Source organism: Hyla sarda, chromosome 6, assembly GCF_029499605.1.
Source record: "Hyla sarda isolate aHylSar1 chromosome 6, aHylSar1.hap1, whole genome shotgun sequence".
Classification (NCBI taxonomy): Eukaryota; Metazoa; Chordata; class Amphibia; order Anura; family Hylidae; genus Hyla; species Hyla sarda.
In genome coordinates this window covers 92110526-92182614 of record NC_079194.1, presented here as the reverse complement: position 1 = coordinate 92182614, position 72089 = coordinate 92110526, and the positions used below count along the sequence as shown (strand labels likewise).

Genomic DNA, 72089 nt, shown 5'->3' with positions numbered 1-72089 from the left:
CTGATTGGTTGCTTTGGGCAACTGCACCACTCTTCCTCCATAAATCTCCCCCTTAGTGTTTTACCCTGTGAAATTCTACGACAGAAGTGCCGAGCACTTCAATTCTTTACTCTGGAGAGGATATAGGTTACCAGAAGCAGATTCTGTGCCATCTGCCTTTGTAAACATTATGCTCGAAGCAAAGGTCAAAATCCATATAATGCATGGTACAGCAGTGGTCACCAAGAGGAAAACGCTCTTCACATGTGTAATACATAAGGCTGGGTTTACACACAGTATTTTGGTCACTCCTAGTTTTGGATAAAATACTACTACGTTTAGAGGAAAGAAGGTTTCTACACCAGCACAGACGGGGGTTCTTTACTGTAAGAGCAGTGAGACTGGAATTCTCTCCCGGAGGAGGTGGTCATGGTGAACTCTGTAAAACAGTTCAAAAGGGACTTGAATGCATTTTTGGAGAGTAATAACATTACAGGTTATGGATACTAGATTTATAGGGACAGAAGGTTGATCCAGGGATTTATTCTGATGCCATTTTTGGAGTCGGGAAATAATTTTTACCTCTAGTATGAGGTTTTTTTTCCTTCCTCTGGATCAACTCAGTAGGGACTCATTAGGGTTATAGGTTGAACTTGATGGACTCTGGTCTTTTTTCAACCTTATGAACTATGTAACTATGTGAACTGAGCCTAAGATGACCATTTTGACTGGATGTCCCTTTTAAAGGGGTTATACAAATTTTATTAACCTTTCACCGATGTGCCCATGATCCCAAGTTATGTCTTATGTCTTAAGTGCTTTACTTGCCTTACATGTGTGGAGTGGATTGACTCTTTTTTGTGTTTTCATAGTCCTCCCAGGTTCAGAGTTTCGCCATTCTCTGGATGACTGTTGTCTTAAGCCTTTCCTGGGATCCTGTTTGGCCCAAAACAACAGGTAATCACAGGGGGGGGGGGGGGGGGGGGGGTTGGCTTCTTGCCTTCCCTAAAAAGTCAGCCCCTTCACGACATGTGTGGGGTCGGCAGGTTTTATGCACTTTAACTTCAGCGCAGCAGCATGTACAGCTGGACTGCATAAGTCAATAGGGGGCTGGCTTGTCAAAAAAGACAAGAAGACGCAAAGCCTCCTGTGATCCGCTGTTTCAAGCTCAACCGGATCCCAGGAAAGGCTCGAGACAACAGTTATCCAGACACTGGAAGCTGGGGGAACCATAAAAATCAAAAAAAAGGGGTTGATCCACCCCCCACGTTAGGCAGATAAACCACTTAAACATAACTTGCATCACAGGCATGATAGTGAAAAGTCAAAAACCCGGATAACCCCTTTAAGTTCAGTTGCCATTATTGGTGTCACAGAAGTGGAAGCTTATAGAATGCTGCTATGTTCACACTACAGAAATTCAGTGAGAAAAATGTCCTTGCTGAATTCCTGTGTGGATCCACGATCTTCCTACACTATGGTATCTCCAGCAGAAATGATCCAGAATTGGCACTCATGTCCGTAGCAATTTGCCGCAGATATAAGCGCTGTCCCATTAATAAATGGGATTATTTCCTATTGATAATTGGGACTCCTCTGGTGGATTCTGACGAAAGATTAAGGATGTACAATGTTATCATGGAGTTCAGATCTGCTCCGTGAGGAATTCTTGGAGACTATTCCACCTTACAATTTCGTAGTGTGAACATATCTGTACTGTGAATCTAGGAAAAAAATGTTTAGTACAGATTACCTCTCCATGCAACTCCCTTAAAGCTGAGAGAATCAATGACTTGAACTGAGCTGCAGAGAGCTTCACACCCTTGTCTTGAAATACTCTGCAGAAAAAAAACAATAGCCTGATTAATTCTGTCTAATACTTAGAAAGCTTAAACTTAGAGCGTTACAGTCAGAAAAAAGAAAGAAAATAAGAACAAGATGGGATATTTATAATATATATATATATATATATATATATATATATATATATACATACATACACACACCCTATGGAGCAGGAGATGGTGGGAAGAACAAGCTCTCAGCTTTGCATTCTATCACCCAGACCCAACTGATCTCTACATCATGTCATATTTAAATGACACTAAGACTTTAAAATAGGATGAATCAAATTGATCACAGTGCCAATCAGATCTTACCTAACAGACAAATCTAAAGAGGTGCCAATCAGATCTTACCTAACAGACAAATCTAAAGAGGTGACCCCCAATTCGAGGTTAGCTTAAAAATCTATGTAAAAGTTGTGTTTCAGACTGCGACCGCTCTACCTGTAACCCGCTCCGGCCTCCGCCGTGATCCTCTTCCTGGTTGCGGTGAATCATACCGCACTCAGCCAATCACCGGTCACAGCGAAGTTGTGCCCCGGCCGGCGTTAGGCGAGCAGCAGTGTGACGTTTTCGGTCCCGGCACCAGTGCTGGCTGAGTGCAGTATGAGTCACCGCAACCAGGAAGAGAATTGCAGCAGAGGCCGGAGCGGGTTATCAGAGGCAACAGAGGGGGGCAGCGGCAGGTATGTATCTTTTTTATTTTATTTTTTGTTTTATTTTTTTTAACTGCCAGCAGTTTGAAACAATTTTTTTACATCCCAGAGTACTCCTTTAAAGACAAATTCCCTTTCCCTTTACCCCTAGGGGGTGCAGGGAGTAAGTATATGCCCTGGCAGCTTGGTATCTAGCACACCAGGGTGCAAATATATGTGCTGCAGTATGTCCTGTCCAATCTATAAAGCGAGCAAAGGAGCTCTGCTCACTTCATAGACAGTGGGACCACCCGGGAACATACCACTGATGGTGGACATCAGCGATCATGCTGAGGTCCGCCATTAACCCTTTCAATGTAATTTTCAAAACTAATCAGGGCATCTAAAGCAGTTGCAGGCTTTGGTGACAATCAAGGGAAATCTGGGATGTCTGGTGAAGAGCAAAAATTGAAAATGCAGAAAATTTAAAATCACTTGTGTCATCAAGGCCAAAATCTGCTGTGTTTTCAAGGGGTTAAGCAAGACCCTTGTCACATGAATGGCAGAATGTTTAAAGCAAAATAAAAGTATTTTAAGATGAAAATGTGGGAAGGAGAATCACATTTTTATCCCAAAAACAGAGATTGATAAATCTGCACCAATATTACCAGTGACAATGTTATTTTATTCAGGGGAGCCGGGTGGAGATACTCACAGCTGAACCTTCAGGTAATGATACTCAGAGACGTTCTTCAGCACAATCCTCTCGTATGAGGCAGGTTCTGCAGGCTGGAGTCTGGATTTCATATCTGAACAATCCACTAGAAGGAGAAGAAGACATTCAGAAGTCTTCACTGGTTAAAAACACAGCATCGAATCTCTCACTATTCTCCATATCTGACAACCAGTGACGACGGCCATTACAGCTAATAGCAATTGTCACACTGTCTTCCCAGGTTCCTGAATGACTAACCTGTCTAGCTATGCTCTATGCACTGTGCAGGGGACGCACTAAGGGGACCAAGGCTGCTTTATTCTTGTGATCGGCTGAACTCTCAGGAGGTCATGGAATGTTCTATTGATTTGCCATGACATTATTAAAATGTACCTGTCTAACAAAACTTGATATAATGTAGCTAATAACGTTGTATGTATATTTGTAATACACATTGATAAAAAATTGTGTATATTCATGGGTGAAAAATTCTGTGCCTGCAGCTAGTTCCTGTGTGTGTCTATGAGGAGTCCAAATACAGGAAGTGAGGGCAGGAAAAGCAGGGCTCTGCACAGGCTCCTGGCTTGTCAATCATCCTGCTGTGTGATCCAGGGGCGTGTCATAGAGCCTCAGTGCACAGGGCCCTGCCCGCCCTCAGTGCACAGGGCCCTGCCCGCCCTCAGTGCACAGGGCCCTGCCCGCCCTCAGTGCACAGCGCCCTGCCCGCCCTCAGTGCACAGCGCCCTGCCCGCCCTCAGTGCACAGGGCCCTGCCCGCCCTCAGTGCACAGGGCCCTGCCCGCCCTCAGTGCACAGGGCCCTGCCCGCCCTCAGTGCACAGGGCCCTGCTTGTCCTTTAAAGGGAAACTGACAGCACTAACTGAATATAAAAAGGTAGATAGTGCAGTTGACCTTGTTTCTAACTCTTAGGTTAAAAGCGGAGAAATTCTTTGGATTCTGCTGACAGAATCATCATGTTCATTTTTTCAGTAAAATCTGCCCAGAAAAGCCCCATTAGCCAATGGGATTTTTATTACTGACACATATTTCCGTGGTAGTAAAATTAAGTGTTAATTCCGGGAACGAGCGGATACCTTTAAATCCCCAGTGACTTCAATAGGTCTTTATTTAAGTATGCATCTTGTCTGTGTATTTTCCCCCAAAAAAGTGACGTGCATAGTGACTATTTTCTTTTCTCTTTTCAGTTCCGAATAAATAAATATTTCATGGTGAGGGACATAAGTGAAAGTGTCCACTACATAATCCGTTTTTTTTCCCTTAGGATCCATTCAAAACAGGTGACAGTACAGACGTGAACCTAGCCTTAAATCAGTGTGCCTTAAGCTGTTGCAAAACTACAACTCCCAGCATGCCTGGACAGCCGAAGGCTGTCCAGGCATGCTGGAAGATGTAGTTTTGCAACAGCTGGAGGCACATTAGTTAGGAAACACTTCCTTAAATGGATACCAATAAAATGGATCCAGATGTATGCATACATTACACTATTCTATACAGCAAAAGGAAGACTCTATAGCAAATATTGAAAATTCGCCACAAAATCTGCACCAAGTGGTATTCCCTGTTGTGCCCCAAACCCCCCTCAAGCCCATATATCCTCTTAGGTGATCCTCTTTAAAGCACACAATGAAATCCCTACACAAAGTAATGAGGCTTTTTGGAACTTGTACCTCCACCACACTGTCCAAAACACTCACCAGCATATCCCCAGTGCAGTCTTCCTCAGTGACCTCATGTATCACTGTGCTCTCCAGCACCCGGCCATGAATTATACAGGAAGTGCTATCTATTATTTTAGCTTGACAGCCATATTTGAGAAGACCGAAACTCATAGGAGAGTGATTGTACGGCTCAGCCAAAATGGCGCCGATTGTTGAGACATCATAATAAAGCAACGGTCCTCTATAATCTGTGCGCTCTCTAAACTCTTCCCTCGGAAATGTTAACCTTTTCCCTAAAGTGAAGCTGCCAACCCCTAACGGTACTCTACTGCACTCTAGTGGACATGATTAGCAATTGCATGTATAGTACAGTTAGTAATAAATGTGGTTACATATCGAACATTAAGTTGACAGGTTTAAAAAAAAAAAAAAAGGTTAAAAAAAAAAACAACACAAAAGCTAGTTCCCTTATTAAGGCTTATCCATGAAAACGTTTTAAGATGGGAAAGATTTATCAAACTTTTTGCAGAGTAACCGTGGTGCAGTTGCGCATTGGTTTTGCAGAGTAACAGTGGTGCAGTTTTTTTTTTTTTAAATCAACTGGTGTCAGAAAGTTAAACAGATTTGTAAATTACTTTTATTTAAAATATTGGTAATCCTTCTAGTACTTATCAGCTGCTGTATTATCTACAGAAAGTTCTTTTCTTTTTGAATTTACTTTCTGCCTCACCATAGTGCTCTCTGCTGACTCCTCTGTCCATTTTAGGAACTGTCCAGAGTAGGAGCAAATCCCCTGTACTGTGGCATCACTGTGTATTATCCCTGTACTGTGACATCACTGTGTTTATTATCCCTGTACTGTGACATCACTGTGTGTATTATCCCTGTACTGTGGCATCACTGTGTATTATCCCTGTACTGTGACATCACTGTGTATTATCCCTGTACTGTGACATCACTGTGTATTATCCCTGTACTGTGACATCACTGTGTATTATCCCTGTACTGTGACATCACTGTGTATTATCTCTGTACTGTGACATCACTGTGTGTCCCTGTACTGTGACATCACTGTGTATTATCCCTGTACTGTGACATCACTGTGTTTATTATCCCTGTACTGCGACATCACTGTGTGTATTATCCCTGTGCTGTGACATCACTGTGTGTATTATCCCTGTACTGTGACATCACTGTGTATTATCCCTGTACTGTGACATCACTGTGTATTATCCCTGTACTGTGACATCACTGCGTGTATTATCCCTGTACTGTGACATCACTGTGTATTATCCTTGTACTGTGACATTTAGAAATAATGAATAAACAACATAAATTGCAAAAAAAAGAAGAGAACCAAAGTGCCCCTCCCTTACAAAGTAGTAACAGCAGGTCTCCTCTTCCCAGAACCTACCCCACATTACAGGTCCCTCCTCATTACAGGTCCCCCCCCCCCCCGTCTCCAACCCCCCACATAAAAGGTCCCCCTGTCTCCAGCCCCCTACATCAAAGGCATCCCCTCTTCTGCCCCCCACATCACAGGTATCCCCTTTCCAGCCCCTCAAATCACAGGTCCCCCCCCCCCCCTCTTCAGCCTCCACATAACTGGTCTCCCCTCTCCACCAGCACCCACCAACATTACAGCCCCCCCCCCCACATCACAGGTCCCCCCCCTTTGCAGCCCCCCAACATCACAGTTCCCCCCTTTACAGACTTCATCATCACAGGTCCCTCCCCCCCACATCACAGGTCCCCCTCTGCAGCGCCTAACATCACAGGATCACAGGTCTCCCCCTCTGCAGCCCCTGACATCACAGGTCTTCCCCTCTGCAGCCCCTAACATCACAGATCCCCCTCTGCAGACCCTAACATCACAGGTCCCCCCCCTCTGCAGCCCCTAACATCACAGGTCTCCCCCTCTGCAGCCCCTAACATCACAGGATCACAGGTCTCCCCCTCTGCAGCCCCTGACATCACAGGTCTCCCCCTCTGCAGCCCCTAACATCACAGGTCTCCCCCTCTGCAGCCCCTAACATCACAGGATCACAGGTCTCCCCCTCTGCAGCCCCTGACATCACAGGTCTCCCCCTCTGCAGCCCCTGACATCACAGGTCTCCCCCTCTTCAGCGCCTAACATCACAGGATCACAGGTCTCCCCCTCTGCAGCCCCTGACATCACAGGATCACAGGTCTCCCCCTCTACAGCCCCCCCCCCCATCACAGGTCTCCCCCTCTGCAGCGCCTAATATCACAGGATCACAGGTCTCCCCCTCTGCAGCCCCTAACATCACATATCCCCCTCTGCAGCTCCTAACATCACAGGTCTCCCCCTCTGCAGCCCCTAACATCACAGGTCTCCCCCTCTGCAGACCCTAACATCACAGGTCCCCCCCCCCCCTCTGCAGCGCCTAACATCAAGGGTCTCCCCCTCTGCAGCCCCTAACATCACGGGTCTCCCCCTCTGCAGCCCCTAACATCACAGGTCTACAGGTCTCCTCCTCTGCAGCCTCTAACATCACAGGTCTCCCCCCTCTGCAGCCCCTAACATCACAGGTCTCCCCCTCTGCAGCCCCTAACATCACAGGTCTCCCCCTCTGCAGTGCCTAACATCACAGGTCCCCCCCTCTGCAGCGCCTAACATCAAAGGTCTCCCCCTCTGCAGCCCCTAACATCACAGGTCTCCCCCTCTGCAGTGCCTAACATCACAGGTCCCCCCCTCTGCAGCGCCTAACATCAAAGGTCTCCCCCTCTGCAGACCCTAACATCACAGGTCCCCCCCCCTCTGCAGCGCCTAACATCACGGGTCTCCCCCTCTGCAGCCCCTAACATCACGGGTCTCCCCCTCTGCAGCCCCTAACATCACAGGTCTACAGGTCTCCTCCTCTGCAGCCTCTAACATCACAGGTCTCCCCCCTCTGCAGCCCCTAACATCACAGGTCTCCCCCTCTGCAGCCCCTAACATCACAGGTCTCCCCCTCTGCAGTGCCTAACATCACAGGTCCCCCCCCTCTGCAGCGCCTAACATCAAAGGTCTCCCCCTCTGCAGCCCCTAACATCACAGGTCTCCCCCTCTGCAGCCCCTAACATCACAGGTCTCCCCCTCTGCAGCCCCTAACATCACAGGATCACAGGTCTCCCCCTCTGCAGCCCCTAACATCACAGGTCTCCCCCTCTGCAGCCCCTAACATCACAGGATCACAGGTCTCCCCCTCTGCAGCCCCTAACATCACAGGTCTCCCCCTCTGCAGCCCCTAACATCACAGGATCACAGGTCTCCCCCTCTGCAGCCCCTAACATCACAGGTCTCCCCCTCTGCAGCCCCTAACATCACAGGTCTCCCCCTCTGCAGCCCCTAACATCACAGGTCTCCCCCTCTGCAGCCCCTAACATCACAGGTCTACAGGTCTCCTCCTCTGCAGCCTCTAACATCACAGGTCTCCCCCCTCTGCCCCCTACATCTGTGATGTTAGGGGCTGCAGAGGGGGAGACCTGTGATTCTGTGATGTTAGGCGCTGCAGAGGGGGAGACCTGTGATGTGGGGGCTGCAGAGGGGAGACCTGTGATCCTGTGATGTTAGGGGCTGCAGAGGGGGATCTGTGATGTTAGGGGCTGCAGAGGGGGAGACCTGTGATGTTAGGGGCTGCAGAGGGGGAGACCTGTGATGTCAGGGGCTGCAGAGGGGGAGTCCTGTGATGGGGGGGGGAGGGGCTGCAGAGGGGGAGACCTGTGATGTCAGGGGCTGCAGAGGGGGAGACCTGTGATGTTAGGGTCTGCAGAGGGGGAGACCTGTGATGGGGGGGGGGGCTGCAGAGGGGGAGACCTGTGATGTTAGGGGCTGCAGAGGGGGAGACCTGTGATGTCAGGGGCTGCAGAGCGGGAGTCCTGTGATGGGGGGGGGGGCTGCAGAGGGGGAGAACTGTGATCCTGTGATGTCAGGGGCTGCAGAGGGGGAGACCTGTGATGTTAGGGGCTGCAGAGGGGGAGACCTGTGATGTTAGGGGCTGCAGAGGGGGAGACCTGTGATCCTGTGATGTTAGGCGCTGCAGAGGGGGAGACCTGTGATGTCAGGGGCTGCAGAGGGGGAGACCTGTGATGTTAGGGGCTGCAGAGGGGGAGACCTGTGATCCTGTGATGTTAGGCGCTGCAGAGGGGGAGACCTATGATGTTAGGGGCTGCAGAGGGGGAGACCTGTGATGTTAGGCGCTGCAGAGGGGGACCTGTGATGTTAGGCGCTGCAGAGGGGGAGACCGGTGATGTTAGGCGCTGCAGAGGGGGAGACCTGTGATGTTAGGCGCTGCAGAGGGGGAGACCTGTGATCCTGTGATGTCAGGGGCTGCAGAGGGGGAGACCTGTGATCCTGTGATGTCAGGGGCTGCAGAGGGGGAGACCTGTGATCCTGTGATGTTAGGGGCTGCAGAGGGGGAGACCTGTGATGTCAGGGGCTGCAGAGGGGGAGACCTGTGATGTTAGGGTATGCAGAGGGGGAGACCCGTGATGTTAGGGGCTGCAGAGGGGGAGACCTGTGATGTTAGGCGCTGCAGAGGGGGGGGGGGGACCTGTGATGTTAGGGTCTGCAGAGGGGGAGACCTGTGATGTTAGGGGCTGCAGAGGGGGAGACCTGTGATGTTAGGAGCTGCAGAGGGGGATCTGTGATGTTAGGGGCTGCAGAGGGGGAGACCTGTGATCCTGTGATGTTAGGCGCTGCAGAGGGGGAGACCTGTGATGGGGGGGGGGGCTGTAGAGGGGGAGACCTGTGATCCTGTGATGTCAGGGGCTGCAGAGGGGGAGACCTGTGATCCTGTGATGTTAGGCGCTGAAGAGGGGGAGACCTGTGATGTCAGGGGCTGCAGAGGGGGAGACCTGTGATGTCAGGGGCTGCAGAGGGGGAGACCTGTGATGTCAGGGGCTGCAGAGGGGGAGACCTGTGATCCTGTGATGTTAGGGGCTGCAGAGGGGGAGACCTGTGATGTTAGGGGCTGCAGAGGGGGGGGGGACCTGTGATGTTAGGGTCTGCAGAGGGGGATCTGTGATGTTAGGGGCTGCAGAGGGGAAGACCTGTGATGTTAGGGGCTGCAGAGGGGGAGACCTGTGATGTCAGGGGCTGCAGAGGGGGAGACCTGTGATCCTGTGATGTTAGGCGCTGCAGAGGGGGACCTGTGATGTGGGGGGGAGGGACCTGTGATGATGAAGTCTGTAAAGGGGGGAACTGTGATGTTGGGGGGCTGCAAAGGGGGGGGGACCTGTGATGTGGGGGGGGGCTGTAATGTTGGTGGGTGCTGGTGGAGAGGGGAGACCAGTTATGTGGAGGCTGAAGAGGGGGGGGGGACCTGTGATTTGAGGGGCTGGAAAGGGAATACCTGTGATGTGGGGGGCAGAAGAGGGGATGCCTTTGATGTAGGGGGCTGGAGACGGGGGGACCTTTTATGTGGGGGGTTGGAGACGGGGGGGGACCTGTAATGAGGAGGGACCTGTAATGTGGGGTAGGTTCTGGGAAGAAGAGACCTGCTGTTACTACTTTGTAAGGGAGGGGCACTTTGGTTCTCTTCTTTTTTTTGCAATTTATGTTGTTTATTCATTATTTCTAAATAACTATATTTTTTATATTTAACTACAGTTAAGGGGAACCGGTTATCAGTTTTATTTTGCCCAAACAGCGGGCAGCATAAAACTGGTGCAGGCATCACGATCCCAGGACACTCAAAGGAATCTTAGTTTGTAAATGCCATCGGAACCGGTGATTAGTCCTCAGGGCGGGTCTCAGCAGGGCAGGTGACGCATCTCTCCCTGTATCAGTGGTCTCCAAACTGTGGATCTCCAGCTGTTGCTAAACTAAAACTCCCAGCAAAATGACAACTTCCAGCATGCACAGACCCCTGTTGGAATACCTAACAGTCCACAGTTTCAAGACCCAGGGAAGATTTATCAAAGCCTGTGCAAAGGAAATGTTGCCCAGGTGATTGGTGAGTGCTTCCAATAATGTTCTACTGTGAGACTATTATGCTTACTGCTATAAACTATTGGGATTGAGCACCCAGTCTGTATGCAGGAACCTGCAAAGTCAGGAAAAGGTGTAGTGTTGGACTTTGTAGTGCTGACTACTGTCTTCCAGGGTCTCCGTATACACTGCTAGAGACAAGAGAGACGTGTCAATCAAGCCGGCTGGGCAGGACCCGCCCCTGTGACTATTTACCTGTATTCTGGTAGCATTTTCAAACTACCGTATTTTTCGCCATATAGGACAATCCGACATATAAGACGCACCCATTTTTAAAGGAGGAAAATCTAGAATACAATGTAAAGTATTGGACACTGATCTTCAACCAGCGGACCTCCAGATGTTGCAAAAGTACAACTCCCAGCATGCCCGGAATTATAGTTTTGCAACATTTGGAGGTCCGCAGGTTGAAGACCACTGGTATAGGAGGTAATACTCACGTGTCCCCGTCACTCCGGACCCGTCACTGCTGCCCTGGATGTCGCCCTCCATTGCTGTCGCCGGGTCCCCAGGGTGTCCCCGTCACTCCGGAACGTCTCTGCTGCCCGGTAGCCTCGCCCTCCGTCGCCGCCATCACGTTGCTACGCACGCCGCTCCTATTGGATGACGGGATGGCGTGCACGATGACGTGATGACGACGAAGGAGAGCGCCGGCCATGCAGGGGATCCCGGCACAGAGCAGACACCGAGGAGGCAGGTAAGGTCCCTCCAGGTGCAGCCGGGTTAGTGTCACTTCCGCTTCAGACGCGGCGGTCAGCTTTGATCGCCGCATCTGAAGGGTTAATACAGGACATCACCGCGATCGGTGATGTCCTGTATTAGCCGTGGGTCCCAGCCGTTGATGGCCGCAGGGACCGCCGCGATATGACAGGGTTTTAACATGCATTCGCCGTATAAGACGCACCAACTTTTCCCACCCAGTTTTGGGGAAGAAAAAGTGCATCTTATACAGCAAAAAAAACGGTATGGCTCAATGTCGCAATGCCTGCACCAGTGCTATGTTTCCCACGGTATTTTAACCCTATGTAATATCTACTATGGAAGGGGGGACAGTAAAAAAAACAAAAACCCTCTCTAAAATTCCTCGCTTTTACACTGCCACTGAAATGATGGAATTCTGTTCCTGGTATCTGGCACTTTTGGTTAGGTGACGTGACGTCACATGGCCAGCCATCCAATCAGCGCCTGAGGCTGGACATTGCTTTGGCCTGTAAATGAATGAGCAGCTGTGTGAGATCAGGTAACCTAACCCAGAAGAGCTGGACACTGGGAACTGAGTTCCGTGATTCTGGCGATAGCGCAAGTGCAAAAAAGAAAGGGTTGCTTTTATTTATTTATTTTTTCCTGTTTTCCCCTAGTGGATTTTACATAACATTAATACCACATAACTGTCTTGTATGTTGAGGCTGCACCCCTTTGACTTCAGGGCACAGCCACAGCATAGTTCTCTTATAGAGGCATGGCAAATCAAGTGCCAGGCTTCCCTGTCCCTTCCCTGCAGCCAGTGACTGCTACAATAACGCAATGCTGTGGGGCTGGTATGACTATTTTTCCAGGGCTGGTTTTTAGCTCCAGTCCGGCCCTGTCTGTGAGTACTACTTGTCTACTGGGGGGGGGGGGGGGTCTAATTTGGGGTACTACCTGTCTACTGGGGGGGTCTAATCCGAGGGTACTACCTGTCTACTGGGGGAGGGGTCTAATTTGGGGGTACTACCTGTCTACTGGGGGGTCTAATTTGGGGGTACTACCTGCCTAATAATACATTTTGATAATTTTTCCTAATTAATATTTTTATGACCATATTTCATAATTCTTAACCCCTTAAGGACCAGAGCATTTTTTTTGCACATCTGACCACTGTCACTTTAAGCATTAATAATTCTGAGATGCTTTTATTTATGAACTTGATTCCGAGATTGTTTTTTCGTGACAAATTCTATTTTATCCTAGTGGTACATTTTTGTTGATACTTGCATCATTTCTTGGTGAAAAATTCCAAAATTTTATGAAAAATTTGAAAAGTTTGCATTTTTCTAACTTTGAAGCTCTCTGCTTGTAAGGAAAATAGACATCGCAAATAAATTATATATTGATTCACCTATACAATATGTCTACTTTATGTTGGCATCATATCTTTATATTATTATATTATATACAATATATTATGTTGGCATCATACAGGAGATATCTTTATATTATTATATAATATACAATATATTATGTTGGCATCATACAGGAGATCTTTATATTATTATATACAATATATTATGTTTGCATCATAAAGTTGACATGTTTTTACTTTTGGAAGACATAAGAGGGCTTCAGAGTTCAGCATCAATTTTCCAATTTTTCACAAAATTTTCAAAATAGGAATTTTACAGAGACCATGTCAGTTTTGAAGTGGATTTGAAGGTCCTTCATATTAGAAATATCCCACAAAGGATCCCATTATTAAAACTGCACCCCTCCAAGTATTCAAAATGACATTCAGAATGTTTGTTTACCCTTTAGGTGTTTCACAGGAATAGCAGCAAAGCGAATGAAAAAATAAAAAATCTCATTTTTTTACACTAACATGTTCTTGTAGACGCAGTTTTTGAATTTTAACAAGGGGTAAAAGGAGAGAAATCCCCCCAAATGTGTAACCCAATTTCTCTCAAGTAAGGAAATACCTCATATGTCTATGTAAAGTGTTCGGAGGGCGCAGTAGAGGGCTCAGAAGGGAAGGAGCGACAATGGGATTTTGGAGAGTGAATTTTGCTGAAATGGTTTTTGGGGGGCATGTCACATTTAGGAAGCCCCTATGGTGCCAGAAAAGCCCCCACATGGCATACTATATTGAAATCTACACCCCTCAAAACACATAACAAGGGCGGGGGTTTACAGCAAGGAAACTTGCTGTAAACCCCCGCCCATGTGAATGTACACTGTACCCTGTACATTCACATGGGGGGCGGGCAAAACTACAACTCCCACCATGCCCTTTGGCTGTCCGTGCATGCTGAGGGTTGTAGTTATGCAACAGCTGGAGGCACACTGGTTGCAAACTTTGTTACTCAACTCAGTGTTTTGCAACACCTGTGCCTCCAGCTGTTGCTAAACTACAACTCCCAGCATGAATGGTCTGTCAGTGCATGCTGGGAGTTATAGTTTTGCAACAGCTAGAGGCACACGGGTTGGGAAGTACTGAGTTAAGAAACAGGCAATGCTTCCCAACCAGTGTGCCTCCAGTTGTTGCAAAACTACAACTCCAAGCATGCCCAGACAGTCCAGGCATGCTGGAAGTTGTAGCTCTGTAACATTTGGCCCTTCAGATGTTGCCGAACTACAACTCCCAGCATGCCTGGGCAGTCTGGGAGTTGTAGTTATGCAACATCTGGAAGAGCACAGATTGGAGACCACTGCTCAGTGGTCTCCAAACTGTGGCCTTCCAGATGTTGCAAAACTACAACTCCCAGCAGCAGTGAAGATCACATTACAGCGATCTTCACTGCTGCATCTGATGCCACAGCTGCCTCCTCCACTTGTGACTGCCGCCGGTCCCGGTCCCAGGTATGTGCCACGGTCCCCCCAAGCAGCACTCATCTTCCCCTGCTCTGCCCGACTTCTAGGGACGGGCAGACCGAGGGAAATGAGCTTTAACCCCCCCAGTCAGCTGAGACACTGTGATTGGTCCACAGGGACCAATCACATTGCTGACTAGGACCATCCACAGATGGTCCTGGGGGGGGGGGGGCTTGCAGAAGTTGTCTCCTGCTGGTAACAGCGGGACTTCTGCCAGTTCACCCATGCGATGCCGAGCATCGTCGGTATAACTGAATGCCTTTTATAAACGGCGGAATGCGTGAAGGACCTGCCCAATCCGCCGTTAATATAAGGCATTCTGCGGGAAGGGGTTAGTTGAGTTATTACCGTACGACAAAATGCTCCACCAATCAGAGGCTGAGCAGTGCTATTGGCTGTCTGGGCATGCTGGGAGTTGTAGTTATGTGAAACCATATTCAACTGCGGCTCTTCATACATTTGGGGCACCTTACTCCGAGATATTTTTGTTTCTCATTGACATATAAAACACTGATTTATAATAAATTCCCTACTTTGTCTATTATAACAATAATTACAACTATTGGAATATTTGTCAAATAAAAATGTTTATTCATCTTTTCCAGTGTTCATACATACAGGTTGGTGGTAAATACCCATAGTATTCTGGTGATGATGGTAATGACACCTTTCACCTCGGGGATATTGACAATTAGGATGGCAACGGTGACCCGTCCCAGGAACTGTCTGACCGAGTTAATATAGTCCATCGGTCCGGTGATGCTGGTCACTATCCCCCTTGGCATAACCCACGTCAGAAGCTGGAGTGTGATGGCGATCCAGGTGAGCCTGTCACTGATGAAGCCGATCCAGCTGATGGCGGTGGGGTTACAGATCAAGTAAAGAAGCTCTATAGTGCTGCTGGTGTTAATCCAGGCCACCAACTCATTGACTGGGTTCATCCAGGCAAGCAGGGAGCTGGTGGTGATGGTGGGGATCCAGAATACCAATTCAGTGGTGGTGTCTATCCAGGACAGCAGGTCACTGATGGTAGTAGCAAACGAGATCAGATCGTCAACAGCATCTATGAACCGGTCCAGCAGGTTGTTATTGATTGGGATAAAGCATAGCAGGCAGATGATCATGTCACCATAAGTGCTGATCCAGCCAAGATAGTTTTTGATGATGGCCGCTCCCGCTCTGCAGGTTGTTGGTAATGGAATCCCAGCTGATCGTGTCGCTGCTGGCAGTGGTATCATTACTCCCCAGGACAGGGGTGATCTTTCTGATCCTGGTCCTGGTCCAGATGGGACACTTCATGTCGCGGCTGGCAGAGGTTTTATTACTCACCAGGACAGGGGTGATCTTTCTGATCCTGGTCCTCGTCCAGATGGAACACTTCATGTCGCTGCTGGTAGTATTCAAGCTGGGCAGATCTCTGATGGTATCGTTCTGCCCTTGCAGGTGGCTGGAGGTGATATTCCGGCTCGGTTGGTTGCTGGTGATTTCAAACCAGAAACTCGGGCCGGTGGTGAAGAGGGAACCCAGGAGGATGGTAACTGTCCAGCACATGCTACAGGCCAAATTGACCTCATCCCTGCTGATGTGGTCCCCTCGAATCATGATAAAATAAAATAAAAAGCGCAAGGAAACAATCTAGAAACACTAGTGCTCGCTAGAGTGCAGTCCTCAGAGTAAGGGCTCTGGGGCTCTGCACCTCTTTTTCCAGCTATCACCATTTGTGAAGTCACATGTGTGATGTCATACGGAATGCCACCGCTCTGAGGACAGGTGTAGACATGGACATTTACATCCATTTGTTTTATAGGGTGAAATAAGCTATTTATTATTAAATAAAGGTATAGAAAACTCTGGGTGTAGGGTGTTTTTTGGGGGGGTCGGTGACTTTATACGGAGGAACGAACGTCACTTTATAATATAGAAGACAAACAAATATAATATACAAATATGCCCTGATAAAGCCTATGGTTGTGTGGGTGTTGCAGCATGTTGCACTGTATAGTTGTACTTAAGGTTATTGTGTAACATGCTGGGAGTTGTAGTTTTGTTCCGTGTCAGCTGCAGAGCCATAGGCTGTGTCAAGGAATACTGGGAATTGCAGTTAGTAACTACAACACCCAGCATGCCCTGATGCAGCCTATGGCTCTGCATCTGACCCGAACCAAAACTACAACTCCCAGCATGTTACACTTTATAGTTCTACAGTTTAGGTTATGCTGCAACATGCTGGAAGTTGTAGTTTTGGTTCGGGCGTGTTTGCGTGCATCCGTGGGGCTCTTGGTCGGCGGGCGAGTATGAAGGGGGGGGGGGGGATTCTGGGGGTGCAATTTAGTGCGGGTGGCCAGAAACCACTAAAAATACATTTTAAAAAATGTGCACAACTGGCAGCAGCACTTGTCAGTCCGCCCCTTTACAAAACATACATACATACACATATCATACATACACATATACATACACCGGCCACTGCCCCCTATATCATACATTACATACATACATCATACATACAGACACATCATACATACACACATACATACACACATACATACACATATACATACACCGGCCACTGCCCCCTATATCATACATTACATACATACATCATACATACAGACACATCATACATACACACATACATACACATATCATACATACACATATACACACACCGGCCACTGCCCCCTATATCATACATTACATACATACATACATACAGACACATCATACATACATACACCTGCCGCTGCCCCATTATACATTACATACACACACACACATCATACACACATTATATATACACAGACATCATACACACATCATATATACACAGACATCATACACACGTCATATATACAGACATCATACACACATCATATATACACAGACATCATACACACATCACATATACACAGACATCATACACACATCATATATACACAGACATCATACACACATCATATATACACACATGATATATACACAGACATCATATACACACATGATATATACACAGATATAATACACACATGATATATACACAGACATCATACACACATCACATATACACAGGCATCATACACACATGATATATACACAGACATCATACACACATCATATATACACAGACATCATACACACATCATATATACACAGACATCATACACACATCATATATACACAGACATCATACACATGATATATATACAGACATCATACACACATCATATATACACAGACATCATACACACATCACATATACACAGACATCATACACACATCATATATACACAGACATCATACACACATCATATATACACAGACATCATATACACACATGATATATACACAGATATAATACACACATGATATATACACAGACATCATACACACATCATGTATACACAGACATCACATACATCATATATACACAGACATCATACACACATATATACACAGATATCATACACACATCATATATACACAGACATCATATACACATCACATATACACAGACATCATACACACATCATATATACAGACATCATACACACATCATATATACAAAGACATCACACACACATCATATATACACAGACATCACACACATCATATATACACAGACATCATACACACATGATATATACACAGACATCATACACATCATATATACACAGACATCATACACACATCATATATACACAGACATCATACACACATGATATATACACAGACATCATACACACATCATATATACAAAGACATCATACACACATCATATATACACTCACACCATACACACATCATATATACACTCACACCATACACACATCACACATACACTCACACCATACACACATCACACATACACTCACACCATACATATACACCATACATACACTCGCCGCTGATACACCCCCCTAATCATACATTACACACATATACAACCCCCCTTCCTGCCGCCTGCATGCTCGGCCTCCTCACCTGAGCTTCACACCCCCCACTCTACATTACACAAGAAGCAGGGGGAGAGCGAGGACGAACACAGCTCGGTACACAGCTCCATCCCACGCACACAGCTCCATCCCCGTCACACAGCTCGGTACACAGCTCCATCCCCGGCACACAGCTCAGTACACAGCTCCATCCCCGGCACACAACTCGGTACACAGCTCCATCCCCGGCACACAGCTCGGTACACAGCTCCATCCCCGACACACAGCTCGGTACACAGCTCCATCCCCGACACAGAGCTCGTCACACAGCTCGGTACACAGCTCCATCCCCGGCACACAGCTCGGTACACAGCTCCATCCCCGGCACACAGCTCGGTACACAGCTCCATCCCCGGCACACAGCTCGGTACACAGCTCCATCCCCCGCACACAGCTCGGTACACAGCTCCATCCCCGGCACACAGCTCGGTACACAGCTCCATCCCCGGCACACAGCTCGGTACAAAGCTCCATCCCCTGCATATAGCTCGGTACACAGCTCCATCCCCTCCCCCACACACAGCTCCATCCCCTCCCCCTGCTCTGTCTCCACAGGACCTACTCTACCACAGAGAGGCTGCAAGTTTGCACGGGGAAAACACAGAGCAGGGGGGGAGAGAGGAGAGGATGCACTGCACGGGGCTGGGGAGGATTTCTGATTGTGAGGACAGACTGCACTAAAGAAAAATAAGGGGGAAGTCGGTCTGTCCCTGCTAGCCCGATACAGGGCTAAATCTATGAACAATTCACCTGCCCGGCACCCAAAACTACTTGTCCCGGGCGTCGGGCGATAGGATTTCCACATCCCTGATATACAAAACATGCATAATATAAAAGGATCCTGCATGTCAGAGGCCATGTGCCCAGCAGAGGTGAGTGGATTCGGCATGTTAGGGTCTCATCCGACAAGAGGCCACCTCCGTGTGGTGGATGGGGACACGTTTTGATCAAAAAGTGCGCTAAGAGCCTCTATTTTTTGACCAAGAGATCTGCTGCTGCAACCTTCTTTTTTGTATACTTTATATACATACAACTGAAATTATATTGTTCATAAAATGGTGTAAATCTCTTTTATTGAGTAACGAAAACTGAGATTGGGAACCTTTTCAAAAATGTATTTTATTTCTTTCCTATTATATTTAAAAAAAAAAAAAACTCTACACATAAAATGTATATAAACTATATACTCCTTATTGACCGCCAGTTTATAGAATCATTGGGGGAGATTTCTCATTAGGGTCTATTGTAGACACAGATCTGCCCCTTTACACCTCTTGTCTAACGCTCTTGCTCAAAAATTTACAAACGTTGTGCACGTCCTTTTGATAAATTTTCCACAAATATAGAAACACCCCCCTGGCTCTACCGTGCACTCCTTCTCTACCTCCACGGCACTGCTCACATAGCTAGAAGTGCTGGAGCAGCAGTGTGCGCCGAACAAAACTCTGCATAATAGTAAAATCATAAATATTTATAAAGTACACAGAGGGGAGATTCTCAAAGAATTTTGCGGCACAAAAAAATCTATTTTGCGCCAAAATTTGGGCCAAAAAGTATCAAACACATTTTCAAAGAGCTTTGTGCCGCAGTTTACACCGTTCACGTCAGTTTTGTAAAAGTGGGCGTGTCCACGTATATTTTCTGCTTTACCTGATATTTTCAAAGGGGTGAGAGTCTAGTTTACACAGAAATTGTGTTGTAGTTTTACTGTTTTTGTGTTTTTTTTTTCTTGTTTTTTAGGGGGAAAAGGTGTTATTTAAGTAATTATAAAAAAAAAAGAAACCATTATTATTGAAAAATGGTACTAATATATATATATATATATATATATATATATATATATATATATTATATTTCTTGTATTTTATTTTTTTCTTGGTCACTGCACCTGCACTCACATTTAAGCTCAGAAATGTTTTATTTATACAGTTATCACTGGGCACTAGTAACCATGGAATATTTTGTGAGATGTTTCTGACAGAATTTTCTGAGATGTAAAATTTGGCGCAAAACAAATCCAATATGGCTGCAAAAAATAATTTGGGGTGCGAAAATGAATTTTCACATATTTTTAAAGCAGCACAAGAGACCTTTGAAAATGTGAGGAGAATAAAAAAGGTGTGAATAATATCGCTGGAACAGAAATTACATTAGTTTTTGAGAATTTCCCCCAGAATGTCTGGGTTTAAAAAATATGTAATTTTGCTGAACAATCTGTCCCCTTACCTCTATATCAGTGTTTACCAACCAGAATGTCTCCAAGTGTGGCAAAACTTGGCATGCTGGGAGTTGCAGTTTTGCAAAAGCTGGAGGGATCCTGGTTGGTAAACACTTTGTACATGTACGAGAGCTGAGTGTGTGATCATGTACATGTAGCAGAAATTAGTGTGCGCCATGTGTATGGAGCAGAGCTGAATGTGTGATTATGTATAAACTTGACCATTCACACACTCAACTCTGCTACATATACCTGATCACTCACTCAGCTCTGCTGCATTTACAAAATCATACACTCAGCTCTGCTACATATACAAAATCACAAACTCAGCTCTGCTGCATTTACACAATTACACACTCAGCTCTACTGCATTTACACAATCACACACTCAAGACTGCTGCATTTACACAATAACACACTCAGCTCTGCTGCATATAAACAATCACACACACAGCACTGCTACATAAACACGATCACACACTCAGCTCTGCTGCATATACACAATCACACACTCAGCTCTACTGCATAAACACACACTCACACTCAGCTCTACTACATATACACAATCACACATATACATTGGGGGAAATGTATCATTGTTGTAGGTACATGTTTTTTGTAGATTGTTTTGGTTGGTCTAAATTTGGTGCAATTGCAAGGCACATGATAAATTTTGTGCAAAGTTCTAAATTTCCACACAGTTCTATTTGTACACCTGAGCTGCACCTCACAGGAAAAGTGGACATAGGGATTTTGTTCTATTGCTTTGAGGCTCGGATTACATTGAGGTTCACCAGCCAAAACGCCAGAAAAACTGTCACAGCTTTTTCCTGTGTTTTTTCAGTTTTTCTTGTGAAACAAAAGAACAAAAAGAAAAAAAAAAAAGGAACAAAACAAAAGCCTCCAAAATTACAAAATATTTTTTTTTCCATTTCACCCCCAAATATCTTTTTGTTTCACTGTGGATTTGTTGGTGAAATGATTGGTGTCATTACAAAGTACAATTGGTGGCGCAATAAACCATCCTCAGATGGGTCTGTAGGTGAAAAATTGAAAGCGTTACGGCTTTTAGAAGGGGAGGAGGAAAAAAAGGAAAGTGCAAAAAACAAGAAAACCTGTGTCCTTAAGGGGTTAAGGGGGTATGTAGGCTATGCGCACGCATGTGAGGGGAAATATATGTGTATGGGGGCACAAAGTGGGCAATATTGATGGGGAGTTTGTATAGAGGTGGGGATGGTGGTGGAGAAAGGAGCCTAAAATGTGTGTCCGTCAGATTCTGCAGGTACAAGTCACAGCTGGGAGAACTCTTCATGGAGGTCCAAGCCAGATGGAGTAGAAAAGGAAAAGTGAACGACTAGGGAGCGTGATTCTGGGGTCTGTTTCTGTATTATGCGGAGGGGGGGTTCTTACTGGGGTTTGTATTATACACGGGGGGGGGGGGGGGGTAATACTAGAGTCTGTATTATGCAAATCTGGACTAAAATGCCTATCTTTACTAATAAAAAAAACTTTAATGGCAGTTGTGTTTTATCTGCTGCCTCTGTATTGTCCTCACTGTAAGGTCCTTACAGTAAGGACAATACATAGGGAAAATTCTGAAAGCAAAACCCTACCCAGTGACAAGCCACACCCCTACAAACCCTACTGTACTACTTCAGACCCCTCTGTCAACCCTTTACCCCTCTGTACTCGACCAGACCCCTCTATCCATCCCTGACTTCCCAGTAATTCGCCAGACCTCTGTCCATCCGTGACCACTCTGTCCTCTACCAGACCCTTTTGTCCAACTCTGACCTCTCTGGACACCTCCAGACCCCTATGTTCTCTACCAGACCCCACTGTCCATCCTTGACCTCTCTGTTTTATTTTAGACCCCTCTGTCCCTCCCTGACCCCTCTGTTCTCCTCCAGACCCCTCTGTTTTTCATACATTACATTACTTATCCTGTTCTGATCCTGAGTTATATCCTGCATTATACTCCAGAGCTGTACTCACTATTCTGCTGGTGAGGTCACTGTGTACATATATTACATTACTTATCCTGTACTGATCCTGAATTATATCCTGTATTATACTCCAGTGCTGTACTCACTATTCTGCTGGTGAGGACACTGTGTAAATACATTACATTTAGAGATGAGCAAACTTACAGTAAATTCGATTCGTCACGAACTTCTCGGCTCGGCAGTTAATGACTTTTCCTGCGTAAATTAGTTCAGCCTTCAGGTGCTCCGGTGGGCTGGAAAAGGTGGATACATTCCTAGGAAAGAGTCTCCTAGGACTGTATCCACCTTTTCCAGCCCACCGGAGCACCGGAAAGCTGAACTAATTTATGCAGGAAAAGTCCTCAACTGCCGAGCCGAGAAGTTCGTGACAAATCGAATTTACTGTAAGTTCGCTCATCTCTTACATTACTTATCCTGTACTTATCCTGTGTTATATCCTGTAAATCTTTTATTAAAAATTTAAACATAACAATAAATAAGTACAAAACATAAACATACCATATCTAACAGAACATATTGTCACGATTCGGCTCACAGGTAGTGTTGCTCGCGAATATTCGCAATGCGAATATTATTCGCGAATATCGCATATTCGCGAATTCGCGAATTTCGCGAATATAGCGCTATATATTCGTAATTACGAATATTCGTTTTTTTTTTTTTTTTTTTCTTCACAGTACACATCACAGTGATCATCCCTCTCTGCTTCCAGCTTGTGTGGTGTAAAGAAGGCTGTAATACCACTGTATGAGACCGGCGTGCGAAAATTCGCATATGCGAAAATTAGTATATGTTACCTTTCGCATATGCGAATTTTCGCGCATGCTAATTTTCGCATACGCGTATTTTCGCATATGCGAAAATAAAACGAGAATATAACGAATATGCGAATATTCGCGAATATGTGACGAATATTCGTCCATATATTCGCGAATATTCGCGAATTCGAATATGGCCTATGCCGCTCAACACTACTCACAGGTAGTGGATCCTCTGTGTCAGCGAGGGATTGGCGTGGACCGTGCTGGTGGACCGGTTCTAAGAGGCTACTGGTGTTCACCAGAGCCCGCCGCAAAGCGGGATGGTCTAGCTGCGGCAGTAGCAACCAGGTCGTATCCACTAGCAACGGCTCAACCTCGCTGACTGCTGAGAAGGCGTGGGACAGAAGGACTAGGCAGAGGCAAGGTCAGACGTAGCAGAAGGTCGGGGCAGGCGGCAAGGTCCGTAGTCAAGATGGATAGCAGAAGTTCAGGTAACACAGGCTTTGGACAACACTAAACGCTTTCACTGGCACAAGGCAACAAGATCCGGCCAGGGAGTGCAGGGGCAGTGATCAGATATAGTCAGGGAGCAGGTGGAAGCCAATTAAGCTAATTGGGCCAGGCACCAATCATTGGTGCACTGGCCCTTTAAGTCTCAGAGAGCTGGCGCGCGCGCGCCCTAGAGAGCGGAGCCGCGCGCGCCAGCACATGACAGCAGGGGACCGGGACGGGTAAGTGACATGGGATGCGATTCGCGAGCGGGCGCGTCCCGCTGTGCGAATCGCATCCCCGACGGCCATGTCAGAGCAGCGCTCCCGGTCAGCGGGACTGACCGAGGCGCTGCAGGGAGAGAGACGCCGTGAGCGCTCCGGGGAGGAGCGGGGACCCGGAGCGCTCGGCGTAACACATATTGATATAATGAATCATAAAACCAACACCATAGCATAAAATACAACACCGGTCCACCCCACACTCATTCCTCCACACAAACAAATATATACAATATTTACAAGACATTTTCCTATAGCACCCATAACATACTAATAAACTATATACACTACAATTAAATGTGTATTCCCTGGCCCAGTTGCAATACCAAAAACCAAATAATTAAGCAAAACCCAATACCAAAAATGAATAATAATGTGGTGTCCCGGTACCGCATTCTATACGGTACCTGTATATAGGTCCCCATAGCCAGAGTCCCTAGGGCGTCAGGGTCCTTCTTATTTAGTCCACCCCTTGTCACCTCTCATCTAGATATTAGTTATCTTACAGTTTACTCAGGATTTCTATAAATATAATTGTACAAATGTATATAAGTGGTTAATTACCTGTACGGAGCGTAGCAGGACCTGCGGGTCACGTGATCATGTAAACTATGTTTTTTGCTTTAGGACCTTTGGAGGTCCCTGTGACATATTGCGCCCACAATTCCTTGTAACAGTGAGTGACAGATATTCGGACCAATTAAAACGGCCCTGCCCATGTAAGGGAGTGGCGGCCATAGCTCACTCTCTTGTTCCCGGGCTTTGATGAGAGAAGGATCTGCGCTGCTGTCATCAGTGAGTTTAGGCCTGAGCCTTGCGGTAACGGCTGATCATTACCAAACCGTGAGTGTATCAATCCCTAAGCACTCTGCAAGATCACCGGACCTTATTTATCCCCTAAATCCGGACGGATCTTTGCAATTAACCCTAAATTCAGAGACTTATAAAACAAGTCAAGGTCCGCAACAACTGCCAGTCACTGAAGTTTATAGAGACTGTATTGATGAGACTGTTACTGTTCATTGGATGTACCGCAAGCCTTTAAGTAAAGTTTATCCAAATTCAAGTTCAGCTACCTTGTGGACCTTCAGTCATTATTTACATGCACCTATCGTTACTGGGAAGGGTGGCGATAGGCTGGAGAATTACCTCAGCATACTAGCCCTCAGCCTGGCGTCACGAACTATAGGGTTAACCTTAACCCCTGATATACTAAAGCAAAACCCTGACTACACTACCACTACCCCAGAGGTCTACCACAATAACAACAATAATAACAATAATATACACATACAAAAATAATACAAACCAACACAAACGAAAAAACACCATTTTTTTTTGGGCCCTGAACTGGTCCCGCATCCCATGCCTCCAGTACATGTTACCAGACGTCCATGAACCAGTCCAGGATTTTCTGTATATATAAAAAAAGTCCCATAGAAACCCCTCCCCCCTTTTAACCCACCACCCAACCTAAACTAAACCCAAACCCCAGGTGGCATCACACAATATATACAATATATACAGTACATAAAATATTCACAGACTAACCATATATACAGTACATAAGTATACATTACAACAATAAATACCATAACAAATACATATAACACTAAAAACCAAACAACAGAGAGGCTTTTCAGCCACACTAACCCCTAAAGCTCAAGTTCAGTGCCTGCAAGCCCTATATTACATACATCTACAGCACAAAACAAAAAAGACTAATGTGTCAGCATCAGCCCACCACCAGGGGGAGACAACAGGCTAAGGCAATTTAAAGGCAGAGCCCCTCCACAGACGAGAAGCCTGCCAGCACCCAGCCTCTCGTACTCCAGAGAACGCACAGTCACCAGATCACCGAGAATGTTCCTAACCACCTCATCCACAGGGAGGATTTTACGCTGCGTCGACACTAAACACTGTGCGTTCCACGTGTAGTACCTGACCATTGAGCTAACTAGGAATAAAGTGCACTGGTCCCAGCCTCCAAGGTTTCTGAATGCCCCATAGGCCCATTCCGCATAGGAGAGACTGGCCAGCCTAGGCCAACCAATGGAAGCGCCCACCCTGTTGTAAACCTCTGTGTTAAAGGGACAATGAAGCAGAAAATGCTCCATGCTTTCCAGCATGCCTACACACTCTTTGCGGGGACATCCGGGGTCCTCAGAGCTCCTGCACTTCAGATTGTCCCTCACACACAGTTTCCCATGGAAGCAGCGCCAAGTCAAGTCCCAAAACTTCAAGGGGATCCTGATAGAATTCAAAAGCCCTAAACCAACCTCCAGATCCCGACTTGGGCAATCCTTGAGCGCCAATGGCCTCTGGAAATGAGAAGACAGAACCCTCTTGTCAAGGAATTTCCTCGACAGAGTCCTAATCTCCCACATCCCCAGACCCCACTGACGAATAACCTTCAGAACTGGGGTAGCATAAGCCGGGAGATGCCCATGTGGTGTGCGAAGATACTTCACTTGCCCTCCTGTCTCCCATTCCTGGAAGAAAGGCCAAAACATCCCCTACAGGAGGATACCCACGGAGGAGCCATCTCTTTCCAGAGGTTTGCAATATTGGTCTTAAGAAAGATATTCACTAGAAATACCCTGGGGTTGACCATACACAACCCCCCTAGTCTCCTCGTACGGTAAGTAACCTCCCTCTTCACTAGGTTCAGTCTATTCCCCCATAACATTTGTAAGAACACACTGTAGACCAAGGTCCAGAGAGGTTCCGGCAACATGCATACACTGCCCAGGTAAATCAATAAAGGAAGCAGGAATGTTTTGATCAGGTTAACCCTTTCCCTGAGGGTCAAAGACCAACCCTTCCACTGATCCACCTTCTGAGCGGCGATCTTAAGCCTGCTGTCCCAATTTTGTTTGGGTTAATCCCCTTGGCCAAATTCGATGTCGAGGACTTTTGCAGATTCCTGGGGCTCTGGAAGGGCGTCCGGGAGATAAAAACCAGGATCTCCCCCTCCCAGCCAGAGACTCTCACACTTATCCCGGTTGATCTTGGACCCGGATGCCTTCGAGTAGCAGTCCACCTCTGATATCACCCATTGGCCCTCCTCTTGTGAGGAGACAAACACAGTGACATCATCAGCATACGCTACCGCCCTCAGAGCTGAATCCGGCACTGCCAGGTCCATTCTCACCCCCGCCAATGGTCCACAATCAATCCTCCTAAGGAAAGGATCAATTGCAAACACGTACAGCAAAGGGCTCAAAGGACAACCCTGGTGGACGCCAGACCCAACCTCAAAAGAGCAGCCAATCCAACCATTCACAAGTGGGAAACTCTCTGCCCCTACATACAAGGTCTTAAGCCAATCAACAAACCCCCCCCGGCAGGCCATATCTCAGAAGAACAGACCAGAGGTACTCATGGTTAACCCGATCAAACGCTTTTGCCTGATCCAAGGACAGTAAGTACCCCTTCCAGTGGCCAGCCTTACCCTGCTCCACAGCCTCTCGGACACTGAGCACATCACTAAATGTACTGCGGCCCTGAACAGAGCAATGCTGAGCCCCTGAAAGGAGCCGGGGTACAAACTCCACCAGCCGGTTAAACAGCACTTTTGCCAGAATCTTTCTGTCCGCATTGAGAAGTGCTATGGAATGCCAATTCTCAATGAGGGACGAGTCTTTACCCTTTGACAGGATGATCAGCGCTGACCTCCTCATTGACTTTGGCAGAGTGCCCGAGGATAGACACTCATTAAATACCGCGGTCAAGAGGGGAACCAAAGTGTCCTTAAAGGTCTTATAGAACTCAGATGTTAAGCCATCTGGACCGGGTGACTTCTTGAGGGCAAGCCCATCAATAGCCATCCTGACTTCCTCTTCCCGGATCATCTCTGTCAAAACGTTAAGAGAGGGGTCTACTCCTTGTTCAGGGATGGTTTCAGCCAAGAAAGCTGATACCTTACCTCAATCTAGATCCTTCCTTCCCAAGAGGTGCGAGTAAAAGGATCTGACGACCTCCAGGATCCCTGATCTGGACCTTTTCAAGGAACCCGTACTATCAATCAGTCCTGAGACTACTTTACTCTTCACTGACATCTTGCAGTTTCTGTAAGGGTCGGGCGAGCGGTACTTCCCCTAATCCCTCTCAAAAACCAAAGATGCGTGTCTGTCATTCTGGCACTTCATCAGCAAGGACTTCACTCTGGAGATATCCTCTCGGCTACCTCCAGTCGAAACAAGGTGCTTAAGTTTCTTCCTCAGGCCCGGGTACAAACAGTACCTGTTTAGGCTTCTGAGGCCTGAGAGCTGGCAGAAGAATCTCGCAACCCTTTTTTTGAAGATCTCCCACCACTCTGACTTACTGCTACAAAGGCCCAGCAATAGTACCTGGCTCTGAAGGAAATCCTCAAAGGACTGTCTTATCTCCGCTTCTCCCAAGAGAGACGAATTAAGCTTCCAATAGCCTCTGCCCATCCGGGGGGGTCTCTGTAACATTCAGAGAAAACAAAATTAAACAGTGGTCGGAGAACTCCACCTCAACAACAGACACTGCTGAAGAGACAGCTTCCTCCTTTAAATAAAACCTGTCTATTCTGGACCTACAACTACCCCTATGATAGCTGAATTCTGCTTGGCCTGGGGTGTGCCGGATGTAGACATCCACCAGGCGAGCCTCACTCGCTATGCTATTAAGGGCGACGCCATCATAAGTCAGCTTGTCTCTGGAACATTCCCTGTCTTGTGGCCTCGTGACAGCATTAAAGTCCCCTCCAAAGACCACCTGCCGACTTGTAAAAAGATAGGGCTTGATCCTCATAAAGAGACACTTCCGGTCCCAACTTAGACTGTGGGCCGTAGATGTTAATAAGGTGAAGGTCTTGTCCCTTCATGAGGACATCTAAGATCAGGCACCTCCCCATTTCTAACTCGATAACCCGTCGGCATTCTTCCGCTGCGGTAAAAAGGACCGCCACTCCGCTATAAGGCTCTGCCGCAAGAAACCAGTAGGAGGGCCCATTCCTCCACTCTCTTTTAGCCTTATATGTAGATGACATGTCTGTAAGCCTGGTCTCCTGCAAAAATAAAATATCAACATTAATATGTGCAAAAAAAATCATAGGTCGCAAATCGAGCCATATCTGACTTAATGCTGGCAACGTTAATGGATGCCAGAGTCAACAGAGAGGGTGCCGCCATCAAGGGTGATTGAGTTAGACAGCTTTCTTTTTCCCACCATCCTTCCCATCTACCCCATCACCCTCCTCAACAGATGATGGTTTTCCCCTTTTTAGTGAGATGGATGTGTCCATTTTCCCTTTATTTACATTTTCCTCATCCCCTGACTCTGGGCCAGTCCCCCCCCCCCCCTGAAGACATAGGTTCCCCAGGGAGAGAGGTCTCCTGGGGGCCCCACCGCAACATCCAGGACTTCACCCCCAGCCTCCTCCTCCGAAGAGGAAATGTCACGGAGGGCTCAGAACCTGTTGGAGAGACCAATCAGAGGGGGGTCAGTTGTACCTTCCTTTGGCATCTAGCGGGTGGGAGAAGATCTTAAATCTCCCTTTTTCTTATTCCTCCGAGTACCCCACTTTGTTTCTGCCCATCTCCCACTGTCCTCATCCGTGCTCTCACCATGGGAGGACAGCGAGGAGACAGCATCCTCCTCTTTGTGGATCCTTCCAGTCTCCTCATCCAGTTCACTATCCCCCAGGGCCTCAGCAGTAAGACTGGTCGCAGGGACAGGATCAGAAGTCACCTCAGCTGGCCGATGCTCCTGTGACTCCCGAACCTCCCTATCCCTTTGACGCTTCTTAAGATGCCTCAGTTGGGCAGGTGTCTTCTGCTTACTTTTCTTCCCTGGCCCCTGCACCCCTTCATCCCCCCAGCAGAGTCCACCTCATTGCTTACCCCCACCGGGACAACAACCGCGTTGACAAAAGAATGAGGGCAGCGACTGAATGGGTGTCTTAAGTCACCACACAGGTGACACCTAATCTCCGCACAAGATGCAGCGAGATGGCCTATTTCCCCACACAGAGTGCACTTCTGCACAGTACAACTGTCACTAAAATGTGTGGGGTCACCACATCTGTGACAGAGCTTCGGCTGACCCTGGTAGAAGATCTGGATACGATCTCTTCCGAGGAAGGTCGCAGATGGCATATGGGTAACTGTGTTTCCTGAACGCCTAAGCTTGACCATAAACATCCAAGCCCCTGATCAGATACCTTATTCATCCCTGTTCTTTTTTGGGACTTCCACCGCCTCTCCATACCGACCTAGCCACGTCATGATGTCAATACAAGAGAGTGATTTGTTACGGGTTAAAACGGTCACTTTCTTGACATTGTTTTGGTCAGACACCGCCTGAATTGCAAAGTCTCGGTAGCCGGGTTCGTTCTTTACCAGCTCATAATTCGACTAGAAGAGCTCAAGCCCCTCCGACCAAACAAAGCTGATATCGCACTCAGGGGTACTATTAGGATGTATCAAGGCATAGATGTCAGCTGCCTTAAAGCCCAACTTCAGCAGAAATTCAACAATTTTAGATCTTGGAGGACATGTATCACTGCCTTTCCACCTCAGCCGGACCACATTCCTTCGAAGATCACCTGGCCCGGCTGTCGGGAGGGACTACACAGTATTCCCCCCTCTTTCCTCTCGGTCCACAGCAGAACTCAAGCTGGGCTGAGAAATGGGGTTTACACAGTGAGCTGACCCTGCGGCCAGTCCGGGGGGCTCAGGGAGGGGGGTATATACAAATGTTACCTGCTCCTGGAGCTTGGTCTTCTTTAGCTTCTTCTTTTTCCTTCCTCCAGGTGCCTCCTCTGGTAACTCATTTCCAAACGTGAAATCCTGGAGGCGACCTGGGGACTCCAGGAGCTGGATCTGGGCCATCAGCGCCCCTCCCTGGTGACTGGTGCTGCTCTCATCCCCCGAACAGCCAGAGCCGTGGACAGATGACATCGCCACTTGCCCTGCAGGGAGCCCACTGTATGGGGTGAGATGTTGCAGACCCTCGGGTGGATTTGCTTTCTTTGCTTCTCCGTCTCCTTTTCTGCAAAGCGATCTTCATTCTGAAGCTTTTCTTTAAATGGCCCACTGTTCTCCAAAATAAACGTTTTTCTTTTCTTTAGATTGCTGATGCTGGTTTTTAACTGTTTAATCCGGGCTGACAGCTAAGCGTTCTGGCATTTTGACGCAGTGTCCATTAAGGCTTTTGCCTCCTGTACCTCCTCCTGGAACCTATACAAGGTGTTCCTGGCTTCTTCATATCCCTGAAGTATGTCTGCCACCCGGGACCCATAGGTGGTTCCAGGCTCCCGGGCCCTTGGCATTGCCCAATCCTCCTCCACACCTCCATGGGCATTTGGCTTTGCTCCAGGAGGAGTATCACAGTCCATAGTACCTGCAATACCTTTTATAGCTTTGCTGCTTGTTGGAGCAGCCTTGCGGCTACTCTTCGTCTCCATGGGCTCAGGAGGTGCTGGAGATGCATCGCTGCATCTCCTGGCAGAGCGCCTTAACCCGGAGACCTCTGGTGCAGTTCCTGACGCTGGTCCCTCTGCAACTGGTCGCTGGCTCCCCCTTCCCCCGCGGACCTACTTCAGGGGGGCAGGTGTTGGGGTTCTCCGCTCCTCGCTCATATCAGGAAACAAACCCTCCTTCTGGGGAAAGGAAGGTCGCTCCTGGGAGACAGATGTATCTCTCTCAAGGTCGAGCACACCAAACGCAGACCCAAACAGGAAGATGCTCCCTCTAGTGGCCAGACTCCAGAGCTGTACTCACTATTCTGCTGGTGAGGACACTGTGTACATTACATTACATTACTTATCCTGTACTGATCCTGTGTTATATCCTGTATTATACTCAAGAGCTGTACTCACTATTTTGCTGGAGGAGTCACAAGGAGGGTGAGAGAGCCTGCAGCGAGTACAGATTTGGAGGTACCACTATTAGATAGAAGTGTAACTTTGTTGTAGAATAGTGTGATGCCCAGGACATTACTGCTATACACTGACTGCACTGTTTACAACCCTACTGACTAGAACAGTATGATGGTAAGGTGTGTGGATATAATATTGTATACTGGTATTATTGGTGATATTGGTCTCAGTATACAGGATTTGGTCAGTAACAGTATGATGGTAATATGTATGATAATAAAGAAGGAAATTCATAATTTGTTATCTAGTATGTGTACTATTTTATAGCAGAAAAGTCACGTTAGATGTTAGCTTCCTGCGACAAATTCATCAAAAGTCGCACGACACGTGATTAATTTACCGTCTCCTATGCCCATGGTACCCATTTAGACTGCTTTACAGTGCTAAGGTAAATGTGTAGGCTGCTGCAACTTTTTTGCAGCTTTCAGAGAAATGTCGCACATAATGAATCAGTGCCCACTGCATAAAACTAGTCTAAAACACTACAAATGGTGGTTAACTTTTTCAAAATATGATCAAAAGCAAAAGTCACATAAAAGTCGCATGGGAAGTGACCTGAGACTTTTTGTGTTGAAAAAGGTTCTAAATAGCTTGATGAATTCCCCTCAATACTCCTCCTTGTATACTGGTATTATTGGTAATATTGGTCTCAGTATACAGATAGAGAGAGAAAAAAAAAAAAACTCCAAGAAGAGCAGCACAACTAGATAAGTCCATATATGTAAAGGGTGCAGAAAGTTAAAACTGATGTCTCTATTCAATCAAAATCACAACAAAAATACCTCACTATACAAACTAAAGGTTCCTTTCCATGCCTTAACTGCGTGAACTGTCAGTATATGGCAAAAGGTTCGGAATTTGTACATCCTCAAACCAATCACATATATGACATCAGATTCTATCTTACCTGTAACTCAGACTACGTGATATACATTTTGTGGTGTCCTTGCATGAAACTATATGTGGGTGAAACGAGTCTGGATTTAAAAACTCGTTTAAATCAGCACTGTTACACCATCAGAAAAAAAAAGATTGGACCTACCGGTGTCCAAACATTTCTCGGAGGCCAATCACAAAGAAAAAGACCTAAAATTTATGATACTAGACCACATCCCGCCACTCAAACGAGGGGGGTTCGTATTACACTACTCAAAAAAGAGAATTTATGTGGATCTTCAGGCTGAATACTATGAGACCCTCCGGTCTTAATGCAGAATTTAAGACTACACCTAGAATGACTAGAAGGTAGACTCTGTTATGCAGCCCCTAACCTGTATTATGTTGTTTTTTAGTGTATTTTTGTATTGACTGAACTGACACTGTTCTTTTTCTGTTTATTGCAGATACTATTGAAAACCACGTTGTATCAGCCACCAACAGAACCGCTGTGTAACCCTGTACATATGGAAGTGTGGTAGCCCTTGGGGGGTGTATGGTAGTGATAGTATGGTATCGGTATATAAGGGGCTAATGTTAACCCTAGAGTTTGTGACGCCAGGCTGAGGGCTGGTATGCTGAATCAGTGTTCCGGCCTATCGCCGCCCTTCCCAGTAACGATAGGTGCATAAAATAACTGAAGGTCCACAAGGAGATTTGAACTTGAATAACTTTTACTGAAGTGCTTGCAATATCCACGGCACAGTAACAGTCTCATACAAACAGTCCTTAGGTTTCTTAGTGACTGGCAGTAGTTGCGGACCTTGAGCTAGACAATAAGTCTCTTAATTTACGAAGAGATTTGCAGATCCGTCCGGATTTAGGGGAGGTATTAGGTCCGGTGATGCTGCAGAGTGTTTGGGAGGTGATACACTCTATAATTATAATTGTTCAGCCGTTGCCGCAAGGCTCAGGCCTAACTCACTGCGATTACTGCTGAACAGGTCTTGCTTGCTTGCTTTCCCAGGAACAAGAGAGCGTAACATGGCCGCCACTCCCTTATATGGGCAGGGGGCGTGGCGAATCTGATTGGTCCGAACGTCTGCCATTCACCATTACATGGTGAGATGGGATTGCTTATGTCACAGGGCCTCCAAAGGTCCTTAAGCTAAATACCATAGAGTTCACCTTGTCACATGACCCGCAGGTCCTGCAACGCTAATGGAAACAAGTAATTAACCATTTATTTACATATACTATGCTATTTACATTAACCTATGCATGAATTAGAGATTATACACTAGAATAGAGGCGACTAGGGGTAGACTGACTAACAGGGATCCCTAAGTCCTAGGGATTCTGGCTATGGGGACCCATAAATAAATAAGTACCGTATAGAATGCGGTACTGGGATACCACAGAACCTATTTTTATTGTTTTATCATAAGAGATGAGCCAATATTTATACCATTTGGTGTGTCCAAATTGTTCAATGGGTGCAGAGAATATGGATCGTTACCACAGTAGGTGGTTGGCATATATGGAGCAGTGCCTGCCTTTGGTAGCTGCGGCTCCATGAGTCCCTGCTTGTAGTGACTGGTTTATTCACCAGACACATGCAAGCAAGCACCTGAAACTGTGTAACAACATCCACTTGAGCCAAGCCAGCTCTATCTGCGCATACCCTTGTGTGATTGAACACGGGACCGCCTGAGAATCTGTATTAAAATATGGGCAATTTTACCAACAACAAATATGGCGATCTCTTCTACTTCTCTTCTGATGCGCCTGCGCATCGTGTCACACCCGGCGCACGCATTGATTGGTCAGTGTTGGCCGAGAGACTCACACAGGATTGGTGGAGTCTCTCACAGCTGCGCACTGAGAAATCACACACGCTCCGTACAGTGGGACATGTGAAAACAGCGGGTTCTGTTGGGTAAGTGCTTTTAATGTATACAATCTGTGTATTTATGAATATCAAGCGCATCTATAGGAATATGATGAATCATTGATCACTAGGAAATGCACAGGGATGAACGGCACTTGAAAAGTGAAATCTGCACTATTTATGCTTTATGCAATTTGCACTGTCAAATAATTATGTAATTATTCAATTTGTATGTACACATTTAAGACTGCACTTCTCAGTCATTCACTTGAGCTTGATAATGGCGGCGAGAGGCCGCGGAATCGTTGCTTCTGTTTAAACTGGTGATGTAATTAATATCCACTTTATTCACCCAGTCTGTGTGCTGCTTAAGTCTGGATTTATAATACAGATAGAGAGAGAGAGAGAGAGAGATATATACACACATACATACATTTTTCTTTTCGTTAGGTGCTCTATTATACCCAACTATGATTTACATTTTGTCTCTCCATTTTGTGACTCCGCCTTCACATAGCCACACCCACGACTAAAATGGGCTGCTTAGTCTAAAATGCCTGGGCCTATTTTTGGTCCAAGTCCAGCCCTGTCCAATACCTATTTGCTGCTAGACAGTGAAACAGCAGACAGGATGTTATTGATAAATTAATAGACATGAATACAACTTAACTAAAGCCGGTGTCGTGACCCTGTACAACTGTTCCAGCTACCATTTGCCAGAAAGTTGCCGGGTAGACAACAGTCTAAAATTTTGCTTAATGCATAAAATGTGTTTCAGGAGAGTTTGCAAAATGTATTTTCTTAATCCACTGCGTACACTGAAGTAACCAAAGTGTCAAGGGTTAATATTTCCTGCATTTATTTTACACAATTGAATAGTGGTTCTTGTTATATGAATCTCTCAACCTATCATTGCAGGAGATAGTCCTTAGTCCAACTTTTCTCTGCTGGGCAATGGAGGGATATTATCCAGGGCCGGACTGGCCTACCGAGAAAATTCCTGATAGGCCGCTGCCTTGTGGGCCGGCAGTGGCTGGAGCACAGGCTGCCTGAGTCCTGACAAGTGACTGTGTCTGAGGCTGGGTTCACATCACGTTTTCTCCCATACGGGAGCGCATACGGCAGCGGGGAGCTAAAACCTCAAGCTCCCGTATGCTTTCGTATGCGCTCCCGTATGTAATTCATTTCAATGAGCCGGCCGGAGTGAAACGTTTGGTCCGGTCGGCTCATTTTTGCGCCGTAATGCGCTTTTACAACCGGACTTAAAACCGTGGTTGACCATAGTTTTAGGTCCGGGGAAAAAGCGCATACAGCGCAAAAATGAGCCTACCGATTGAAATGAATTACATATGGGAGCGCATACGGGAGCGCAAGGTTTTTGCTCCCCCCTGCCGTATGCACTCCCGTATGGAAGAAAATGTGATGTGAACCCAGCCTTTAGTCTGTCAGCAGTGTCTGGACCGGTGTGCACCGCAGCTGCAGCATCACACACAGGTCTGAGGCTCCTGACAGCTGACACAGTGAGCGGAGGTCCGGAGGTCTGGGGTACAGAGTCTGTAATGGGAGCTGTACAGACAGTACACTCCCCTCTACTATCTGCCTCCTCACTGCTCCTGGCCCCTCCTCCTGTCCACACACAGTCACTGCAGCTGCTCGGGGGAGGATCTACTATACTGGGTGAGAGGAAAAGGGAACCTAATGTTATTACTATGTAAGGGAAAGGGTGGGAGTCCTGTTATGTGGTGTGTGTGTGGGGGTCTGGTAAGGGGGAAACCTGTGATTTTAGGGGCTGCAGAGGGGGGGACCTGTGATGATGGGGTCTGTAAAGGGGGAGACCTGTGATGTTAGGGGCTGCAGAGGGGCACCTTTGATGTGGGGGGGGGGGGGGCTGCAGAGGGGCGCCTTTGATGTGGGGGAGCTGCAAAGGGGGGGGGGCTGTGATGATGGGGTCTGTAAAGGGGGACCTGTGATGTGAGGGCTGCAAAGGGGGGACCTGTGATGTGAGGGGCTGCAAAGGGGAGACTTGTGATGTGAGGGGCTGCAAAGGGGGGACCTGTGATGTGAGGGGCTGCAAATGGGGGGGAGACCTGTGATGATGGGGTCTGTAAAGGGGGAACTGTGATGTTGGGGGGCTGCAGAGGGGGACCTGTGATGTGGGGGGCTGCAAAGGGGGGGGGGCCTGTGATGATGGGGTCTGTAGAGGAGGGACCTGTGATGTGATTGGCTTCAAAGGGGGGACCTGTGAAGTGAGGGGCTGCAAAGGGGGGACCTGTGATGTGGGGGGCTGCAAAGGGGGGACCTGTGATGTGGGGGGCTGCAAGGAGGGGGGCTGTAATGTTGGTGGGTGCTGGGGGAGAGGGGAGACCAGTTATGTGGAGGCTGAAGAGGGGGGTCCTGTGATATTGGGGGCTGGAAAGGGGATACCTGTGATGTGGGGAGGCTGGAGATGGGGGTACCTGTGATATGAGAGGCTGGAAAGGGGATACCTGTGATGTGGGGGGCTGAAGAGGGGATACCTTTGATGTAGGGGGCTGGAGACGGGGGGACCTGTGATGTGGGGGGCTGGAGAGGGGGGACCTGTGATGAGGGGGGACCTGTAATGTCGGGTAGGGGGTAGGTTCTGGGAAGAGGAGGCCTGCTGTTACTACTTTGTAAGGGAGGGGCACTTTGGTTCTCTTCTCTTTTTGCAATTTAGGTTGTTTTTTCATTATTTCTAAATAACTATATTTTTTAAATGTAACTACAATTAAGGGGAACCTATCAGTTTTATTTTGGCCAAACAGCGGTGAGCATAAAACTGGTGCAGGCATCACGATCCCATGACAAAGGAATCTTAGTTTGTAAATGCCACCGGAACCGGTGATTAGTCCTCAGGGCGGGTCTCAGCAGGGCAGGTGACACATCTCTCCCTGTATCAGTGGTCTCCAAACTGTGAATCTCCAGCTGTTGCTAAACTAAAACTCCCAGCAAAATGACAACTCCCAGCATGCACAGACCCTTGTTGGAATACCTAACAGTCCACAGTTTCAAGACCCAGGGGAGATTTATCAAAGCCTGTGCAAAGGAAATGTTGCCCAGTTGATTGGTGAGTGCTTCCAATAATGTTCTACTGTGAGACTGTTATGCTTACTGCTATAAACTATTGGGATTGAGCACCCCATCTGTATGCAGGAACCTGCAAAGTCAGGAAAAGGTGTAGTGTTGGGCTTTGTAGTGCTGACCACTGTCTTCCAGGGTCTCCCTATACACTGCTAGAGACTAGAGACGTGTCAATCAAGCCGGCTGGGCAGGACCCGCCCCTGTGACTATTTACCTGTATTCTGGTAGCATTTTCAAACTATGTCTCAATGCCTGCTCCAGTGTTATGCTTCCCATGGTATTTTAACCCTTTGTAATATCTATTACAGGAGGGGGGACCGTAAAACAAAACAAAAACCCTCTCTAAAATTCCTCGCTTTTACACTGCCACTGAAATGATGGAATTCTGTTCCTGGTATCTGGCACTTTTGGTTAGGTGACGTGACGTCACATGGCCAGCCATCCAATCAGCGCCTGAGGCTGGACATTGCTTCGGCCTGTAATTGAATGAGCAGCTGTGTGAGATCAGGTAACCTAAATTTTCCAATCCCCTTCTGGGAGGAGATCCTCCCTTCCGGGGAGCAATACCCTGTCTGTAACCCAATTAAAATATAACTTTTATTCTTGTTACTTAAAAGGTCTAACTGTGATTGTGAAACTTATATATATATTAAAATTGTCTTGAGAGACAGTGTGTCTTCTTGTATATGCCCACTTGGTGGTGCTATAGTACTGGTGTAGGAGTTATCTTGTTTCTCGCTGTGTGTAGTGAGTGTATCACTCTGCTGACACACAGTAACTCCGCACCCTTAATACGCACTGTCTTCCTGTCTAAAATCTTAATGCATTGCTCTAACGTTTCGTTAGAAAACTAACTTCTTCAGAGAGCTGCCTCTGAAGAAGTTAGTTTTCTAACGAAACGTTAGAGCAATGCATTAAGATTTTAGACAGGAAGACAGTGCGTATTAAGGGTGCGGAGTTACTGTGTGTCAGCAGGGTGATACACTCACTACACACAGCGAGAAACAAGATAACTCCTACACCAGTACTATAGCACCACCAAGTGGGCATATACAAGAAGACACACTGTCTCTCCTGACAATTTTAAAATATATATAAGTTTCACAATCACAGTTAGACCTTTTAAGTAACAAGAATAAAAGTTATATTTTAATTGGGTTACAGACAGGGTATTGCTCCCCGGAAGGGAGGATCTCCTCCCAGAAGGGGATTGGAAAATTTACTATTGAACCCATAACCCAATGGGACCATTGGTGTTGGATTTAGATCAGGTAACCTAACCCAGAAGCGCTGGACACTGGGAACTGAGTTCCGTGATTCTGGCGGTAGCGCAAGTGCAAAAAAGAAAGGGTTGCTTTTATTTTTTTACTTATTTTTTTTTTACTGCTTTCCCCAAGTGGATTTTACATAGCATTAATACCACATAACTGTCTTGTATGTTGAGGCTGCACCCCTTTGACTTCAGGGCACAGCCACAGCATAGTTCTCTTATAGAGGCATGGCAAATCAAGTGCCAGGCTTCCCTGTCCCTTCCCTGCAGCCAGTGACTGCTACAATAACGCAATGCTGTGGGGCTGGTATGACTATTTTTCCAGGGCTGGTTTTTAGCCCCAGTCCATCACTGTGTATTATCCCTTTACTGTGACATCACTGTGTATTATCCCCTGTACTGTGGCATCACTGTGCTGTACTGTGACATCATTGTGTTTATTATCCCTGTACTGTGACATCACTGTGTGTATTATCCCTGTACTGTGGCATCACTGTGTGTATTATCCCTGTACTGTGACATCACTGTGTATTATCCCTGTACTGTGACATCACTGTGTATTATCCCTGTACTGTGACATCACTGTGTATTATCCCTGTACTGTGACATCACTGTGTGTATTATCCCTGTACTGTGACATCACTGTGTGTATTATCCCTGTACTGTGACATCACTGTGTGTATTATCCCTGTACTGGGACATCACTGTGTGTATTATACCTGTACTGTGACATCACTGTGTATTATCCCTGTACTGTGACATCACTGTGTATTATCCCTGTACTGTGACATCACTATGTTTATTACCCAGTACTGTGACATCACTGTGTGTATTATCCCTGTACTGTGACATCACTGTGTATTATCCCTGTACTGTGACATCACTGTGTGTATTATCCCCGTACTGTGACATCACTGTGTATTATCCCTGTACTGTGACATCACTGTGTGTATTATCCCTGTACTGTGACATCACTGTGTGTATTATCCCTGTACTGTGACATCACTGTGTATTATCCCTGTACTGTGACATCACTATGTTTATTACCCAGTACTGTGACATCACTATGTTTATTACCCAGTACTGTGACATCACTGTTCATGTAAACGTATCATTTGTTCCTCTGCAGTGACCTCATTGAATTCATTGAGGCGTGGCGGTCAGAGTTGCACTTGGGAATTGTGGTCCCTGTTCCAGATTTTGCCTCATGAATCAGGTTACAGCACTGTAATGATGCATTACAATTTTGATAATTAAAACATGAATATCACCTTTCTATGGTCATCCAAAATGAGTATAACACAGATCAGAGTTTAATAAGAATCCTTTTTTTTTTATTGTGGTTATTCTTCAAGCATAAAAAATGTATCTGTAAATCTCAAAGGAACACGACAAACCACAGGAAACAAATGAAACTCCAGTCCATGAAACTCCAGTCCATTTGGCTTCATCTTTTTCCACTCTTCAGATATTTTACCATTTAAATCAAGTTTCATTTTGATCTGAAAAAAAACAACATTTAAAATATTGTAATAAAACATCTTTTGGCATATGCATCAAACATAAAGCCCTGACGTATCCATCTGTATACCATATCACTGTATATGTCGCTCATAAGATGTCACAAAAAGCATAGTCAGGTATGCTCTACAGTACAGCTGAAAAATAGTATGTCAGCACATACCCCCTGAATATATGCTACTTGATGTGTTTTCTTTTGTCTAACGTTAATATATCACTGTAACCAGGGATACAAAGTCAGTAAGCAATCTGTTACAATAACAATTATGGCTACCCAAGCTATACTGGATCCAATTAGATCTAACAGATCCCTTCTGATACTTGGAGATCACTTGATCAGTGACTGTGGTGCTTTTGTTCCTGGAACAAAGCTCAATATGCACTATGGGGAGTATTCATCAGTAGTGGTGTAGGGGAACGTCTTTTTATCCCATTAATTCATGTATTGGAAACTTCTTTCTAAAGTTATGTACAGGTTTGCAACCTTTGAATGTAAACAGAATGTTAACATAGTACAACAACTAAAAAGGGAGTATGTGCAGCACACAGTTAAAAAGTGTATGTTTGAGATCAACAGAAAAAGCTAAGATTTTTCCAGTCCTCATAAAATCACCAGATTACTATTTAATCTGGTGCATAATGAAATCTTTGAGAAAAATATTACATAGGAGACTATCTTTAACCTCTTGGGGACGCAGGGCGTACCTGTACGGCCTGAGTATTTCCGGTCCCTGCTGCTTGCCGGGCGGGGACTGGACCGGGATGACTGCTAAAATCATTCAGCAGGCATCCAGTTACAATGCCTGGGGGGGGGTCCTGAGATCCCCCAGGTCAGCAATCAATTCAGATCGGCAATTTGCGGCAATTCTGGGTCAATCGAATCCCCGGTGACCCGGAAAAAAGGGATGATAGGTGCTGTCCGAGACGGCACCTATCATCCTTTAGCAGCCACCTCACGATAGTCCTGATTCGTTGGCCGTTATCGGCCGACGAATCAGGACTCCTGCTGTGGGGGTGCCCCTAATGGCACCAGCTCCGCCCCTGTTACGGAGGGCGAGAGCGGGTGACGGGTGTGTGCACCTGAGGCTGGGGCCCCCGATCCCCGGCATCGGCGGCTGGATTGGGGCCCCAGGAATGGAGTCGGCGGCGGTGACGGCAGGCGGATTATCAGTGCACAGCAGGAGGAGGTAAGGCTGGCCTCCTGCAGTTGCTTAGCAACAGCTCCCAGCATGCACACAAGGGCATGCTGAGAGTTGTTGTTATGCAACAGCAGAAGGCACAACAACTCCCAGCATGCCCTTTAATAGTTTGTGTATTTTGGGGGTTGTAGTTCTGCAACAGCTGGAGGCACATTGTTGTGCCTCCAGCTGTTGCATGACTACAACCCCTAGCATACACGGACAAAGGGCATGCTGGTAGTTGCAGTAGTGTGCCTCCACCTGTTGCATAACTACAAGTCCAAGCATGCCCTTCGGCTGTAAGTGCATGCTGAGAGTTGTAGTTTTGCAACAGCTGAAGGCACACTGGTTGCGAAACACACAGTTTGTTACCTAACTCAGTGTTTCGCAACCAGTGTGCCTCCAGCTGTTGAAAACTACAACTCCCAGCATGCACTGACAGACCGTACATGCTGGGAGTTGTAGTTTTGCAACAGCTGGAGGCACAATTGTTGTGAAACACTGAGTTAAGTAACAAACTCTCATGCCAAAGAGCATGCTGGGAGTTGTAGCTTTGCGACAGCTGGAGGTTTGCCCCCCCCTCCATGTGAATGTACAGGGTACATTCACAAGGGCTGGGGGCTTACTGTTAGTTTCTCGCTGCAAGTTTGAGATGCAGCAAATTTCCTGTTGCTGCTCAAACTCCCAGCGGGAAGCTCACTGTGTGAATGTACCCCCGCCTGTGTGAATGTACCCTAAAAACACTACACTACACCAACACAAAATAAAAAGTAAAACACTACATATACCTCTCCAAAGTTTAGCTCCCCCCTCCAAAAAAAAAAAAAAAAAAAAAAGAAAAATGTCTGGAATGGCACTGTTTCCAAAACAGAGCCTCCAGCTGTTGCAAAACAACAACTCTCAGTATTGCGGGACAGCCATTGACTGTCCAGGCATGCTGGGAGTTTTGCAACAGCTGGAGGGACCCTGTTTGGGAAACTCTGCCGTAGGGGAATTTTGGTATTGGAGGGAAGTGTAATTCTTGCATCTGGGTCCGTCCCTATGCAAATCGCGAATTTAGGTCTCAAATGCGCATGGTGATCTCTCATTTTGGAGCCCTGTCGTATTTCAAGGCAACAGTTCAGGGCCACATATGGGGTATTTTTGTACTTGGGAGAAATTGCATAACAAATTTTGGGGGGCTTTTTCTCCTTTTACCCCTTATTAAAAGGTAAAGTTGGGGTCTACACTTAAATGTTACTGCAAAAAATAAAAAAATTTTTACACTAACATGCTGGTTTCATTTTCACAAGAGGTAAAAGGAAAAAAAGACCCCCAAAATTTGTAACGCAATTTCTCCTGATTACGGAAATACCTCATATGTGGGCGTAAAATGCTCTGTGGACGCACAACAAGGCTCAGGAGTGAGAGCGCACTATGTACATTTGAAGCCTAAATTAGTGATTTACACAAGGGCGGCTGATTTTACAGCGGTTGTGACATAAACGCAAAAAAATTTATACCCACATGGAAACTACACCCCTCACGGAATGTAACAATTTTCGTTAAAGTTGGATGGGAAAATGAAAAAAAATTTTTTCACTAAAATGCTGGTGTTACCCTAAATTTTTCATTTTCACAAGGGAAAATAGGTAAAAAAGCCCCCCAAAATGTGTAACCTCATTTCTTCTGATTAAGAACATACCCCATATGTGGATGTAAAGTGCTCTGCGGGCGAACTACAATGCTCAGAAGAGAAGGAGCACCATTGGGATTTTGGAGATAAAATTTGTCCGGAATTGAGGGCCACATGTGTTCACAAAGCCCCCATGGTGCAAGGACAATGGACCCCCCCACATGTGACCCCCATTTTAGAAACTACACCCCTCACGTTATGTAATAAGGGGTGCAGTGAGCATTTACACCCCACAGGTGTATGACAGATTTTTAGAACAGTGGGCTGTGAAGATAAAAAAATGTATTTTTCATTTGTACAGCTCACTGTTCCAAAGATCTGTCAAATGCCAGTGGGGTGTAAATGCTCACTGCACCCCTTATTAAATTCTGTGAGGGGTGTAGTTTCCAAAATGGGGTCACATGTTGGGGGGGGGGTCCACTCTTGTGGCACCATGGGGGCTTTGTAAACGTACATGGCCCCTGACTTCCATTCTAAACAAATTATCTCTCCAAAAGCTCCATGGCGTTCCGTCTCTTCTGAGCATTGTAGTTCGCCTGCAGAGCACTTTACATCCACATATGGGGTATTTCCATACTGGGGTTAAAAATATTGGGTGGCATTTTCTCCTATTACCCTTTGTAAAAATGTAAAATTTGAGGAAAAACCAGCATTTTTGTGAAAAAAAAAATCCATCTACACATCCGACTTTAACGAAAAGTCATCAAACACCTGTGGGGTGTTAAGGCTCGCTGTACTCCTTGTTACATCCTTGACGGGTGTAGTTTCCAAATTAGTATGCCATATATTTTTTTTTGCTGTTCTGGCACCATAGGGGCTTCCTACATATGAGATTCCCCACAAAAACCATTTCAGCAAAATCTGCTTTCCAAAAGCCAAATGTGACTCCTTCTCTTCTGAGCATTGTAGTGCACCAGCAGAGCACTTGATGTCCACACATGGGGTATTTCCATACTCAGAAGAAATGGGGTTGCAAATTATGGGGGGCAATGTCTCCTATTACTCCTTGTAAAAATGTAAAATTTGTGGAAAAAAATGCATTTTTGTGGAAAAAAATGTTTTCATTTACACATCTGACTTTAACGAAAAGTCATCAAACACCTGTGGGGTGTTGAGGCTCACTGTACCCCTTGTTATGTTCCTTGAGGGGTGTAGTTTCCAAAATAGTATGCCATGAGTTTTTTTTTTTTGCTGTTCTGGCACCATAGGGGCTTCCTAAATGTGACGTGCTCCCCAAAAACAATTTCAGCAAAATTTGCTTTCCAAAAGCCAAATGTGACTCCTTCTCTTCTGAGCATTGTAGTTCGCCAGCAGTGCATTTGACGTCCACACATGGGGTATTTCCATACTCAGAAGAGATGGGGTTACACATTTTGGGGGCATTTTCTCCTATTACCCCTTGTAAAAATGTAAAATTTGGGGGGAAACCAGCATATTACTGAATTTTTTTTTTCATTTACACATCCAACTTTAACGAAAAGTCGGCAAACACCTGTGGGGTGTTAAGGCTCACTGGACCCCTTGTTACGTTCCTTGTGGGGTGTAGTTTCCAAAATAGTATGCCATGTTTTTTTTGTTGTTTTTTTTTTTGCTGTTCTGGCACCATAGGGGCTTCCTAAATGCGACATGCCCCCCAAAAACCATTTCAGTAAAATTCACTCTCCAAAATCCCATTGTTGCGCCTTCCCTTCTGAGTCCTCTAGTGCACCCACAGAGCACTTCACATCTACATATTAGGTATTTAATTACACAAGAGAAATTGGGTTACAAATTTTGGGGGGATTGCTCTTATTTTGCAGATGACACTGATGATAACCATACTTACCTGGTCTTGTTCTCCCCCTATCTTCCTCTGTATCTACCATTCTGGGGCTGACTTTGGAGCATGGGCAGAGCTTCCTGATGTCACTGCTGTTGTTCTCTGCTGGGTCCCGCTGCTAGCAAACAGCAACGGTGTCGTCAGGAGGCTCGGCCCATGCTCCAAGTTGGCCCCGGAATGGAAGATACAGAGGAAGAAAATGGGAGAACCAGAGCACAGAACGGGATCAGGTAAGTATGGTAGTCATCAGTGTCACCAGCACTACCTGTCTGTACCAGCAGGTTAGTGCAGATGACACTAATGACAGATTTCCTTTAATGGGTATTGACTGAGAAAATCTATCTTTGAAAGTAAAACATGTGGGATAGCTAATGTAAACATGGAATGAGGGGAAGCGACATGGAATTAGGGGAAGAGAATGGAATGAGGGGAAGGGACATGGAATGAGAGGAAGGGGCATGGAATTAGGGGAAGGGGCATTAAATGATGGGAAAGGACATGGAATTAGGGGAAGGGACATTAAATGATGGGAAGGGACATGGAATGAGGGGAAGGGACATGAAATGAAGGGAAGGGACATGGAATGAGGAAAAAGGAACATGGAATGAGGAAAAGAGACTTGAAATAATGGGAAGGGACACGGAATGAGGGGAAGGGAGATGGAATGAGGAGAAGAGATATGGAATGAAGGGAAAGGACATGGAATGAGGGGAAGGGACATGGGATGAAGGGAAGGGACATGGGATGAGGGAAAGGGAATGGGATTGAGGAGTAAGAGGAAGGGACATGGAATGAGCAGGAGAGACATGAATGAGAGAAAGGGATATGGAATGAGGGAGAGGGGCATGGATTGAGAAGAAGGGACATTGAATGAGGGGAAGGATTATGGAATCATGGGAAGGGACATGGAATGAGGGGAAAGATTATGGAATCATGGGAAGGGACATGGAATGAGGGGAAGGGATTATGGAATAATGGAAAGGGACACAGAATGACCCATTCGCATTAATTGATGCCTTTTGTTTTTTTTCCTTTCAAGAGGCCTGAATGTTTGAGGTGTCGTCTAATAATTGGGGTCATTTTATAATCAGGCAAGTACGAGAACACAGTAAATACAGTTTGCAGACATTTCTCTTACCATTGTTCCTATTGTATGCGTGTATAATAAACATGAGAAGAATATATTATTAAACATAAATGTGGGTAAAATATGTGTGGCTGTTTTCTTGTGATTTATAATTTAGCAGAAGTCATTGATCAAAAGAAAACAAAGTATCTAGTCTGTTATATGCAGCAAAATTCCTTTAGTCAGACATCTAATAGTCCAGGCAAAGGCAAGCTCTTTACTGCTCAACACTCTGCAGGACAAGGAACACATGGCTGAGCAAAGAGAACTAAACCTGGGACAGCGAAATGATAACCGCACATTTTATTGAAGCTTTTTATTTTTGTCTTATTTCAAGAGGTTCTCTTCATTACATATTTTCAACTTAATAATAAGCCGACACTAGTCAGGTTTTGCTAATATAGTTTTAAAGTGTCCTTTAAAGTTTTTATTGGTGCTTATACCTCCACCGATCATTAAAACGACCAGGGAGAGGTGCACAGCTTTTCGCTTCACTCCCCGACTCACTGCAATTGCCATCAAATTGCATTAGGCCATGTTCACACTACGGAATTCCACGAGCAGAACTCCGAAAGCGGAATTCCGCGGTGTGAACTTAACATTAGTGTGAATGGGTTTCCGCGAGACCCATTCACACTGCAGAATTTCCGCAGGCGGACAATTCTGCCACTGAAATTGTTCTGCGCAAAAAAAGAACATGTTCATTCTTTGTGCAGATTCCGCGAGCACTGCATAGCCGTCAATGGTGACGGCTCAGTGCCCCGCGGCCCTAGTGCCGAAGTATGCCCGGCGGCGGCCGCCAGGCGGAATCTCCGCTCGCGGAATTCAGCGAGCGGAGATTCCGTAGTGTGAACGGGGCCAGACAGACTCTATTATAAGTCTATGGGGCCATCTCCTGCAACTGGATGGATATCGAAGGGAGTGAAGCTCACAGTTGTGCACTTCTCCCTTCTTTTAATGATCGTTTGGTGTCTGATCATTCAAAATGTCTGACATGTCCCTGTAAGCTTCTGTGACTGCAATGGATTTGGAGCATCATTCACAGAGCAGTGAGAGCATATTATCAATGGACGTAAACAGAGTGTCTGAGCTGTACTGGAGCACCGTTGCTGGGCCGGGTGAGGGGAGTATGATACAATTTGTTTTTTTTAAGCCCTAGCTGTAAGTATAATATATATATATATATATATATATATATATATATATATATAAATATATATATATATATATTTTTTTTTATAATTAATTTTGGCATACCCCTCTAAGTCTAGTAAACTAGAAACGGCCACACAGAGAACCTACCTAGATACTTCTTCCTGCATGTCATCCCCTCCTGGTTCATTACATACATGAGTGGTCTGCGTTGGAGGCCTGTGTCATTTTTGGAAAGTTAAAAAGACAGTGGTGTCACAAATGACAAGATGTTTATTGTTAAGTACAAGAAATATTCTGACCCACAAGCTGCCCATCTGTTGTGTGAAATAAAGCACACTGGTCATGTTACAATATTTTCAACATACCACATGCAGCATGCAATGCCACAGACACTGCCAATCTGTGTTACCTGTGAATGACTAGAAGATCCAGACAATCTCCATGGGCATTTCATTGGTAAGCCCCCTGTATTACCGCAGCACATGCACTGACTAGTTCTCTACACTCTGTTCCAAATTATTATGCAAATTATATCTTATTTACCTAAATAATTAATGTAAATAGCAGTCGGCATAATTCTCATGTTATCAGCTTTTAAGAGTACAATTCAAATTTTATTGAACAAACTTCCTAATAACAGTATTTTTTTTAAACATAAAAACTTACAATGCACTGTCCCAAATTATTACACACAGTAAGTTTCAAAAGACTTTATAGGTTGTAAAGAACTGAAAATTGTAATTTGTTGTGTTTTGCAGAATATTTACTGAAATCAAAAGCTATTTCATTCAAACTTTTAACAACATTTTAACTTTTTAAACATTTTAACAGGTCTTGTTACATTTTAACATAGGACCCTTATTTGACAGCAGCTTCACAAGTCTTGCATCCATTGAACTTGTGAGTTTTTGGACAGTTTCTGCCTGAATTTGTTTGCAAGATGTCAGAATAGTCTCCCAGAGCTGCTGTTTGGATGTAAACTGCCTCCCACCCTCATAGATGTTTTTCTTGAGGATGCTCCAAAGGTTCTCAATAGGATGGATGTCAGGGGAGGATGGAGGCCACACCATGACTTTCTCTCCTTTTATCCCCATAGCAGCCATTGATGCAGAGGTATTCTTTGCAGCATGATGATTTTATTATGGAAAGCATAGTTCTTCCTTTGGTACCAGGGAAGAAAGTGGTCAGTCAGAAATTTCACATACTTTGCAGAGGTCATTTTTACACCTTCGGGGACCCTAAAGGGTCCTACCAGCTCTCTTCCCATGATTCTGGCCCAAAACATGACTTCACCACCGCCTTGCTGACATTGCAGCCTTGTTGGAACAGGGTGGCTGTCGACCAACCATCCACTACTCCATCCATCTGGACCATCCAGGGTTGCATGGCACTTATCAGTGAACAGGACTGTTTGAAAATTAGTCTTCATGTATTTTTCTTCCCAATGCAGCAGTTATTCTGCTTATGGGCATTGGTTAGTGGTGGCCTGAATAGAAGGTTTATGCACAGTTGCAAGACTCTGGAGGACTCTACACCTCAATGTCCATGGGACTCCAGAGGCACCAGCAGCTTCGAATATCTGTTTGCTGCTATGTAATGGTATTTTAGCAGCTGCTCTCTTGATCTGATGCATAGATCAGGCAGAAATCTTCCTCAATGTTCCTTTATCTGCATGAACCAGTCTGTGCTCTGAATCAGCCACACATTTCTTAATAGTGCAATGAACACGCTTAAGTTTTCGTGAAATATCTAATGTTTGTATACCTCGTCCAAGGCATTGAACTATTTCACTCTTTTCATCAGCAGAGAGATCCTTTTTCTTTCCTATATAGCTTGAAAATGGTGCTCTGCTTAATAATGTGGAACACCCACCTTTAGTTGTTTTTCCTTAAATTGGGCTCACCTGGCAATCTAATTATCACAGGTGTCCGAGATTGTCTTCAGTGATCAAAAAAGCCCTGAGACACAATGCATGAGTTAAACTGGAAAAGAAAATATTTCATCTTTGTGACACTTAAATATAATTTGCATAATAATTTGGAACAGGGTGTAGTAGCGCCAACTACTATTTTATTATACAGTCTGGATTTTTATTTTATTTTATTTACAGTAGTGAATTTACAATAAAGTTATTCTGCATGATAAGGGATCACTATTGCAATACATTGTAAATATAACTGTGCATGTATGTAACTTTGCCCCTAGATGGTGCTGGGATGCTGTGATGGTGCTATAGTCCGGACTGTCAAACTGGATTTTGGACCAAGTGGCGATGATAATGACAAATGACAGTGATGTGGCTCTTATGCTCATGTCATCCCAGCTGATATCTGTACACAGTAGTATCTGCACCTGGTTACAGAGAGTCTAGCTGAAGCAAATGGTCCCTGGTATAGATGTTCACTTACAATGATGTTGTACCCTTTTTTACCCTTATGTGGTAGAAGGGCAGTTTTCCCTCCTTAGACACAGGGCTTGGGTACAGCTTCAACTTCTGCACCCCCAATTGTTACAACATGTTTAAGTGGTACCCCAGTACTTTTAAATGCATCCCCTATCCTTAGGATAGGGGATAAGATTCTGATCGCAGGGGGCCGAACAGGACCCCTTCCCTCCCTGTACATGCATTCTGTATGGGAGCCCTGAATATACATTGTTTGTGTATCTTTGGTGCTCCTATAGACAGTGCATGAAGCGTGTGCCAACATGCCGCCCCATGCACAGGTACAGACTGGCACCCGCTCTGGAGATCCAGCGTATAGGGGATGAGTTTTACAGTACAGTACTAGAGTAGCCTTTTAAGAATAACAGTACAGAATGCACTTATTGGGAAGCTATGGGTTAACATTAAGCTGCTTGCACACTCTCTTGCATAACACATCCTGTGCACAAATCGGATCTCTAGTTGTAACCTACAGAATATATATTTCATTAACCAAGGTTCATAAAGGGAAGCCATCAATAATGACCCAACCTCAAAGGGGTTATCCAGGATTTGAAAAACAGACTTGATTTTGTCAAAAATAGCACCACATCTGTCCTCAGGTTACGTTGGGTATTGCAGCTCAGTTCTATTGAAGTGAATAGAGCAGAGATGTAATACCACACTTAACATGAAGACAGGCTTGGTGCTGTTTTTTTTTTTTTTTAGAAGAAATTAGCTCTGTTTTCTATTCCCGGATAACCCCTTTAAAGAAGACCTGTCATCTCTAAAGACATGGTTTTTATAGTTATGGTCTGCATAAAATATGAATACTGGAATGCCTTTCCTAAGAACTCTGCATTGTCATTGTTCCTAAAAAATAGTGAAGAAGTTGTCAATTAGTTTTTCTTATTCTCCTTGACAATATGGCATGTCTCTACATAGTCCATAGACTGGCATTGCCCAGTCTGTACTACAGCGCGTTCCACAGGGCCAAGACTATAACAAGCCAGTTTAATTGGGTATTCTCATTATCAATAGTTATCTGCCCTATCGACAAAATAGGCGATAACTAGTGAATGTCTAGGAAGCTCGCCCACTGCAATCCTTACCGATCCCAAGAATGGAGGATAAATGTCCTCCAAATAAATGGAGCAGCAGCGTGCATGTGCGGTCAGCATTCCATTTATTCCATACGGGGCTTCTAAACATTGCAGAGTTCAGCAACGTTTGGAAAACCCTAATGAAAATGAGTAGAGCGCTGGTCATGCATGCTTCCGAGCTCGGCATAATACAAAAAAAGTATACAAATGTATATTGTGTGTATTGTAATATTCCTGTAGGTGTCCGTGCACTAGACTTGTGCACTAGAAACATTTTCGTTTTGTTTTGGAAAACAATTTCGGTTCAGTAATATTTTCAGTTTTGATTTTTCGGATACATTCGGTATTCGGGTGTTCGGTTTGATTTTTCGGATACATTCGGTATTCGGGTACATCCGGTAAATCTTTTCATTCTTTTTTGGACTTTAGCGATCCTAAAAAATTATGGAGGTACCTTTTCTATTAAAATTTCGTAGGGTACCATAAAAAAATAATAATAAAAAAAGATACAGTGGTGATGGAAAAAATTGTATCTAACGAAATGTATATTTTTTATTATGAAATGTTTATTCATTTTTAAACAGGGATCAATTTATGTGAGCGGGTAAAGCACTAAAAATGTAGCCGACAATAATAAAAATGTATTGCGATCCTCCTGTATAATGTATAGATGCGACGGCTGCTCTTCTATGGTCCCCTGCACTCACGTATATATACACATATTCATATTTCCAGCAGAGCTGTGATTGGCCAGATGGTTCCAGCCAATCACGGCTCTCTGTGAGAAATAGGAATATGTGTATATATACGCCGTGCAGGGGACCATAGGAGAGCGGCCATCACATCTATACATTATACAGGAGCATCACAGCGGGTGCCAGGAGTGATATCCGCAGTGATCTTTCCTTTACTACAAGTACTACTACTCCCAACATGGAATACACTTTGCTCCATGCTGGGAGCTGTAGTACCTGCATTAATAGACAGATCGCATCGGGTGTCAGAAGTTACACTCGCTGCAATATGTCTATTAATGCATGTACTACAGCTCCCAGCATGGAGCAGAGTGTGCTCCATGTTGGGAGTATTAGTACCTGCAGTAAGGGACAGATCCCAGGGATGTCACTCCTCCTGATACCCGCTGCGATCCTCCTGATGTGAATGTCGGGATCAGCTGTTCTCAGGGCTACAGAGCCGGGAGAACAGCTGACGCTGAGCCTTAGGTATACATCGTATATCTACTGCCCAGAAAGAACTTACAGTGAGCCTGCAATGTGTATACAGTATACACATTGCTGGCTCACTTAACCCCTTGCTGAGCTGTGCGCTATGCGCAAGCCCAGCAAGGAAATAGTTAACTTACACTGCTGGACAGTGTAGGTTAACCCTTTGGGCAGTATACACTATATACAGCTATCTATAGATAGCTGTATATAGTGTATACAGAAGACGAAGTCCGCTTACTTCCCTCGAGTATCGGGCAGGTCCGTGTAGCTCCGCCCCTAGTGATGACGTCATTAGAGGGCGGAGCTACAGAAGGAAACAAGGCTAGTTTATCTGAAGCTCTGTTCACATTGTACGTTTTGTATAATGTGAACAGACCCTTCTGGCAGTGTCTACCCAGACAGGGAGACTCCAGCTGTTGCTAAACTACAACTCCCAACATGCCCAGACAGCCAAAGGCTGTCTGGGCATGCTGGAAGTTGTAGTTTTGCACCAATTGGTGGCCCCCTGTTTGGGTAGACATTGCATCATGGGTGCTCTCCCCAGCGGACAGCGCCAAAAATGTCATAACCAATTTTTTGTGTTTTTTTTCTTCTGGTTTCAGATCCGTGTATGCAGAGGATTACGGCGGATTCGATGGATTATGGCAGATTATTTTTTTTTCTTTTAATAAAATGGTTAACGAGGGCTGTGGGGGAGTGTTTATTTTAAATAAAATAATTTTTCCAATGTGTTGTGTTTTTTTTAATTGAATTTTCAGGCTTTGTAGTGGAAGCTGGTCTTATTGACTGAATCCATTACAAAGCCAGGGCTTAGCGCTAGCCCCAAAAACAGCTAGCGCTAACCCCCAATTATTACCCCGGTACCCACCACCACAGGGGTGCCGGGAAAAGCCGGTACCAGCAGGCCCGGAGCGTCAAAAATGGCGCTTCTGGGCCTAGGCGGTAACAGGCTGGCGTTATTTAGGCTGGGGAGGGCCAGTAATTTTTGGCGCTGTCCACTGGGGAGAGCACCCATGATGCAATGTCTACCCAAACAGGGAGCCACCAATTGGTGTAAAACTACAACTCCCAGCATGCCCAGACAGCCTTTGGCTGTCTGGGCATGCTGGGAGTTGTAGTTTAGCAACAGCTGGAGTCTCCCTGTCTGGGTAGACACTGCCAGAAGGGTCCAGTTCTTGCTGGGCAGTAGATATACGATCAGGACGATCGCAGCGGGTGTCAGGAGGAGTGACATCCGCTGGGATCTGTCCCTTACTGCAGGTACTAATACTCCCAATATGGAGCACACTCTGCTCCATGCTGGGAGCTGTAGTACCTGCATTAATAGACATATTGCAGCGAGTGTAACTTCTGACACCCGCTGCGATCTGTCTATTAATGCAGGTACTACAGCTCCCAGCATGGAGCAGAGTGTACTCTATGTTGGGAGTAGTAGTACTTGTAGTAAAGGAAAGATCACTGAGGGTATCACTCCTGACGCCCGCTGTGATGCTTCTTTATAATGTATGGATGCGGAGGCCGCTCTCCTATGGTCCCCTGCACGGCCGTATATATACACATATTCCTATTTCTCACAGAGAGAAATATGATTATGTGTATATATACGTGACCCTAGAAGAGCGGCCGCCGCATCTATACATTATTCAAGAGGATCGCATACATTCGTTATTTACCGCATGCATTCGTTATTTTGCTATTCGCATTATCATGGCTATTCGGGAATGTTCAAAATATGTTTTCGTGCATTCGGATCGGTCCGAATGCCCGATAACTGTAAAATTCGGTAAATTAGACAATCGTGCCGAACCGAATTGCACATGTCTACCGTGCACTCTTACATTTTTATGCCTGGATAGTTATTGTAGCACTTTATACTGTTGTCTGTTGTTCTATACTGGAAAATATTAGAAGTTAAAGGGGTACTCCGGTGAAAACCTTTTTTCTTTTAAATCAACTGGTGGCAGAAAGTTAAACTTATTAGTAAATTACTTCTATTAAAAAATCTTAATCCTTCCTGTACTTATTAGCTGCTGAATACTACAGAGGGAATTCTTTTCTTTTTGGAATGCTCTCTGATGACATCATGACCACAGTTCTCTCTGCTGACATTATTATAATAATAATAACGCTTTATTTATTGTTGCCCTTAGTGGGATTTGAACCCAAGTCCCCAGCACTGCAAGGCAGCAGTGCTAACCACTGAGCCACCATGCTGCCCTTAGCATACATCTGCTATGCATGGTTACTAAAATGGACAGAGATGTCAGTAGAGAGCACTGTGCTCATGATGTCATCAGTGTTCCAAAAAGAAAGGAATTTCTTCTGTAGCATTCAGCAGCTAATAAGTACTGGAAGGATTAAGATTTTTTAATAGAAGTAATTTACCAATAGGTTTAACTTTCTGCCCCCAGTACTCCACCGGAGTACCCCTTTAATGGGACGATGGAGCTCAATATATGGCAACATCTGCAGGCTATACATTTGGATTCATATCTGTACAATGAGAACGCTTCACTTTTTTTTCAGAACACTACTCAAGCACTTTTATTTGTATGAGCAAAATAGGGAAAAGCGATAGATAGATATATAGTAGCAGTTACGTGATACACCACATAACCACCATCCACACAACTTGTGCAACCCAGTCCTCAACTCTGTGGGTAAAGAGAAGGTAAAAAAACGGCTATGACCCCCCCGACCTACGATTGCCCCGACATACGATCATTTCAACATACGATGGCCTCTCAGAGGCCATCGCATGTTGAAGGCAGCATCAACATACGATGCTTTTGTATGTCGGGGCCATCGCATAAACGGCTATCCGGCAGCGCAGATTGCTTCAGCTGCCACCATATAGCCGTTTACGGTGCCCCGTGTGGTCCGCTGACGATCACTTACCTGTCCTCGGGGCTCCGGCGCGTTCTCTTCGGGATCCCCTGCATCGTCGGCGCTCTCCATCATCGTCATCACTTCGCTGCGCATGCCGTCCCGTCATCCAATAGGAGCGGCGTGCATAGCGACATGATGGCGACGACAGAGAGTGAGGATGCCGGGGAAGCAGAGGCCTTGCCGGAGCATCGGGGACACCCCGGGGACGCGGTGACAGCGATGGAAGGCGACATCCAGGGCAGCGGTGACGAGCGGTGATGGTCCGGAGTGGCGGGGACATGTGAGTATAACCTTCAATACCAGTGGTCTTCAACCTGCAGACCTCCAGATGTTGCTACACTACAATTCCCAGCATGCCCGGACAGCCGTTGGCGGTCCGGGCATGCTGGGTGTTGTAGTTTTGCAACATCTGGAGGTCCGCAGGTTGTAGACCACTGTCCTATACTTTACATTGCACGGATCCCTCAACATACGATGGTTTCAACAAACGATGGTCCATTTGGAACGGATTACCATCGTATGTTGAGGGACCACTGTATATATGTGGAGGTTAGCTGAAACAGTTAACCTAATTTGTGGGAGGAATCTGGTCTTTATATACCCACCTGATCCACACAGGTGCTGTCGCCAGCACGCAAGATGTGTTTGCACTGGATGCTGTGGTTTTGACAGGAGGTTTGATTGCATATGTCGCAGTGAGGCACTGTTTGCTAGCCTAACTATGATGCAAGGAATACGGTAATGTGTTAAGCTGTCACGTCATGTACGCTTGGTTATTTTACCTCTTAGCGCCATAAGATCAGTGTGGTTGAAGGCTGATTGCTATCGTCAATCCGTAAAGCCTCATCTTTATAGTTTAGTTTCTGGTCATTATACACGCCTTGTTACAGCCAGGTTGACCTCACCGTTCCAGCTCTTTTGTTTCAGCTTACGTTATGTACTCTAGGTTGTTTCACCGCTTAGCGCTATGCATTCCGTGTGGTTGGAGGCTGATTGCTGTCGTCAAACCGTAAAGCTTCATCTTTATAGTTTCCTTTTTGGTCATTACATACGCCTTGTTACAGTCAGTTCGACCTTGCCATTCCAGGTAAGTGTTAAGCTGTCTCTTTGCATGCCTTTCGTACGTCACATGTCCCTGGGAGAGAGAGGCTGGCCGACAATCCTCGAGCCCGAGGCTCAATTCACGAGCCTCTTGTCATTTGTTTTTGTACGTTACTTACGCCCCTGTTAGAGGCAGATTGCTTGACAATCAACGAGCCTCATGTTGTTTCCGTTTCTATGTTTCATACGATTCTGTCCGAGGCAGATTGCACTGTCAGTCCACGAGCCTCATGTTGTTTCCGTTTCTGCGTTTCATACGATTCTGTCCGAGGCAGATTGCACTGTCAGTCCACGAGCCTCATGTTGTTTCCGTTTCTGAGTTTCATACGATTCTGTCCGAGGCAGATTGCACTGTCAGTCCACGAGCCTCATGTTTCCGTTTCTGCGTTTCATACGATTCTGTCTGAGGCAGTTTCAGTCCACGAGCCTCATGTTGTTGCCATCTCTATCTTGCTTTGTTTGTTACTATGCATCTGATTGTGGTCTTAGTTGTACACGTCTTAGTGTTAAGTTCTTTGATGTGGGTTCAGCTTGTTCATGTCTTGTCGTGTGTACCTGTTGGGAAATTTGCCCTTATCGGTCTTTGTAACCTGCTGGTCATGTATATTTTCTTTTGCAATAAGCCTCAGAGCGTAGCAGTAATAATCTTCTTTACACCTGCAAGTATGTGGAGACTACCTTACTGGTACACGAAACCTCAGGTTAAGTATGTTATATACTTCTATGTTTTTTCTATGTGGGTCTGTTGTTGTCACTTTAAGTATGGCATGGTTCAATAGGATAACTTATATGTGTAGCTCGGGACACTTTTCAAATCTTCCTCTTCTGGCACTACCTATCTAAATACCTACTGACGTTTGTGTTTTAGCCACTTTTCTAACCGACTCATTGTACCTTCTGTCTATCTAGCACTTCGACATTTTCTATATTTGACACTTGGGTTACCTCTATCCATGCGCTCCCTGGTAGTACCATCCTGGTAGGTGCTATGGATCTAGTAGTGCCAAGGGGCATATCTAGAAATTTATCTTGGCTTCGGCTCCATAACAGCTGCGCCAGCTTCTGGGTAGGGGCTTCTCTTTGTCAGTTATCACTTAGATGTTAAGTAAGTTAAGGGCACTGTTATCGCTCTGTTCCATTGACATGTTCCAACCTCCGGCTGTTAACTGGAGTATTTTGTCTGTTATCTTGGGTTCATATGACGTAGGTTATGCTTAACCATTAATTCATGTATTACCTAACTGAGGTATTTTTGCCCCCTTCTCTAGGATACCCTTCACGGCCACCCAGGCACACCCCAGGCCTAATTATTCATGCAAGTGGTACCCTACTTACGGTACATATAAGAATCCAACCACAAGTGGAGGTTAGCTGAAACAGTTAACCTAATTTGTGGGAGGAGTCTGGTCTTTATATACCCACCTGATCCACACAGGTGCTGTCGCCAGCATGCAAGATGTCCCCACCCTCCCTTCCCCTTTTTTTTTCTACAGTCACTCTCAGGGTATCCCCCTTCTCTAGGATACCCTTCACGGCCACCCAGGCACACCCCAGGCCTAATTATTCATGCAAGTGGTACCCTACTTACGGTACATATAAGAATCCGACCACAAATAGATATACGGCACATAATTTAGAGTTCGGTGTAAACATGTACTGTTATAATACTAATATTATAACTAATACTGTTATAATACTAATAATATCTTCCACAATGGTAAAAGCAATAAACTAAGATATATTACTCTGTGAGGAAACAAGAATTGATCTTACCTGCCTTCACTGTCATTCCTAAATGTAATGAGAATACAAAAAAAAATTTAAATTACTGTCATAATGTCTTTCTTTCTATATAATATTACACAAATCTGAGAAGCCTAAAATACAATATCCAAAGGGTATATTAACAGCTTATTGCACAGGGTACATATAGTATTAATCTACATATCGCTTGTCTTACACTGATTGAGAGTTGCATCTTGTATTAGTGTCCACATGTGATTTTTTTGTGCAGAATTTAACCTGCAGTTTGAATTTTATAGCTGCATTTATTGCAGATTTTCATCACTGACTTCAATACGGTCAAAATTTGTTGCAGATTTTGCTGTGGACTCACTGCTGGCCGGCTGCAAAATATTCAATTCTGGAATTTATTTTTTATTTTTATTAAACTTATAAACTGCACCAAAACCCTTAGGCTATGTTCACACCTCAGAATTTGCACATAAAGATGTGGCATTCCGACTAAATGGTGCGGACGCAGAATTCAGCATCTTTCTGCATTTATGCAGAATTCATGTGAATTCTCCATGGATGGAAAAAGGTGCTTTTCATTCATTGCATTTGTTAAATTTCATGCAGAATCCACGCAAATTCCACACAGAATTCACATCAGTTCCGCATTATGCAGAAATCCGTGTGGAAATTCTGATGTGTGAACATGGCCGTGCACTTCATAGCTGCAGTCAAAACCCTCTTTCACTGGAAACAGTCGGTAAGCTTGTCATCAGACACATCTTTCGGGGGAATCTGTCAGCTGCAATTCACAATCCAAACTGCTGACACTGACAGATAGTTGTTAGAAGAAGGAGACGCACCTTTCATGCTGTGCTTCCATACTGTAGAAAAGTGCTTTTATTCTCTAGACCAGTGGTCTTCAACCTGCGGACCTCCAGATGTTGCAAAACTACAACTCCCAGCATTCCCGGACAGCCGATGGCTGTCCGGGTATGCTGGGAGTTGTAGTTTTGCAACATCTGGAGGTCCACAGGTTGAAGATCACTGCTCTAGACCAAAAGTCAGAGAGATGTTCCCAAGCCCCTAAAAAGCTGACTGAACTCTTGCTTACTCCCTCTTCCATCTCTGTCCCGACTTCATTGACCTCCGTCATCTGGGAGCCAAGCCCTGTTTCCAAATATCACACCTGCTCATAACTTGTAAGCACAGCACAGGAATGAACTTGGGAACAGGGCTTGGCTTCCAGTTGTCAATCAAAGTTGGGAGGGTGTGAGGGGTTGTTCCAGCCCTCAGCACTTCAGGGGCTTAGGAACGTCTCTTTGACTCTTTGCATCAGAGAATAGGAGCATTTGTCTATGTTAGGCTGGGTTCACATCACGTTTTCTCCCATACGGGCGCGCATACGGCAGGGGAGAACTAAAACCTCGCACTCCCGTATGCCTTTCTATGCGCTCCCGTATGTAATTCATTTCAATGAGCCGGCCAGAGTGAAAGGTTCGGTCCGGTCGGCTCATTTTTGCGCCGTATGCACTTTTTCCCTGCACCTAAAACTGTGGTCAACCACGGTTTCAGGTCCGGTTGTAAAAGCACATACGGCGCAAAAATGAGCCGACCGGACCGAACCTTTCACTCTGGCCGGCTCATTGAAATGAATTACATACGGGAGCGCAAGGTTTTAGTTCTCCCCTGCCGTATGCGCGCCCGTATGGGAGAAAACGTGATGTGAACCCAGCCTAACATAGACAAATGCTCCTATTCTCTGATGCAAAGAGTCAAAGAGACGTTCCTAAGCCCCTGAAGTGCTGAGGGCTGGAACAACCCCTCACACCCTCCCAACCGGACCTAAAACCGTGGTTGACCACAGTTTTAGGTGCAGGGAAAAAGCGCATACGGCGCAAAAATGAGCCAACTGTACCGAACCTTTCACTCCGGCCGGCTCATTGAAATGAATTACATACGGGAGCGCATACGAAAGCATACGGGAGCGCAAGGTTTTAGTTCTCCCCTGCCGTATGCGCATCCGTATGGGAGAAAACGTGATGTGAACCCAGCCCTTATAAAAGCACAGACAGATATATGAAAGGTACCATGTGCCCTAACAGATATCTAACAGGGTCAGCAGTTTGGAATGTGAATTGCAGCTGACAGATTCCATTTAACATTCTTGCTGCATGCCAAAATTCATAATTCTAAAATGGCCCTTAGACTTCTTTGGGTGCCGTATTAGGGTACATCCACATGTACCCGATTTTTCTGTCACAAACCTGTGGCGAACATTCTGCCAATATTGTCTGTGTAAGGCTGCATTCACACCACGTTTTTGCAATACAGTTCCCGTATACATTTTCAATGAGAAAACCGTACGGAACCGTTTTGAAAACCGTATGCATTGACTCTCCATTGAAAACCATCTGCCAAATGAGGCATCCGTTTTGCGTATTGTACGGTTTTGTCCGGTTTTCTCCCTGTATCCAAAACTGTAGCCAACCAGGTTTTTTTGTCTGGGTGAAAAACCATATTAAACCATATACTTTTTTTTTTTTTTTTTTTACATGGGAGTTAATGGGAACCGTATAAAACCGTATGTGCATACGGTTCCATTCAGTTTGCACCATACGGTTTTTGACTTTGCACAGTTTTTCTTCTTGGAATTTCAATCAAACAAGTGAAACTTTATGCATAATGGAAAGTTGAAACGTATAATTTTTCTTCTTAAAAAACGGATTGAACCAGACATCAGTTTTCTGATAAAAATTTGTCCACACGTTTTGATACAGTTTAGTCCAGTTTTGAGGAATCCGTTTTTCATCAAAAACCTGATACGGGAACTGTATTGAAAAAACATGGTGTGATTGCAGCCTTAGATGCAGATTTTGCTCCATAATTCACCCCTGCTACATTGAAAAAGGTGAAGTGACATGTTAAAATCTGCTCTACGGGTCAGTTACTACAGGATAATTTGTACGACACATGAAGGCGATTTGTTAAATATAAACCATTGGCCTGTTATTGTCATCTTTAGCATATTTTATCTGCACAAACCCATAGGTAATATCCGCAGCAATTCTGCAACATGTATATATTTATGATATATATATATATATATATATATATATATATATATATATATATATATATATATATATATCATCATTTGTATTCCAGTATTGGCGATAATAGCAAACATGTAATACAATATAATATATTATAAAAATAAATCATCTTACCAGTCTCGTTCTCTATGTTCTCTTGCAACTGAAAGAAACATAAATACCAGATTGTTCTTATTTTATTATTATTATAATATCAGAAGAATAGCAATTTATGTCCCTTAGGAAAATAGGAAAAACAATGGGTTATTCTTGCTCAGACACAGATAATATATGATTCATTGAATCATATAATATTTAACATTATTGCATATCTTACTGACGTTTCACAAGAAAATCGAAATTACTTGAAAATATTAATACAAATGTGTCAATCTTACCAGCATCCGTGGACGGCCCGCAGCCCATGTCTGCAATGTGTCGCAGGATCCCAGGAATAATTCTCAATTTCCTTTGCTGGGTCATTTCTGAGATGGGTTTAACAGATTATTTTACAGCTGATCTTAGAATGAATTAATCTTAAGTGACTATGGGCGGAATGATAGGGACACCGGTGCCTGGCAATAGACATTAGGAAGAATGTAGATATTTTTGGAAGTAAAAAGTTTGAGTCACTGTAAACTGGTGTTTATAGAAAAATGAATTGGATGGATTGTTTTGTTATTTAGTATCAGATATGAGGCAGAAGCTCTAGCTCTCCTAGCACCTGTATAAAAAAAATAGGAGCGAGATCTTTGTCACCAGTACAGAAGAGCACACTGCACAGCGCCACATATTTGGTATTGGCTGGGTCTGGTATTGCAGGTCAGCTTCCATTTGATGAAATGGGACTGAGATACAGTATTAGCTTCTTTGACTCTCTGAAGGCTCTTAGACTCAGGCACTGTGTTTTAAACCATATATTTTGAGATGTAAAATGTTTGTTTTTTATGGCTCAAAAAACTGCTCTTTTCCCCCACTGCATTGCACTAAATTCAATGTGTCAGATCACATGTAGTTTAAGCGTCTATTCACGTGGCAGAATTTCCTCTTGCGGAATTCCGCCTCAAATTAAAGCCCATAGACTCCTATGGGATTCCACACTTTTCCGCAAGCGTATTTGCCGTACCTGAAATAAAAAAAAATAAAAAAAAATAAAAAAAAAACTACAAAAAAAAAAAAAAAACATCAGAAAAAAAAATGGTCAAAATGAAAAATTCGAAATGTTTTTCTAAATGGCAGAAAGTAAACCTTTAAAGCAGTGGTCTTCAACCTACGGTCCTCCAGATGTTGCAAAACTACAACTCCCAACATGCCCGGACAGCCTTTGGCTGTCCGGGCATGCTGGGAGTTGTAGTTTTGCAACATCTGGAGGTCCGCAGGTTGAAGACCACTGCTCTAAAGTTTAAGGCTCATCTTGTCTATAAAATAAGCTGGGCTATTTGTTATTTATATATATATATATATATATATATATATATATATATATATATATATATATATATATATATATATATATATATGTCTGAGGCTCAAAATGAGTTGTAAATACCGTGAGTTTTAAACATTTCCCTTAGAAAGTGGGCTCCAAACTGTGGCCCTACGGCTGTTGCAAATCTCCCCGCATGACACTTTACCCCTTAAGGCCATGTTCACACATCCAAAATTTCTGTGCTGAATTCAGCATCAAAATCCTGCCGGAAATTCCGGAGCAGCAGAGTCCCATTGTAGTTGATGGGATTCTGCTGCACTGCGCACACGGCAGAATTTCCCGGCCAAATTTTTATGGCGTGGAAATTCAGTTCATTCTTTGTACGGACTCCGCACAGAATCCATAGCCATCTATGAGATGGCACATTCTTGTACAGAATTAACATGCTGGTGCCCGCAGTCTCCAGGATGTCCAGAATAGCCTTAGGCTATTTTCAAACTGCAGAATTTCTCCACATAAGAATTCCGCACAGAAATTCTGCAGCAGCAGAGTCCCATTAATTTAATAGGATTCCACTGCAATGGGCAGACAGCAGAAACATCTGGCGCGGAAATCCTGTTTCCAGCATCCGTGAAAACATTGAATGTATTCAATGTTTCTGCAGAGTCCACCCGGAAATGCATTGCCGTCTATTGACGCCACCTTTTCGAGCAGTCTTACGCTGGCACCCGCAGTTTGCAGAATGTCCACACAGTTTCCGTGCAGACATTCTGCCGTGTGAACCTGGCCTTAACCTAATAACACAGTCACATTGGGTATAATAATGACATATCTGTCAGCCAAAATATCTATTACTAGCTCATGTGATATACCATGAGGCTTCCTCCTAAATTCCACAGAAATAAAAAGTGATTTCAGCCATCTCCAGATCTGTCATGTATGAAATCAGCGCACAAGATTCATTCCTCGTATCTGGGAAACCTTCATGGCATAATCCGAATCTCCACAGATAAGAAACCAGGACAAAGTGCAGGGAACAGCGATCTGGGCAACAGGTCACTAAACCAGCAGCAGGAGTCAAGCTTTTCACTTACACACTAGGGCAAAGGCTGTGCAAGCTACACAACTATTACATTTCCCAGTCTTTTCAGGAGCGATACATTTTTCCTTGCTATTTCTATTAAAGTATAACTGCATTTGTATTGATTTTGTGATTTATAATGCAGTGCAACCATTGTACAATGTCGCCATGCCACACAAAACATTACGTAAACGGCAGCAGACAATTACTTTAAGAAATACAAGATGAAAATGAAGATGCATGGCCCCCATGGGACCATAATAATCTGCATTCTTCAGCCTGCTGGAGGAGCACAGTGCCACCTCCGAGGCAGACAGGCAGATCAGGTCTGTCCAGCTTCCTGCTGCCATTGCGTGATCCTCCATACATCCGCCGCCCCTGTTACAGAGTGTCACCCCAGTAGTAAGGTAACTATATGGGAAGGAGGTTTGTTACAGTGTGTCACCCAGGCAATAAGGTGGGGAGTGTCAAAGGGCGGAGCCAATGGGCAGGGTCAAGGGGTAACAAAATTTACTTTCGCCTAGGGTGGCAAAAATACTTGCACCAGCCCTGTCCCCACCTACAATACTTCTGTGGTGTAGTTCTGGGGTGATGCACAGTTTGTGAAGCCAGGGTAGCGTTAAACACCACGGTCCAAGATTTAGACAGTTCTCCTGGGTCAAGCACTGGGGACAATAATAATCACAGATGCAGGGTTATGGAATACTATCTTTTACTGAGGCAGGAATGATGGTAATATTGTAATATCCCAGTACAGGACATGGTCCTGTACTACCCTTAGGCCCTGTCAGGTTGAGACCCTCAGTGACCTGGGGGCTCCCCCGCAGGGTCTCCCTCTGTTGTTTCCAGAATGTTGTGTATACTGCTTTAATGTATTGACAGGATCCTAATGTATGGATAGAGCAGAGGACCTGTGAGAGGTTGTCTCAAGGACCTGTAAGTCTGTCACATGTTATGTTATGCAGTCACATGATTTGTTGTGACATGTTCTCCCAGAGAGCACCAGCTTAACCTATTACCCGCAGCTTGACCAATGGGCTTTAGTCCAGCCCCCTGATAATAAAAAGGGGCGGCCATTGCAATTCACTCTTCTCTTAACACCTGCTACTGAGCACAGCTAACACCAGAGATCTCAGTGCTAGTGACCAGCATTTGGAAGGCCACAAAGCTACAGTCATTCCAGTAAGTCAAAAGTCTATGTCTGCTGTCACTACAAGTAGTCAAGTCCTGCACATAGTCAAGCCTCAAGATAATTGTCTCAAGTCTATTACAAGTATAATTGGTCCCAGCAAGCTGCGAAGTCCTTCTGGGTTCCTGGCCATCTCTCTGGGAATCTGGCCTAGCTGTGAAGATAATACCATCTGTCTTAAACTCAGTAAAGCCTCCATTAAACCATAACTGGTTGTGGACTCTCCTTTCCTTAACTAGCCATTGGAATAGTGGAGATACCGCTTGTGTGGTTCCGGTACCAAAAACCACTCTGGGGTTAGCAACATCTTGCCCCCGGGGTTAATACCATCTGACACAATGAAGGAGAACAGAGGGAGCACTCACGATTGGGAAGTAACTTCAAGTGGTTTCTTTATTCTTTAATAGTCAGTGCGGTGCATACAATCCATAAAGTGGGATGCCAGGAGTGCGAACAGATCTGGTGAACAGCTGCTTTCGTGCCGAACAAGCAGCGCTTCTTCTGACCAACCCCTTCTGTCACCTGGGAGCAGGTAAATACACCTACTTACTCCACGTCACGGAAGGAGGCGTTACACTTCGTTCATCAAAGTAGTCTAAAAACAGCAATTGCAAAAAACAACCTTTACAAGCCTCCAGCAAGCATTAAACAAATGCATTCATCTCCAATCTGTCATTTAATCCTAGATTTCCCAAGGCATCTTCTTTCTTCAGAAGATTCGTACGTGTGTCCATGCCAGCCGCTGCAGCTACTCGTTCTATGCCCAAGAATTGTAGTGCTTTAGGGTCATTATTGTGTGCCTCCTTCAAATGCTGCATTGGTCTGGGGGAGCCTTTACCCATTTTGAGGGAATTTACATGCTCCCGAAATCTAATATGGCTAGGCCGGGTTGTACAGCCGATATAGAATCTGTGGCAGCTGCAGCGGATGGCATAGACCACATTTGTAGTACCACAACGTATGAAACCTCTACACCTCCTAACATTACAAATTTATCGGTGCAGCAAAAGCTGCACCAATTACAGGTCCAGCATCTATGCGTCCCTTTCAAGGAGCTTTTGGTGAGCCAATTGTCCTCTAACGGAGTATTGAAGCTGCTTCTAACCAAGGTATCTTTCAAGTTACTTGGGGACGATTGGAAACCCCTTATTTCAGATCGGGATTGTCCTGCAGCAAGAACCAGTTATTGTTGATGGCTTTCTTTAACTTTTGAGCCACCGGGCTGTAAGCAAAAGAAAAAGAAAAGCGATGTTTTGTGTTCTGATCTTTATCTTGGTAATTCTTTCGGAACCTTTTATTTTTCAATAATTCAGGACGGTCACAATTATAAGCTTTCGTAAAGGCCTCTTCTAGAATTTTTAGTGGATACTCTCTCTGGCTTAATCGGGTCTGCAATTCCCTTACCTGCACCACGAAATCCTCATCCCGACTATTAATTCTCCTTAGTCTAAGGAGCTGTCCGTAAGGACTGAATGCTTTTTTTTAATGCTTGCTGGAGGCTTGTAAAGGTTGTTACTTTGCAATTGTTGTTTTTAGACTACTTTGATGAACGAAGTGTAACGCCTCCTCCCGTGACGTAGAGTTAGTAGGTGTATTTACCTGCTCCCAGGTGATAGAAGGGGTTGGTCAGAAGAAGCGCTGCTTGGCACCAAAGCAGCTGTTCACCAGGTCTGTTCGCGGACTCCTGGCGTCCCACTTTATGGATTGTATCCACCGCACTGACTTTTAAAGAATAAAGAAACCACTTGAAGTTACTTCCCGATCATGAGTGCTCCCTCTTATCTCCTTCATCGTGCATGTCATGAACTGTTCTCATTTAGGGGTTGAGCACGGGAAGACTCACATCAATGGTCCCTCTCCCAAGTATTGCTGCTGTTGCCTAAGTGCACACTGGAAAAATCTTGAAAGTGCCGTCCTCTGTTTCTCCACTCATCATTAATACCATCTGATCCCACCACCTACACTGCTACACTTGTGGTCCCGCCATACACCGGCGATCCACCACAATATCATTTACAGTACAGCTCAGAGAAGGAGAAGTGCACAGTAACTGTGGGGGCACTGTGGGGATTTTCGCCTTGCTGGGGCTTGTAGTTGCCTTCACTTGACTGAATGATGACTGCTATGGACTTTATACAGTCATGGCCATAAATGTTGGCACCCCTGAAATTTTCCTAGAAAATGAAGTATTTCTCACAGAAAAGAATTGCAGTAACACATTGTGGTGTTCCAGTACGGGATATGGTCCCGTTTGGTCCTTCTGTCCCATCAGGTTGGGTCCCTGTCTGTCCCCGGGGCTCTCCTGCAGTATCTCCCCCTGTGTATGTTGGTTTCCCATAAAGGGTTTTCACATAATGAGTAAAGGACCTTTATTGTTAGTCACATGATTATGTTTAAGTCATATGATTGTTACCCATAGAGCCCAGTTACCAGGTGACCTCTCTAGTGACCTATGGGCTCCTTGCACAGCCCCCCTTTATAAGGTGGGGAGGAGCTGCAATCTCTCTCTTAGTTCCTGAGGTAAAGTGCGGTCAAGTCATTTCAGTATAAGTGTTCAGAGCATTGGAGGCCTCAAGCCTAAAGTCTGCAGCCACCTGTCAATTGCAAGTAAGCTAAAGTCATCTAATTGTCAGTCATCAAGTCTGCCAAGTTAAGTCTACTGTCTAGTCACCATGGCCTGCATTATAGTCAGTCTACCTACTGCAAGTCCCACAAAGCCTGCGTGGTCCCCCTGTGTCACTGGTCTGGGATACTGGCTGAACTGTATAGACTGTACCACCTGTCTAACCTCAGTAAAAGCTACCGTTACCTTTAACCTGGCCTTGGACTCTTTATTGCCCCTGCCTGACCTAGGACTAGCGGTACTACCTTAGGGTGGTTATTTAGGAAACCCACGCCCTGGGCAACACCATCTTCCAGGGTGTGGTTATATAGGTTAATACCATCTGCCCCTTACACCTCACACCCCGTGGCTCACCACAACATGTTTCGCTATACACATGTTTATTCCCTTTGTGTGTATTGGAACTAAACCCTGTTCAATGATGTTTTGGGGTTGTTTTGCCGCCTCTGGCACTGGGGGCCTTGAATGTGTGCAGGCATCATGAAGTCTGAGGATTACCAATGGATTTCGGGTCGCACTGTACAGCCCAGTGTCAGAAAGCTGGGCTTGCGTCCGAGATCTTGGATCTTCCAGCAGGACAATGACCCCAAACATACGTCAAAAAGCACCCAGAAATGGATGGCAACAAAGCGCTGGAGAGTTCTGAAGTGGCAGCAAGGAGTCCAGATCTAAATCCCATTGAACACCTGTGGAGAGATCTTAAAATTGCTGTTGGGAAAAGGCGCCCTTCCAATAAGAGACCTGGAGCAGATTGCAAAGGAAGAGTGGTCCAACATTCCGGCTGAGAGGTGTAAGAAGCTTATTGATGGTTATAGGAAGCTACTGATGTCAATTAATTTTTCCAAAGGGTGTGCAACCAAATATTAAGTTAAGGGTGCCAATAATTTTGTCCAGCCCATTTTTGGAGTTTGGTGTGACATTATGTCCAATTTGCTTTTTTTCTTCCCTTTTTTGGTTTAGTTCCAATACGCACAAAGGGAATAAACATGTGTATAGCAAAACATGTGTTACTGCAATCCTTTTCTGTGAGAAATATTTCAGGGGTGCAAACATTTACGGCCATGACTGTACTTTAGATTGAAGGCTTTTGATTTGTTACTGATATTATCCTAGCTAACTTTAGACTGACTACTGTACATTCCCCCAGAGCTTCTAGCTTATCACCAGGCTTGGAACTGTACCTATGCGATGGGGTGCTTGTAAATGGTGTGGCTGGAGACATTTGAGTTCTTCCAGGGCCCTTTTTCAGATTACCACAGACTTTTCCCAATTCCTTTCCACACCTTAGCTCAACTCCTAACACAGAATGTAACCGGACAAAATCCTTCCACCGTACATTACTCAAGGGACAAGCTAGGGTGCATCCCATTGAGGAATCAGGATCACATGGATTACTCTGCATGACTCCCCTTAAAGATACAGTAAACACTGATAATCATATGCATAACACAAAATCACAAGACTACAAAATACAATATACTCAGCGCAATGTTTACCTGACAGGACAACATCCTGTACTGGGTTACCACACTGCATTTATGGTGCTGGTCTCCCCATATAGGAAAGGGACCTTACAGTTATAATGAAGTGATGATACATTCTAGCAAGTATACTGCCTGAAGACAAGAGGGGGCAGATGCAGGTCACAATAATAGCGTTAATAGTAGCAATAATAGCGTTCATTCTAAACCATGCCCTCCTGTGATGACCAATAGCTCCACCATACAGTGGTCCCTCAAGTTACAATATTAATTGGTTCCAGGACGACCATTGTATGTTGAAACCATTGTATGTTGAGACCATTACTCTATGGAAACCTGGTAATTGGTTCTGAAGCCACCAAAATCTCATCCAAAAAATAGGAAAAAGTGAGAATTAAAGGAAAATAAGTAGATAACTAATACAGATAAAGCAAATCCTTACATATAAAAGTAATAAAGATCTGCTGGGAGCTGTAATCACTATCTATGTCAGTGTTTCCCAACCAGGGTGCCTCCAGCTGTTGCAAACCTACAACTCCCAACATGCCCGGACAGCCGTTGGCTGTCCGGGCATGCTGGGAGTTGTAGTTTTGCAACAGCTGGAGGCACCCTGGTTGGGATACAATGGTTTATGTAGAGAACAGGAGCTTCTTCAGGGTCCTATACAGTACACACAGTGTCCCAAATGGAGCCACCCTTACTTGGTGTCCAAAGGAGCAGCTAACCCTGGCACAGGTAAGGAGTAGTACAGAACGTGTAGTTCCTCCCTGTACTGTCGGGGGCGCTACCAAACAGCCAGTCAGTGCTTGCACTTCAGTAATGATTTACCAGTAAAATGCTCATTCCGATTGGTCAGTTCCTCCAGTTGTGACACGTTTCACAGATCTGGACTGTCTGTAGCATTGTATTTTGAGTCTGGTTTCAAGTTACAATGGTCCAGAAAAAAACATTGTATGTTGAAACTATTGTATGTTGAGGCCATTGTAAGTTGAGGGATCACTGTACAGCTAGCTATTGGACATTGTGTGCGGCATGGTTTCACATGCACTCAATGATTGTGATTGGCACTCGCCCCCTCTCTTCTTGGAAAGGTAAACTTGCAAGATGACAAGGGAGCAGAACAGGTAGGACATTGTCTGCTCCCCTCCTCTATCATTAATAATGTATTCTGAGACTTCTGCCGAGACTAGAAAAGCTTATAGCTCAGTAATGATATCTCTAAGACAGCTCCTGGGACTGGGCGAGCTGGGTTATAGCTCAGCGATGAGACCATTTTAGACTGGGAAAGATGGATTTCCACTGTGATAATATGCTCTGAGGATTCTGCAGAGATTCAGAAAGTCAAAGGGGTGCTCCGGTGGAAAACTTTTTTTTTTTATTATTCAACTGTTGCCAGAAAGTTAAATAGATTTGTAAATTACTTCTATTAAAAAATCTCAATCCTTCCAGTACTTATCAGCTGCTGTATAATTCAGAGGAAGTTCTTTTCTTTTTTAATTTCTTTTCTGTCTGACCACAGTGCTCTCTGCTGGCAGCTCTGTCCATGTCATGAACTGTCTAGAGCAGGAGCAAATACCCAAAGAAAACCCCTCCTGCTCTGGACAGTTCCTGACATGGACAGAGGTGTCAGCAGAGAGCACTGTGGACAGACAGAAAAGAAATTCAAAAATATAAAAGAACTTCCTCTGTATTATACAGCAGATGATAAATACCGGAAGGATTAACATTTTTTTAATAGAAGTAATTTAGAAATCTGTTTAACTTTTTTTTTTTTTTATCAAAAAAATCAAAAGAAAAAAAAAAAAAAAAAGTTTTTCACCGGAGTACCCCATAAGCTATAGCTCAGTGATGATACGTTCTGGTACTGCTATTAGGTATCGAAAGACTAGGTTTTGGCAATTCTGAAACTGCTGTTGAGACAGGGAAAGCTGTGATTTAGCTCAGTGGTGATACCTTTTGACTTAAAGGGGTACTCTGGTGGAAAACAAATGTTTTCAAATCAACTAGTGCCAGAAAGTTATACAGATTTGAAAATTACTTCTATTTAAAAATCTTAATCTTTCCAGTACTTATCAGCTGCTGTATGCTCCAGAGGAAGTTGTGAAGTTCTTTTCTGTCTGACCACACTGCTCTCTGCTGACAGCTCTGTCCGTATCAGGAACTGTCCAGAGCAGGAGAGGTTTTCTATGGGGATTTGCTCCTACTCTGGACAGTTCCTGACACTGACAGAGGTGTCAGCAGAGAGCACTGTGGTCAGACAGAAAAGAACATCACAACTTCCTCTTGATCATACAACAGCTCATAAGTACTGGAAGGAATAAGATTATTTAATAGAAGTAATTTACAAATCTCTAACTTTCTGGCACCAGTTGATTTAAAAACGTTTGTTTTCCACCAGAGTACCCCTTTAAAGGGGTTATCCAGGGATAGAAATACAGATCTTATTTCTTCCAAAAACAGCACCACCTCTGTCCTCAGGTTGTGTGTGGTATTGCAGCTCAGTTCCATTGAGACAAGTTGTAATACCACACCCAACCTGAGGACAGGGGTGGTGCTGTTTTTAAAAGAAATTAGCTCTGTGTTTCTATCCCTGCTAAGAATGAGAAATCTGGGTTACCACTCCGTGATCATACATTCTGAGATTTCTGTTGAGCCTGGAAAAGCTAGGTTAAAGTCTTGTTATACTATGTAGTACATTCTATCTTTATTCTCCTGTCACTAGGCCATGTTTATCAACTAACATTCATTGTAATACCTCTCAAAGTATGCAAAAATAAAAAGGAGAACAGAGAAATAGAAGCTCTAAGTTCTGTTATCTAATAGAAGTCGCTAATCTGCAATCTGGATAATGCACTCACCTGTGTTGGTTGAACTACAAATGCAACATCAAAGCAGGCATATAATGTTACGACCACCTACATGAAACACAGGTTTGCAGTCACAGCCGTGGATCCACCAAGGGGCACAGAGCAGCAACTAGTACAGTGGTCCCTCAACATACGATGGTAATCCGTTCCAAATGGACCATCGTTTGTTG

At 45.1% G+C, this 72089-nt stretch overlaps 1 protein-coding gene and 1 long non-coding RNA gene across 5 annotated transcripts in view; both read right to left on the bottom strand.

Moving 5' to 3' along the window:
- Positions 1 to 5038, bottom strand: part of RPP14 (ribonuclease P/MRP subunit p14) — a 10627-nt gene extending 5589 nt beyond the window's left edge. Inside the window, exons 1-3 of one of the 2 annotated variants that reach the window (XM_056524465.1) lie at positions 4888 to 5038; positions 3174 to 3279; positions 1733 to 1817 (exon numbers count right to left, since the gene is read on the bottom strand). In XM_056524465.1, the coding sequence (XP_056380440.1) occupies positions 1733 to 1817; positions 3174 to 3265 (177 nt within the window). In that variant the 5' untranslated portion in view covers positions 3266 to 3279; positions 4888 to 5038. Of the gene's footprint in view, positions 1 to 1732; positions 1818 to 3173; positions 3280 to 3431; positions 3470 to 4887 lie in introns of those variants that run through there. The other variant, XM_056524466.1, reaches the window with a different exon arrangement.
- Positions 5039 to 40541: 35503 nt separating this feature from the next.
- Positions 40542 to 71859, bottom strand: LOC130275874 (uncharacterized). Of its 3 annotated transcripts, none has more exons than XR_008844936.1 (6): positions 71808 to 71859; positions 61648 to 61734; positions 61385 to 61412; positions 58194 to 58211; positions 47827 to 47895; positions 40542 to 40707 (listed from the first exon to the last, which is right to left on the bottom strand). It is a non-coding gene; the product is annotated as an uncharacterized LOC130275874 (long non-coding RNA). The 3 variants fall into 3 exon arrangements; XR_008844935.1 differs by lacking the exon at positions 71808 to 71859 and adding an exon at positions 67146 to 67339; XR_008844934.1 differs by lacking the exon at positions 71808 to 71859 and having other exon boundaries at positions 61648 to 62065.
- Positions 71860 to 72089: the final 230 nt, after the last annotated feature.